Source organism: Crotalus tigris, unplaced genomic scaffold, assembly GCF_016545835.1.
Source record: "Crotalus tigris isolate CLP2741 ecotype Arizona unplaced genomic scaffold, ASM1654583v1 scf7180000017601.7605149639:7615979, whole genome shotgun sequence".
Lineage (NCBI taxonomy): Eukaryota > Metazoa > Chordata > Lepidosauria > Squamata > Viperidae > Crotalus > Crotalus tigris.
This window is the reverse complement of record NW_024096505.1, coordinates 1,497,886-1,569,974: the sequence shown is the minus strand read 5'-3', so window position 1 is coordinate 1,569,974 and position 72,089 is coordinate 1,497,886. Positions and strand designations below refer to the sequence as shown.

General features: G+C 37.0%; 2 protein-coding genes across 5 annotated transcripts in view; both read right to left on the bottom strand.

Annotated features, from left to right (window-relative positions):
- Positions 1–19,188: 19,188 nt before the first annotated feature.
- LOC120319641 (cystathionine beta-synthase-like protein) lies at positions 19,189–59,297 on the bottom strand. Of its 2 annotated transcripts, XM_039368722.1 has the most exons (17): positions 59,163–59,276; positions 57,817–57,865; positions 41,428–41,638; positions 40,945–41,051; positions 39,069–39,203; positions 38,089–38,168; positions 37,672–37,806; positions 36,937–37,006; positions 34,140–34,231; positions 32,467–32,592; positions 31,397–31,481; positions 29,049–29,154; positions 28,316–28,393; positions 25,804–25,938; positions 24,468–24,576; positions 23,502–23,586; positions 19,189–21,012 (listed from the first exon to the last, which is right to left on the bottom strand). In XM_039368722.1, the coding sequence occupies exons 2-17, from the start codon at positions 57,827–57,829 to the stop codon at positions 20,903–20,905; spliced, it is 1,677 nt and encodes a 558-aa protein (XP_039224656.1). In that variant the 5' UTR covers positions 57,830–57,865; positions 59,163–59,276; the 3' UTR covers positions 19,189–20,902. The 2 variants fall into 2 exon arrangements, with proteins under 2 accessions (XP_039224656.1, XP_039224661.1); XM_039368727.1 differs by lacking the exon at positions 57,817–57,865 and having other exon boundaries at positions 59,163–59,297.
- A 6,261-nt stretch (positions 59,298–65,558) lies between these two features.
- The window catches only part of U2AF1 (U2 small nuclear RNA auxiliary factor 1), an 18,213-nt gene continuing 11,682 nt past the window's right edge, over positions 65,559–72,089 (bottom strand). For all 3 annotated transcript variants that reach the window (XM_039368702.1, XM_039368695.1, XM_039368710.1), the window contains 3 exons: positions 69,844–69,977; positions 69,618–69,710; positions 65,559–65,836 (listed from right to left, as the gene is read on the bottom strand). In XM_039368702.1, the coding sequence (XP_039224636.1) occupies positions 65,677–65,836; positions 69,618–69,710; positions 69,844–69,977 (387 nt within the window). In that variant the 3' untranslated portion in view covers positions 65,559–65,676. The remainder of the gene's footprint in view (positions 65,837–69,617; positions 69,711–69,843; positions 69,978–72,089) is intronic.

The following is a 72,089-nucleotide window of genomic DNA, read 5'->3' as shown; positions in this document are numbered from 1 at the left end:
AAAACTAATCAAGGAGAGAAGCAACCTAGAACTAAGGAGAAATTTCCTGACAATTAGAACAATTAATCAGTAGAATGATTTGCCTCCAGAAGATATGAGTGCTCCAACACTGGAGGATTTTAAGATTAGACAACCAACTATCTGAAATATTTTTTCCTGCTTGAGCAAGGGATTGGGCTAGAAAACCTCCAAAGTCCTTCCAATTTTGTTATTCTGTTATTCTGTTTGTCTCAGTGAAGCTTTCCACTCCTTCAAATTGAACTAACTGCATATAAATTTTCTTGGCAACAATATCAAAGGGATTTCCTTTATCTCCTCCCAAGGTACTTTTTTCCTAACTTTCTAGGATAGGGTAGGGCAGTGGTGGCGAACCTATGGCACGGATGCCAGAGGCGGCACTCAGAGCCCTCTCTGTGGGCACGTGGGCCGTCGCCCCAGTCCTAGGCCTTCAGCTGGGTTTTATAAAACCTTTTCGCTTTAGGCCTCCGCTGCCATGTACAAAAAAAAAAAAAAAACCAGGTTCAATCAATCAGTCAATTTCAACTTCTCGCAGGGAAAAAAAAAGATCTTGAAAAGTTGGAATTGATTGACTGAACTTTTTAGTCCCACCCAGTCTGCTGTTACCACCACAGCCATGCCCACCCAATGGGCCACACTCACCCAATGGACCACACCCACCCAATGGGCCACAGCCACCCGGCATCCGATGATGCATAAGTTTTGGGTTGCAGTTTGGGCACTTGGTCTCTAAAAGTTTCGCCATCACTGGGGTAGGGTAAGGTAGGCTAGGCTAGGCTAGGCTAGGCTAGGCTAGAATAGGCTAGAATAGAATAGAATAGAATAGAATAGAATAGAATAGAATAGAATAGAATAGAATTTTTTTATTGGGCAAGTGTGATTACATCCACAAGGAATTTGTCTCTAGTGCATAAGCTCATAGTGTAGATATAAACAGCAATAGGTCATAGATCATAATCATAGTTACAATTATTAATCATAAGTTACAAACAACAACTGATAAATCATAAGAAACCAATAGGAGAAGATAGTAGGAAAGATGAGAAGATGAGAAAAGATGAAAGACAGTGTTGTGGGAATTAAATGTTTAGTAGAATGATGGCACAGGGGGGAAAACTATCATTATGTCTGGTTGTTTTGGCATGCAATTCTCTACAGCCACATCCTAAGGGAAGAAGTTAAAACAGATTATTTCCAGGATGTGATGGGTCTAGTCTAATCTACTAAATTAGTGTTTTCTGGTGATCTTCTATGGCAGAGGGTGTGGTTACATGATTGACTGCCTGAGTAAGAGGTGTCGACTCCTAGTTCGTCAGCCTTGCAAGATAGTTCAGACAGGAAGCACAACCAGATGAACTAATTCTATTTACTGTAAAATTATAAGTCTAAAAGTACATTTATAGCTCACCCTTATAGAAAACGAGGGAAGGTCCCTTCTGAGATGTTTGGTATGCCCACTTTCTTTGTTACTTATCTGCCTCTTATCTAACCATGCACTGGATCTTTCTCTAGTCTCCCAAGGTCATTCCCATATAGCATTACATAGTCGGACTATGTTTCCATCAATGATCTATTTTAAAAACTGTGGTTTTTAGGTTTTTATTTCCAACTTTTACTTCATGAGCCCCTTGTGTGGTTTTACCATGTGTCTAAACTGAAGTACTTTGTAGCTGACTACAACATGTTAATCTGTGCAACTACTCTTGGCTAGGGTTACCAAACATCAGGCAAAAGAAGGACATGCCCTACTTTTTGTCCTCCCATCTTCCACCCAACAGGCATAGCTTAAGAATTAAATATTGTTTGGCCTTTGAGTGTCTTGGTTTTGGGGGAGAACTATTTTCACAAATTTTCATTCAAATTTTCATGTATTGTAAATTGTGGGCTTTTTTCTTTACCCTGTCAACAATCTAGATTTAATATTATTTTTTTTATAAAAAACAATAATTTAAAAACTAATGCAAAATAAGAGAAAGAGAAGACAAAGAAAGAAATTAAAGTGAAGGTTAAAGGTGCAGGGAAGAAAAAAAGAAAAATAGAAAAAAGAAAGCTTCTGATCTTTTTATAGCAGTTGTAAGTGCAGTTATAATGTTACCTTTTACTCCAGTTACATGACTCTCTTCTTTCTTTATCTTATCTAATTATCAAAACCATAATTCCTAAGATCATTTTTCTTCTGTTTTAAAAAGACCATGTCAGCAATAAACATTTAATTCACCTGATTCCAGCAATTGATTTCAATCCAGTCTTCAAACTACGATCACTTTAGTCTATAGATCACATTACTATGGATGAAATTTGAAAAGCTTGCATTTGCTGATTCTATATCTGCTGATTCTATACACCAACGCATAGAGCATGAGCAATAAACAGGGTGAATTAGAAATTCAGGTAAATGAGGGCAGATATAATATTGTTGCCATTACGGAAACTTGGTGGGATAAAACCCACAAATGGAACCCACAGCTTTAAATTTAAATTATTTAAAAGAAACAGACCAAATAAAAGAGGAGGTGGAGGTGCTCTCTGTATAAGAAATAACTACATCTCTACAGAAATAGAGCAGAACAATGATGAAAACTGTCTTGAATGCATTTGGGTCAATATAAAAGGGGGAAAAATGACATTGCCATAGGTGTATACTATAGGCCACCCAACCAAACAGAGGTAATAGATGAACTTTTTGCTAGTCAGTTAACTAAGGTATGTAGGAAGCACATGACAATAGTAATGGGGGATTTTAATTACCCTGACATCAACTGGGAGACAAACTTTGCACCAAGTGGAAGATCAAACAGGTTTCTGACAAACCTAGCAGACAACTTTGTCTCCCAAAAAGTAGAGAAGGAAACTAGGGGATCAGCCATAGTGAATTTAATTTTCACTAACAGAGATGAAATGATAGAAGGTGTTGAAACCTTGGGGGGGGGAGTGATCATGCAATATCGGAATTCAACATTATGCAAGCACAAGCAATAGAACACAGTCAAACTAGAGTCTTGGACTTTAAGAGAGCTGATTTCAACAAACTTAGAGAGAGTTTGGGAAGGATTCCATGGATGAGAATCCTCAAGAAGCTTGAGAAATTTTGAAAAATGAGATTATAAAAGCCCAGTCTAGCATAATATGAACAAAGAAGAAAAATAACAACTCTCAAAAGAAACCAGCATGGACTTCCGGTGGATCTGCGCGCGCGAATGGCGGCTACTTTGTAGCTGTCCTCCTGGGTAAGTGTAAGAATCGCTATGAACAGCGAACATCAGCTGTTCAGCAGTTCAAAACCCCCTCCCGGGCAAAGGGGGGGGTAGAGAGTTGTCTGAATGTGGTAGAGCCTCTTATGCACCCCCCAAGTTTTTTTGGGGGGGATGAAAAGAGTGCTCCCACGGAGTTCAGACTGTCTCCGCTTCCCAGCTGTTTTTGTCCTTAGGGACAAAACGAGCCGCTGCAACCACCTCCGTGATTAAAGTGAACTGGTGAGTTTTTTTTATAAACGGACAGAGCTGAGTAGAGGATTTAGTTTTTGCTTTCTTTGATTTATTTGGATTCTAAGTTTCAAGGCTTGTTTTTGCTTTTATACTCCCTCTTTCTTTTTTTTTGTTGTTGTTGAAAGGGAAAGTAAAATGGCGATCGGCAAGCCTCTCGGTGTTTTTTTTTTTTTGGAAGTTATAATGGTGATCGGCAGGCTTTTTGGTGTTTCTTTTTTTCCCTTTCCTTTTTTCTTTTTTGTTTTTTTATGATTGGAATGGAGTCTCAGTATTATTATTTTTGTTTAATCTTTGTGTTTTGTTTTTGGTATCTTTTGGCACTTTTAAAAAGGAACGGATTTTTTTTATTTAATTATTATTATTTTTTTCTTTCTTCTCTTTTTTCTCTTTTTGAACTCCTTTTTTTATTGTAATGATCCCCTCTTGAAGGATTTTTTTCTTTCTTTTTTTGAATTTATGGAGTTAATTTCTTTTTTTTGCTTAATTCTTGCAATTTTTAAGAAGGAGTAAAGTTTTTTTAAGATGGCTCCAAAGCGTTCAGCAATCTCTACAGCTTCCAAGGTGGCTTCTTCTTCGGTGTTACCATCAGGGCAACAACTCAAATTAATAGTTTCACCTTCTTCCTTGTCACAGTCAACAATGGTGAAGGACTTGCAAGATATGATGAGAGATGTTATATTCCAAATTAGGGGAGAAATGAAAGAGCTTTTAGAGGAAAATAATAAGACTTTGAGGCAAGAGATAGTTTTGACTTTAAAAGGAGTTGCCTCTGTTCTTGAAAAGTTGAATTCTCATGTAGAAAAGGCAGTAGAAAAAGTGGAATTGATGGAGGGAAAGTTTGAAAGTATGGAAAAAGAGATGAAAAATTTTCAAGATGAGATTCTTATGCTTCAATATAAACAAATGGAATATGCTTTAAGAATCAGAGGTTTACATGAGTCTGTGCAAGGAGATTTGAGAGAGATGGTGGCAAAGGACTTTGCTGTGATTTTGAATAGAGAAGAAGAGGAAATACTTAGTGGAATTGATCAGACATTTAGAGTTAACTCTGTGGTTGCAGAGCAAAAAAATTTGCCAAGAGATGTGGTAATTTACTTTGGGAAAAGATCCCTGTGCAATGAAATTATACAAGCTTTTTATAAGAAGAGGTTTCAAATTGCTTCACAAGATGTTATAATTTTAAAGGAAATTCCACCAAAAATTTTAAGAAGAAGAAAGGAGTTTGCTTTTTTAGCAGACGAACTTAAAAAGAGACAAATTTTGTTTAGATGGGATGTTCCGACTGGAATGGTGGTGAGCTACCTGGGGATACGTTATAGTCTTAATACTGTTTCTAAAGCAAAAGATTTTTATACTTCGGTCCTGGGGGTATGCTCATCATCACCTACTATGTTTAAAGCTTTGGAAGGAAAAAAGGCAGAACTGCAGTCTGAAGTGCTTAGAATTATGAAAATTGGGAAACTTCAGTTTGAGGGGCCTCAACAAGTAGAGATGGAGGAGCAGAAGACAACCTGTGCTAAAGAAAAGGATCAGCAGAAGAAGTTTAAGGAAGTTCCACAAGTATTACTTCCTGAATCTGTGGAAGAGCTTACACTAATTAAAAATGTGAGGCCTCAACAAGTAGAGATGGAGGAGCAGAAGATAACCTGTGCAACATATAATTGTAAAGAAAAGGATCAACAGAAGAAGCTCAAGGAAGTTCCACAAGTATTGGTTTCTGAGTGTGCGGGAGAAGTGGGATCTACAAATTCTTTGGAGCAACCTTTAAAGGCAGAATTGCAGTCTGAAGAGCTTATATTAATTTAAAATGGGAAATTTCAGTTTGAGGGGTTTCAACAAGTTGAAATGAAAGACCAGAGGACAACTTGTGCAACATATGAACGTAAAGAAAAAGTAATATATAAACATAAAGAGAAAGACCAACAGAAGAAGGAGGTTGAGGAAATTTCACAGGTATTGGTCCCTGAGTTTGTGGGAGAACCAGGACTCACAAATTTCTTGGAGCGAACTTCAAGGGCAGATTTTAATGCATTTTTTTCGATGTTTATGGACAAGAGAGATTGATAAGGATTGTGTTTATAGTGGATGCAACTGGCTATCGGACAGAAGATTATGGAGATTGAATGAAAATTTTAGATAAGAAGTTTAAGTTTAAGTATTTTGTTTAGGTATTCAGAAGACTACTGAGATTGTGGGAGAAGTAATTTGTTATTGGTAAAGATTTAAACAGGCGTAAGGGAATTTCAACGTCTTAAGTAATGTTTAAATAAGTATTATAAAATGATGGATAATAATATAAATGATATGAAGAGGTTTTAGAGTATATTATAGTTTGTTTAAAGATTGGTTTTTTTATTATTATTATTACTATTTTTAAGAGAAGTTAATTTGTTTAATTAAATTTTAGATAAGAAGTTTAAATATAAGTATTTAGTTTAACTAATTAAATGAGTATCCAGTCTTATGTTTATATGCTCATTTTTGTGTTTTAGAGCAAAGAAAGAGGGAGATTTGATTAGATTTTATATTGTAGGTATAGATATTTAAAGAAAGTAATCTTCAAATTTGTGTTTTGGTGATTTTTTATAGAATGATGGATAATAATATAACTACAATATTAGAAAAGGTTTAGAGTATATTATAATATGTGTTTAATGTTTGTAATTATTATTTTTTATAGAAGATAATTTGCTTAATTTAAGATTTAGACTTGTTTAGGATTTATATATGTTTTAAGTTTTTTTATTTTTTATCTTTTTTGATAAATTTTAATTAAGCCTGTACTCAGTTCTGGGAAGGCCGAGGGAGGGTATGGGAGGTTTGGGGAGAGGGGGGAGGGTATGGGAGGGTGGGGGGTTTGGGAAAGGGATTTGTTTTGTAAAATTCAAAAACTTTCAATAAAAAAAAAGAAACCAGCATGGCTGCATAAAGAACTCTCTGATAAATTGAAAGACAAAAGACAAAAAAGGGCAAGTATAAAAAGTGGAAAGAGGGACACATAGCTAAGGTAGAATATCAGCAAATATGAAGTGAGGAAAGCTAAGGCTTAAAATGAACTAAGGCTTGCAACAAAAGTAAAAATAACAAAAAAAGTTTCTTTCAATATGTAAAAAACAAGAAAAAAGTTAAGGAAATGATTGGTCCATTAGTGGGAGAAAGTGGCAAGAAGGTGACAAGCAACAGGGAAAAAGCAGAACTACTTAGCTCATTTTTTGCATCCGTATTTACACAAAGGGAAAAAACAGTCCAACCTATCAAAAACAGTACCGTAAAAAAAAAGATTAGAAACACAAGTTAAGATAGGCAAGAAAATGGTAAGTGAGCACCTGTCCACCCTAGATGAGTTCAAATCTCTAGGACCAGCTGGACTATACCCCAAGCTTCTGAAGGAACTGGCAGATGTGATCTCAGAACCATTCAACTATATCTTTCAAAGATCCTGGAGCACTGGGGAACTACCAGAGGACAGGAAAAGAGCTGAAGTAGTTGCCATCTTCAAAAAAGGAAAAAAATGGATCCAGGAAAGTACAGACCTATCAGCCTGACCTCAATACCTGGGAAGATCTTGGAAAAGATAATCAAGCAACGAATCAGCAAAGACCTAGAGGCAAACAAAGTCATTACCAAAAGCCAACATGGGTTTGTCAAAAACAGATCAGTGAAATTTTCTGCCAATTAGAAACTTCCTTTAATGTAAGAATAAATAACAGGGGAGACAGTGGACATCCCTGTCTAGTGCCTTTTTAATTTCAAATCCATCTGTATAATCTCCATTTAAAAGTATTCTTGCTGTTTGTTTCTTATAAATTGCTTGAATTGCTTTGTTAAAATGTTCACCAAAGTCCATTTCTTGAAGTTGTTGAAACCTAAATTGCCAATGTAAGTTATCAAAGGCTTTTTGTGCATCAAGAAATATAAGTGCCATGTGGTTCCCTGGATGAATTTCATAGTATTCCAAAACATTTAAAATAATCCTCAAGTTGTTCTTTATCTGTCTTTTTGATAGGAAACCATTTTGGTCTGGGTGCATAAATTCAGTCAAAAAGTTTTTCATTCTTTCTGGCATTATTGCAGCAAAGATTTTATAATCCACATTTAGTAGCAATATTGGTCTATAATTTTTAATTAGTGAATGATCAGAATCTTCTTTGGGTATCAAAGTGATATTAGCTTCAGTCCATGAGTCCAGTATTTTTGTCTGTATGAAAACTTCATTACATAAGTCTTTCAAAGTTGGAGTTATAATATCTTGTAACGCTACGTAAAATTCGGCAGGAAGTCCATCAGGTCCTGGTGTTTTATCTTTCTTTTGCTTTTTTATTGCCTCTGTAATCTCCATCACTGAAATATTCTCATTTAACTTCTGGCGCATATTCTCAGGAACCTTTGGGAGGTTTGTTTCTTTTAAATAAGCCTGGATTGCCTCTTTAGAAACCGTCTCCACCTTATAAAGTGTCTCATAATAAACCTTCGTAATGTTATTTATTCTTACATTAGAGGTACCGGCAAGAAATATTAGACAAGATACAGAAATTAAAGGTTTGGAGATTAAAGACCAGAAATATAAACTACAGGACTTTGTGGATGACTTGGTTTTTATTTTAGAGGAACCATTGGAAATAGCTGATAAACTCTTGCAGAAAATTGAGAAATTTGGAGAAGTGGCTGGTCTGAAAATAAATAGGGAAAAGACTAAAGTATTAACAAAAAACCTAACAGATAAACAGAAAATTCGACTTGCTAAAATGACAAACCTTCAAATAGTTAAAAAAGTCAAATATTTGGGCATTTATTTAACTGCAAAATATACCACATTAAAAGAAGATAATTATGAGAGATTAATGAAACAAATAAAAATAGACCTAGAAAGATGGGGAAATCTTCAATTATCACTCCTAGGAAGAATAGCGACAATTAAGATGAACATTTTACCAAAGCTAATTTTTTTTTATTCCGAACAGTTCCTATTAAACTTACTAAGAATTTTTTTGATGATCTAAATGCAATGATTTTAAGATTTATATGGCTAAGAAAGAAAGCTAGAATCAAATGTAAATTGTTACAAGAATCTAAGGATAGAGGGGGCTTTGGACTTCCAGATTGGAGACTTTATTATCAAGCAGTTATTCTGCTTTGGTTTAAAGAATGGATTGTATTGAGAAATAAAAGATTGCTTTATTTAGAGGGACATGATCTTCAGTTAGGTTGGCATGCTTTTATATGGTATGAGAAAACTAAAGCACATAAATACTTTCAAAACCATGTGATAAGAAACCTACTACTTTCAGAATAGAAGAAAATCAAACATAATATATATATGAAAATACTTGAGTGGCTTTCAACAATGGAAGCATTTGCTTATCCAAATCTGATTAACTATGATAAACTGGTTAGTTATAAAGATATTTTGGACAAAGAGGGAAAACTTAAGGACAGGCAAACTCTTCAACAACAAGATATTGACCTGATATGGTGGTCCTATTTGCAAATTCAAACAAGATACAAAAAAGATATAAAATCAACAGGATTTTATAAAGAACAGACTCCACTAGATAAAATTTTGTTAAAAACAGATGAGAATTTAATTAAGAAACTCTATAAATTTCTTTTAAACTGGAAAATGGAAGAAGAACAAGTGAAAGAAACAATGATAGTATGGGCAAAGAACTTTGGATATTCTATAGATTTGGAAGACTGACAAAAACTTTGGGATAAAAATATTAAGCTTACAAAAGCGGTAGCATATAAAGAAAACTTATACAAGATGTTTTACAGATGGCATATGACACCAGTTCGCTTAACGAAAATGTTTAAAAATGTTTCGTATACTTGCTGGAAATGTAAACAACAGCCAGGCACTTATTACCATGCCTGGTGGTTATGCTCCAATGCTAAGAAATACTGATCTAAAATTCATAGATGGTTGGAAAAGATGATGAAAATACAGATAGAATTTAAACTGGAATTGTTTTTGTTAGGAATATTAAGACCTAATTATGGTAAAGAGAATGACTATTTGATACTGCATGTCTTAACAGCCGCGAGGATAGTATTTGCCCAGTTTTGGAAAAATGAGAACCTACCATCTGACCAGACTATAATTACTAAAATCTTAGAGTGTGCAGAAATTGATAGATTAACATTGGAAATGAAAAAAAAAAGATGACCCAGTTTATTTTATAACTTGGGAAAAATTTATCAATGGTTAGAGACACGTTAGAACCTGAAAAGGACTTAATATTTCAGAATAGATGATTGATTTTTAACCGAGTTCTAATTAATAGGTTGATGACATTGTTCTTTTTAGTGATTTAGTGATTTTTATCTGTTAATGTTGATAGTCAGGATTTTTTGAGATTTTATTATTTGTGTTTATTTAATAGATGAACTTATTTGTTTATTAATTGTTTGTAATTAAAATGTTAAGCTTATTTTAAAAATGGTTGAGTATGATATTTACTCATTATTATGATCCGGACAGTAGATTGTTTGTTAAAATATGACATTGTACCTATCCTTATTTTATCCTAAATCCCCTATTCCCTTCCCCCGTCCCCTTTCCCTACCATACCCGTATTGTTCCTATTTTTTCCTTATGTATATAAACTCAATAAAATATTGTTAAAAAAAAAAGAAACTTCCTGACAGTGAGAACAATTAATCAGTGGAACAACCTGCCTCCAGAAGTGGTGAATGCTCCAACACTGGAAGTTTTTAAGAAGAGACTGGACAGCCATTTGTCTGAAATGGTATAGGGTTTCCTGCCTGAGCAGGGGGTTGGACTAGATGACCTCCAAGGTCCCTTCTAACTTATTATTATTATTATTGTTGTTGTTGTTGTTGTAGCATATGTTCTTGAAAATAAAGATTTGTTGGAAAAATATTAAGATTGAAAAACTAGTAATTTCAGACACATGGAGTAGATTTTAATTATTTTTCAGTTTTTATACTGTAATTTTTTTTGCTGATGCCATAAAAGTTAAACAGTTAATGTGTTCTCCGTTTCTACAATTTGTCCCCCTTTCCAATTTTTCATATCCTCTTTTGCCTTTTCAAATATTTGGTGAACATACTGTTTGGGGCACTCTGCACTTATAGGAAGTGGTGAACGGAATTATTATATTTTTTAAAGGGAAACAATTGAAAGAAAATTTTCTTAAAACGTATACACTGTTTTGCAGATTTGTATAAAAAAAGATCAAGGTAAAGCAGGGCAATTTATAGCACTTGTATAAATTAAAAGGAATTATATCCACAGAGAAATCCTGTGGATATAATTTACTTGGACTTCAGTAAGGCATTTGATAAAGTAGATCACAACCTACTACTTGATAAGATAGAAAAATGTGGGTTAGACAGCATCACCACCAGATGGATCCTTAGCTGGCTGACCGGCTGTACTCAGCGTGTGGTCCTCAATGGAACCGCATCTACATGGAGGGAAGTATGTAGTGGGGTGCCCCAGGGCTCTGTTCTGGGCCCAGTGCTCTTCAACATCTTCATCAACGATCTGGACGAGGGGATAGATGGGGAACTCATCAAATTTGCAGACGACACTAAGCTGGCAGGAATAACCAACACTCCAGAAGACAGGCTTAGGATACAGGAGGATCTGAACAGACTTGAACACTGGGCGCTATCTAACAAAATGAAATTCAATAGTGAAAAAAGTAAGGTTCTACATTTAGGCAAGAAAAACTAAATGCTCAGGTATAGTATAGTTGCTCAATACTAGTAACTGTGAGAGGGATCTTGGAGTCCTAGTGGACAATCACTTAAATATGAGCCAGCAGTGTGCTGCAGCTGCCAAAAAGGCCAACACAGTGCTGGGCTGCATTAACAGAGGGATAGAATCAAGATCACATGAAGTATTAATACCACTTTACAACCCCTTTGTAAGGCCATACTTGGAATACTGCATCCAGTTTTGGTCACCACGATGTAAAAAAGATGTTGAGACTCTAAAGAGAGTACAGAGAAAAACAGCAAAGACTAGAAGCTAAAACATAAAGAACGGTTGCTGAAATTGGGCATGTCTAGTTTAATGAAAAGAAGGATTAGGGATGACATGATAGCAATGTTCCAATATCTCAGGGTCTGCCACAAAGAAGAAGGAGTCAAGCTATTTTCCAAAGCACCTGAAGGCAGGACAAGAAGCAATGGATGGAAACTAATCAAGGAGAAAAGCAACCTAGAACTAAGGAGAAACTTCCTGACAGTGAGAACAATTAACCAGTGGAACAACCTGCCTCCAGAAGCGGTGAATGCTTCAACACTGGAAGTTTTTAAGAAGAGACTGGACAGCCATTTGTCTGAAATGGTATAGGATTTCCTGCCTGAGCAGGGGGTTGGACTAGATGATCTCCAAGGTCCCTTCCAACTTTATTATTATTATTAATAATAATAATAATAATAATAATAATAATAATAATAATAATAATAAATAAATAAAACTGACTTCATCTTGATGATAAAAGAACAAGACTTCCCAAAGGGAGAAGCTCAGATGAATATTCAAAAGTGTTTTATTTTTATTCTGCCTGTTCCTGTTGAATCAATATAACTAAACATACTCCAGAGGCTAATGAGCACCACTAATACTCATGGATTTCATAACAGTGATTCTTAATGATACCATATATAGTCTTTGCTGCACTCTTTGTAGTGTCACAAAGTTTGCATAAGTATCAACCAAATGTCATGCTAATAGCGAAGACTATACCTCTTCTCACTTCAGATGGTGGGGAGCTGCAAGAAACAACGGGTAGAAACTAAGCAAGGAGAGTAGCAATCTAGAACTAAGGAGAAACTTCCTGACAGTTAGAACAATTAACCAGTGGAACAACCTGCCTCCAGAAGTGGTGAATGCTCCAACACTGGAAGTTTTTAAGAAGAGACTGGACAGCCATTTGTCCGAGATGGTATAGGGTTTCCTGCCTGAGCAGGGGGTTGGACTAGATGACCTCCAAGATCCCTTCCAACTTTATTATTATTATATTGATCATCGCACAGTCAGCCAGATGTTCACACTGGATTTGGCATTTTGTCTACCTATCGAGTCCTTACCCAGGACTTGGGATAGGCAGATGTGGATGTTTGATGGTATTACAGATATCGTCGCAGGATGGAAGCAGTTCCTAATAAGGCTGCCTTTTGCAATTGACTAATAGCGAATTTGTCAATGCCAATGGTGTTCAAGTGGTGCTCCAGTTGTTTTGGGATTGCACCCAAGGAGCCTATGACTATTGGTACTACCCTTGCTTGCTTTTGCCACAGTCTTTCTATTTCTATTTGTAGGTCTTTGTATTTTGTTATCTTTTCCAGTTCTTTCTCTTCTATTCTGCTGTATCTCCAGGCACTGCCACGTCCACTATCCAGACTTTTTTGTCTTTCTTATCGACAATTGTTAAGTCTGGGGTGTTATGTTGCAGGTGCTTGTCTGTTTGAATTCTGAAGTCCCAGAGCAGTTTAATTTTATCATTTTCTATGACTTTCTCTATTTTATGATCCCACCAGTTTTTGCTTACAGGCAAATGATATTTTTTGCAGATCTTCCAATGCACCATTGTTGCTACTTTGTCATGCCGCTGCTTGTAATCAGTTGTGCAATCTTCTTGCAACAGCTTACCAAGTGGTCTACTGTTTCTTCAGCTTCTTTGCATAGGCGGCACTTACTGTCTGTTGCTGTCTTCTCAATTTTGACTTTGTATGCATTTGTCCTTAAGGCTTGGTCTTGTGCAGCCAGAATTAGTCCCTCGGTCTCTTTCTTCAATTTTCCTGCTCTTAGCCATTGCCAGGTCTTGTTATTATCTGCTTTCCCAGCTATTTTTTTCATGTATTGGCCATGTAGTGCTTTGTCTTCCCATGCCTCTATTCTGTTCTTCATTTGGTCTTTCTTGTAGGCCAGTTTGGTCTCTCCAGTAGTCAGTAAGCCTTCCTGATATACTAATTTCAGTGCATCTTCATCATTGTTCTTCAGATATTCTTCCAAAGCCATTTTTTCTTCTTCAACCATCTGATGTACTTGTAGCATTCCACGCCCACCTATTTGCCTTGGTAGATAAAGTCTATCAATGTCACTGCGTGGATGAAGGGCATGATTCATTGTCATTATTTTTCTGGTCTGCCTATCCATTGCTTTTAGTTCTGCTTGAGTCCAGTCCACTATTCCAGCTGTGTACCTAATACTGGGATTGCCCAGGTGTTGATTGCCTTTATGGTATTTCCTCCATTGAGTTTGGACTTTAAGATCTTCTTCACTCTCTTGATGTATTCACCTCTAATCTTTTTCTTGACTTCAGTGTGCTTGATGTTGTCAGCTTGAAGGATACCCAAGTATTTGTAGTACTCTTCCTCATCCAGACTCTTAATGTTATTTTCGTGGGGCATCTTGATTCCTTCAGTTTTCACTATTTTTCCTTGTTTGATAGTAAGTGTGGCACATTTGTCCAAGCCAAACTCCATTACAATATCTTGGCTATATATACGGACAGTGTTGAGCAGCGATTCTATTTCAGATGATGTTTTTCCATACAGCTTCAGATCATCCATATAAAGGAGGTGGGATAGTCTGGCAGATGTTTTTGATGTTTGATAGCCATGTCCTGAGTTATTCAGTATTGTTGACAGAGGAAACAGTGCAATAACAAATAGTAATGGTGATAATGAATCTCCTTGAAATATTCCTCTCTTGATATTAACCTCTCCCAGCCTCTCACCATTGATCTGCAACTGTGTCTTCCATTGTGCCATCGATCTTTGCACAAATTTTCTGATGTTTCTACTGACTCCTGTTATTTCTAGGCACTTTATTATCCAATCATGTGGCAGAGAGTCAAATGCCTTTTTGTAGTCAATCCATGCCACATTCAGGTTGGTCTTCCTTCTCTTGCAGTTTTCCAAGATCATTTTGTCTATTAGGAGTTGATCTTTTGTTCCTCTGCTATTGGGGCGGTTTCCTTTCTGCTCAGGTGGAAAGAGATTGTTTTCAACTAGATGCTGTTGTACTGCATCAGCTACCACACCAGTTAGTAATTTGAAAGTTGTTGGTAAGCAGGTAATTGGCCTGTAGTTACCTGGTGTTGCCTCTTTTGCTGGATTTTTCATTATTAGGTAGGTTTTTTATTATTATTATTATTATTATTATTATTATTATTATTATTATTATTATTATTATTATTATTATTATTATTACCTCCAGTTTGATTTAAACATCAAGCTAGAAAGCTGGAGCTGAGTTCTAGTTCCACCTTAACCATGAAAGCCAGCTGGGTGACCTTGGGTCCATCATTCTTTCTCAGCCCAACTCACCTCATAGGATTGTTGCTGTGGGGAAAATAGGAAGAGGAAGATTTATTGGATAGGTTCGCTGCCTTGAGTTGTTTATAAAAATAATAATGGTGGGATATAAACAAACTTATCAAACCTGGGACATGTAAATAACCCTACAAGGGAGAACATCTGTAGGAAAAGTTTCATCTCAATATCTTCTCTGGTCTGTGATGTTTTTGTGACTGCAAATAATATACAAATGTATTCAAAGCATGTCATCATCATGTCTTTTCCTGGCAAAAAGGCATGTCTGCTTTCAAAATCAGAGTTGACCAAAGCAGCTAAATGCCTGAGGGCGGTCTGTAACAAAAGAGCAGGTAAGCAATGCATCATTACACTGAGCTTACTTCAGATATTGGCAATAGGAAAATATGTTTACATCTTCATGACTTCATTTCTATCTAACAACCAATACAGTATTCTTATTAATTCCAGATCCTGCAGCCGGTGGAACTGCAGCGTAGTGGGGCACAATTTCATACTACAAAGACTTTGTTCCTAAGTCTTGGGACATAAGACTTACAGAAAGTAAGGGAAATTATGACAATCCCAATTATAACTCAGTATAAGACCTTTAACCCCTTTCCACCATCTTTCCTTTCTCCCATATATTGCAAAACTGAAAACAACTGTACCAGGTTCATACTCATAAAATTCAATGAAACCATAATGAACATAAAAATTATAAAGACCTTCCATAAAACCCAGACAGGCGACAGTTATATTAAAACTAGCTTTGCTTCATTCTGTCAGTTTGGTTCTTTCATTGGCTGCCAAGAAAAGCAAATAGATATAAAAGGGCATTTTTAGTTTAATTTTTAGTTTAAAACATCTAACCCAGCCTCATAAGCAATTCATGCCAAGTCAAGGATTTTACAGTTGTGTAAATACTGCTATTATATTATAGAACTATTGTCTTTTGGGTAGGTATCCAATTTTATGATATGCAATGAAACAGCACTGATCTGGTGGCAAGGGAGGAAGAGAGATTAAAAAAAAAAAAAACATGGCACACATTCTGCCATTGCCCCCAGGATACTGGCCTGAATTTTAGCCATTCCTTGAGATGTCTTGAGTGGTTACTCATTTAGAGACATAATCCTAATTTCAGGGCCTTGAGCTAGTCACAAGACTCAGTTTGATGTAGTGGTTCAGGCATCCGGCTTGAAAGCAGGATACCACTTGTTCTAGACTCTGAGCCAGTCACTTCTTCTCGGCCTTAGGAAGGAGGCAATGGCAAACCCCTTCTGAAAAAATCTCACCAAGAAAATTGCAGGGAGTAATCTAGATAGCAGGATTACAGGGAACCATCTCAAAGGTGAAATACTTATTCTATGTGGTCAGGCACAGAGAGGTTTTACCGACTGCATTTTTAGTTGGTTCCATCCAGTTGTTCAAGGCATCAAGGCACATTCTAAATTTCAAACCTTCTATAAGGTGCATATTTCCAAGTGACCCAGAAGGCAAAAGTTAGCTTTCCAGATAAATGATAACCTACAGTATATTAAACTATTTTTGTGCAAGATAATTTTTTAAGTTTTCCTGAATAGAAACTGTGTCTATAATGGCAATTACATGATGTTCCAGCTGGATAATTCCTCATGAGTTCTTTGTAGTTTCTGTTCCCAAGCGGTTTAAGAATAATGGTCTGCAGGGCTAATTCAAGATATTTTGCTACCTGGGCAAAGGCCAAGATGGCATTGACTGCATCTGAAACTTACTTCAATATTGATGATGTTGAATAACCTTAATTATTTCAAATGAAGGGAGACTCGCCAAGGAATGAAAGCTGGATTGTGATACAGAGAGTTCTGTTCAATCTCTCACCAAAGATCTGCAAACAGCTCTAGCCACAGTGCAAGTGTCATTCTGACTTTTGTTTCCCCAAATTGGCACAATGATTTTCTTCACAAATTTCCAATGTGGAATAGTAATATAGGATTCTGTGTGTTTTAATGCTGGCTGCACAACTGCTCAGTTTTAAGGCTAGTTATAGGTTTTCTGATGGTGTGACAAAAAGTTGCAATGTTTTTCCGTTCTGATTTTCTAGCTAACCCAGTTACTGAAAAGTCAGAACTACTTATTCTCTTTATTGTAATGTTATGCTGTGCTACATTTTTATGATTTTGAGGGGTATTTATTACTTATTATGAAAGTAATGCACTGGATTGAAGTCCTTTATTTATCTATCATTCAAGTTCTGAACGGAACACGCTGAGCTCATCTTAGCTCCAGTATTTTGTATACTTGCACTAGGCTACAAAGTCACCTACTGGCACCTTCAAGATCTTCCAGAGCTATCAGATGCAGGAGGAAGGGAATTCAAGGAAGAACTGCCATTTCTTCCATTATCAGAAGTGATAGACCATAATTCTTCCCTTCCCTTCCCTGCAATTTGTTTCTGTCATACCAATCCTACTGGGAAACTAAGCCTTGCCAGCCAATGAACTGATATAAGTCCTAGCATTCTGAATCACAGTATTTATATTCATAATTTTTAAAGTATTCAAAGTACCTAATTACCATAGCACTTATCTTATGTAAGGATATTTATGCATGTAATATGGCTGTATTACTATTATCATTCTCATCTTTTCTATTACCTTCTCTTATTGGTATCATGTTACTTCGTTTTCGTATTTACACTGAGAGTTTATGCACTGGAGACAAATTCTTATTCCCTTTTCCATTCCATGAATAAGAGGGCTTTGAATTTGGCAGCCTCTCTAGACATGACTCCTTTTTGCCCTTTCTGAAGTCAAATTCTCCCCTCAAAAGATGGGCCTGTCTGCTCCCAGAAAAAGAAATCTATCAGATACTATCTGGTCCTTAAGGAAACTCCTATGATTTATGTAATTTCAGCAATTTTGTGCCTTAGAACAGAATAAACATGTGCTTTTGAACACATTGGAATTAAAACAGGCAAACTAACTGGACCTTTAGGGAAATATTTTCTCTAAAGAGTGCAGACAATTGGATTTTACAAAATGAAAAATAAAAGATAACATGAGGCAGAATCTGATGTTGACTGTAATTAGAGATACTACCAGTAACTATGACACTGACTGTAGGCATAGAGTGCCATTTGGGATGAATTATTAAGGGCACAGGAAGACAAAAGAGAAAAAAAGAGGGAAGCAAATGTTTAAGCAACTGGGCAGCAAGATAGCTGAATCACTTTGTGCTAGATTGTCTGCTTTTGCAAAAACAATGGATAAAAGACTTGTAAAGTTGAAAGAGATAGAAGATGGAAAGTCCTGTAAAACAAGGAGATATAAAACTAATGACAATGTAGAAATTTTGGAGAGTAAAACAGAAGTCTCCCCCACACATTGCTTCTCTAGCTGCACATGCCATTATAACTTTTGGATTGTGTTGGGGAGAATACAGAGAGGAAAAACTGATAAATTATACTAAATAAATAAAAGATTTGCCAGAATATTAAACGTTCCAAGAGATGCCTTGGTGTACTTTGTCAGGAAGACAAGGGATAAAGTTTTGCAGCAGCATTTTAATACAAGATTGAAGATTGATAATATAGATGTAATTGTTCTTAGAGAAATTTCTATTGGAATCTTGCAAAATCTTGAAAGATTAAAGCAGATAAAGATCCCATTTCAAACTGGAAGGTGTGATGTTATAATTTCAAAGATTTTTTTAATAAAATGATTTACTATTGCTATATATCACCAAAAACTGGTCCAGAATGTATAAAGGTATTTCAAATTTATGCTGGAAATGGGGGGGGGAACATGTAAAGAAGCTAAAAATTTGGATTCAATTACACACAGATTCAGATGATTAATAGACAATTAAGGTCAAAGGTTTATCTTTAGGACTGATGGGACAAATAGCTGGAAAAAGTCATAGGACTTTGTTTTTGTATATGATAATTGCAGTGAAATAATTTATACATAAAAATGGAAAGTTTTGACACTATCCACAATGGAGGAATAATTGGTGGCGATGATGAAAGTTGCTGACTAAATTGGCTTCTTTTATCAGAGAAAAAACAATATCTACAATATCTATGTTTATTACTGAATGGAAATCCCTCATGAATTTTGTTAGAACAATGAACTTATTTATAGTTTTGATGATTAGGCAGGATAGATTATAGAAAGAATAGTTATGTCCTAAACAGAATCAAGCTGCTGTAAAGAAGATTGTTTCCTTTTCCTTTTTTTTTTTGCACTTTTAGCTTTGCTTTTATTTTGTCTTATTTTATATTACTATCTTTCTTTAAAATTATTTAATAGCTAATAATACATAATTTTAAACAAACATACATACATATATAAACAAACATGTCCCCCATCCCCAACACATCAGAATTATTTCTAAGACAAACTAGTTAGACTCCAGCTTTATTAGCTTATCAAGACATTTATTTAATTCTTTGTAGTAAATTTGGAATAAACATGACATAGAATCCAAACTTTAAAAACAGACAGAAGACTCTTTCATGGTCCTAAAGAACCAGAAATGCTTACTGGAACATTGAATGTGGAGTAATATTTTTGAGGCCAAATAGTAATTCCTCATTTATTATATTACAGAGCCTTTTAGTGGTTTTATATCATAATCTGAATTCCATACACATGCAAGAAGCTTTTGTATAATAACTTGGTCCTTGATTGTGTCAAGATTTTTTCTGGCATGAAACAAGTACTGTTGTGACTGGAAAAAGTACAGTATAAATAGCACACTTCTTTAAAACTTCCAGTAGAAGTTAAAGTAAACCACAAAAGAAAAGAAAATCCTACATCAAAGGAGAATACCAAAAGAATCAGAAAACAGCTAAGTTTGTTTGCAGTTATTCCCCATTAAGACTATTATGACCAGCTAAACAAGTATCATTTTAAATAACATATCATACCCATGAACAAAACAGAGATAACAATTACTTGGCCAACGTGATGCTGGACAGTTAAAACAATGTGCAGATAGAATCATATTTTGATTTAATATTAAATATTTTGATTTGGTCTTTGTAGAACAAATATGTTAGCAGTCAGGCTAGCCAACAATATATAAATAGAACATTAGATGCTAGAATACTTAACAGTAGAGAAAATACAGTGTTTTCTGATGCTGCCAGAGGTGCTATGAGCTAATAGTGTTTCAAGTACACAAAATTCTCTTTGATTACACAAAATGTACACAAACGAATGGAAACTGCATGAACTAGTTAAAAGAGTTTTTTCCCTCGTTTTTTACTTACTGGCAAAGCAATTTCTTACTTTCCCTTGCACCCATAATTTGACCAGAATAAGGAACTGATATTAAGTGAAATCTGCAAGTAGGAGGGATAATGGATGTTTTGTCATGTTTTGTGTTGAGGGTTGGGAAAATGGGTGAAATATGGAATTCAGCAGAGACATCTGGATAAACAAACCAGCATCTGTAAAAGGAGCTTAAAACAGTAGAGAAGAGCAGAGAAGATGTTTTCAGACCACTTTCCCTATTGCTCATGTAATTATATATTCAAACCCCTGGATATATATGAAGACAAATCCTTTATGAAGATTGGGTTAAGAAATAGTTGTGTTTTCTTCTGTGCACTAGAAGACAGCCAGTAGGTTTGACACTGGTCATCTTTAATAGGATTAAAGATTAAGATATCTAATACCATTCTGGGTTACAAAACAGCATAATGTAAGAAATGGAAGAGTTTTTAGACCACCCCATAATGTGGAAGCAGGACCAGCAATGGGTTTTGGGAAGCTGTCACATAGCCTTCCTGTTGTGGTGGCTTGATCATTCAGGACTTAGTCCTCCAGCTCAGCAGTGCCTTCACAATATGTGCAAACAAAGCAATTCTTTACTGAAATTATTAATCTTAAAACTTCCCAGTGTCCTTATATTTCAATGTGTTCACTACATTCTAGAAATTACAACATTTTAAAATCTAACAGTTGTTTATAATGACTCTGATGGTATTCATTTTGACCAAAAGGGTTTTTTTCTAGATTGTTCTAACAAAAGAAGCAAAAAAGAAGAAGAGAGAGACTTTTTTTTAATGTGAAAACCCAATGAAACGAGCCCCGTTGACATGTTTCTTGAACTTAGGTTGCGTTTCTCTTCTGTTCCTGAGCAGTCACAAAATTCAGCAAGTCAATTGCCGTAACAACACCAAATACCATTTGCCTTTTACTAGATTCACCATCACCGTGATCTAGAAGACACAAGAGAATACAATAAGTCTGATTTGTGAAATGAGATGGAAACTGTTTTCAAATGAGCATTTTAAAATATAAAGTTACTATCCTGCACTTACACACAGATAAATTATATGCAGTTATCTAACAGTAGATTTCCCCAACCAGATACTTTCCTAATGTCTTAGATGAGTATCTCCCAGAGTTCCTTATCAGAATGTCCAGTGTACAGAAACAAGGAAAGAACTCCAAGATTATAGCAATTTAGGAACTGCCTTGTTTCCTTGCTCTGCTTTTGGAAATTGCGCCTGTTTATGCCACTGATAGGTGTCTGCTAGCATTCAGTGGAAATCTATGTGATGCCAATGGCTCAACCTATAAGCATTTTTTCTAAACAGAATGGCCTTATATTAATTTCAAATGCATATTCCATACAAACTGCAACAAGGGACTTTCTGAGAATTTCAGGGATAAACAGGGCAAGGCTCCGCAGAACCTGCGACCCAGCAGGAGCATTCTTTTAGGTGTAGAACTGCCAGCCTTGGCTTATTCTGTGGCAGCGATAAGACTTAATTTGAAAGGTAAAAGCCACTTTAAAATAACAAAGGGCATATCATTAACAGTGGGTGAGAAAACTCTAAACTTAGGATATAAAGTGGGGCATCTTCTCTAGTGAATTGTTTATTCCAATGTTTCTCATACCTGGCAACTTTAAGTTTTGTGGACTTCAACTCCCAGAATTCCCCAGCTAGCATGATGGGGAATTCTGAGAGCTGAAGTCCATGAAATACTGGTCTATTCTGTGAATTTTATATTTGTGATTCATTTGTCACTGTAAAATCAAGCTCCACAAATTATGACTGAAGGCTATGATTTTCTGCATACCCTCCCAACTAGACCACCCTCCACCCCAGGTTCTTGTTTCCTGCTATTCTGAGGAGGAAGACGCAGAAATATTTTAGAGCAGACTTAAGAACAATAGCAAGAGACAAGACTTAACACAAAACGAACACTGGGAAAGGGAATGCAGAAAACCCTGGCTCTGCCCATGTGCAAGGCAGGACATCGGTCCAATTTTCACATCGTTCCATTTACTGTAGACCTCAGCCCTTCTCCCTCAAAAAATAAACAATAAGTGCAACCCTGTTAACAAAGTTTCGCCTTCTGAACGAACATTTGAGGCACCCTTCAAATTAGAAAGTTTTAAAATTCAACAGTTGGATTCGAAAGGTTTCTTTTATCTAATGAAAAGATTCTTGTGTCCTTCCATTGGACGGCAAAAACCTTTAGGAAGAGTAGGTTAAATAAACAAGGACAACGGTCCCTCACCCAGGCATAAAGATACACAGCTAACATGTATTTTAAAGGTAGGCTTTCTACCTAACTCTGCCAAAAGGATAGTAAATAAATATAGATAGATGGAGAGTTTCTGTATCTCAAGTGATAACTGCGTGGAAAGCATTTTTATTTTATATAAATAAATAAATAATAAAAATAAAGTAAACTAACAAATAAATCCAGGATCAATAAAAGTACAGAAGTGTCATAATAGAGAATTTTCTGAGATCTTAAGGACTAACCAGTTTATTATTATACAAGCTTTTTTTATATAAAGTTTAAGTGATAACAAATTAGTTATTCTTAAGAATTCTGTTATTTTCACTGCAACATTTCTAGGAAATTTCAGCAAACCATAAATAGCAAAGAAATTGTTTATGCAGTTCCAGTATATGCTATTATATTGGAAAGATGTCAACTAAATGTAAAATGCAGTTGTGAGCCCTTAGGAAAAATGTATTGAATAGATAGAGTTATACATTAACAATGACCTTGAAGACAAAGTCACTTAGTAACTATATATGAGTTACTTTGAAGAAAGGGCAGACCACTTCTAATGCTGTTGTTTCTTTATATATACATCAGTCAGATATCCTAATCTTCCTTGTCTTGAGTTGCTCACCCATTAACTTCTGATGTTATACGTTTATGGAAAGCAGCTGGGAGAAATTCAGATTCATGCCAGGATTTAAACTGGAAGCTTAGAGGTTTTTGATACTCCAGTACATAAATACAGTATAATAGAGAATTCTAGAAATTATGATAACTGTTATGGAAGACTGAGGTAGAAATTAGTGCAGAATCCATTTCCTCTAAAAAAATAAATTACAGTCTGACGTAATTTGCATTGTAATGAGGGCAGGACCAGAATCAGTACCACTGCTAAGATTAAAAAACGCCCTTCAGTTAAAGTTTTGGTTGTACCACTATTAATATACATATTACAGTTTATACACTACTCTTTTCAGTCCAACCCAAGATTCAGAAAAGCTCAATCTACTCAATTAGAGTAGCATTATTTCATGGCTATGGGTTTCTTTGAATTTATTCAATAGACAACGTTAAATCATTATAATTTACTAGAAAATCAGAAATTTATAGACCTAAACATGCTAGTTAAAAAGGCAGAAACTGACTCGGAACAGCATACAAATAATCTTGTACTCACATTGAATCTGTTCATGTACCACCAGAGCAAAATGATCTATTTCCAAAATATGAGAGAGCTTTCCTAAGTTGTCCTGCAAATGAATCTGTAAGAGAAAGTTGCATGATTTTAAAAGACATTGCTATTATTTCTTACACACCATTCACATTTAGATAACAACTCTGATCCTCATTCCACTTAGTAGTTTTCCAACAACACCTTTTAAAAAAAGAGTATGGGGTTCATGAGCTATGCTTAAAAAATTCCATGTACTATATGTTTATGGGGAGTGTTTTTCTGTGCAAATCAGGAAAAAATAAAAAAAAATCAGGATGTACACTAATAAATATTCTCAACCCTATGCAGATAACATTTAAGCATTTTGTCCACTTGAGACACAGCACAGATCTCCAAAATAACCATTTATAGCATCAACCAGCTATCATTCCTACAATAAAATACATTAGTGTTATAGCTTTATAGTGAAGGCAGGATGAGACTATACATGGAAGTTCTCAACAATGCACGTTAAAAAGTACAGAGAGACATGTTTTTACAAGGAGGATTTTGGTTTTATTTCACGTGATTTCAATTTATTGCATACAACAAAAACTTCATGATTGCTACTACCCTGTTTCTACCCCTTAAATTTACATGCATTTTGCTTCTATATGTTCTCCACAGTATTGTGGTTAATCATTTTAAAAGCTCAATCTAAAGGTATTTTTGGTGTACAGAAAGGGTATTCCAGTCACTGAAACATTGCTTTCATCATGCTTTAGAAGCTGAATACTTAACTGTGTTTACTGGTACCACTACAGTACCAGTAAACAGAGTGTTTTTAATCCCGAATACTTGAAGGATGTAAACCTCCTGTTTGAATTTTCCTGTGACTGATCAATATGTGAGATTTTCAGAAACTCTTTCTACATAGTGTGAAGGTGGGGGAGGGAATAGAAACAAAGATATATACAGAAGGCACGATACCGTTTTGAACTGCTTGTAGATTACTTTGCTGACTTTATCCAATGGCTGTACTTTACCAGCAAGCACCGAAGAGAGCATATTGCCAAGAGTAACCATCCCCAGAATCAGTCTAAAAAAGGATACCCCAAGCAAAGCAGTGAATGAATTGTATCAACATTTTTTTTTCATTTAAAAGCTTTACATCAGCATTTCCACAAATTCAGGTGACAAGTACACTGATCTCACACTGTTATTTTCTTTTACCAACCCAACCCCATTTTTCAGAGGGGAGGAGGGAATTCTGAAATTCCCAATTAGTTAGAGGTTGACCCTTCCCCACCTTGACCTGTTCCACTTAAGTTGCTGCCCTCTACAAATGTGTATTTTCAATCTTTTCAGGATAAAACTGTAGCAAACAAACTTTGCCGAGGAATTCTGGGAGTTAAAGTCCAAAGTCTAAAAGTTGCCAAGGTTGAGCACCCCTGTTTTAAACAAAAGTTTATCACTAACTAGTGTCTACATAGTTCCTGAAACTTTGGAAAAGTTAGCTTTTGATAATAGAAAAAACCTGCCAGACTAGGTGAGAGTACAATGATATTTCTTTCTTTGTTACATCTTACTCACTGTTTACCATGTGTTACATTTTATACTGTCTGGGTCAGACAATACAGGACCTTTTACATCTGAGCTACTAGTAGCACAGATTATATGAGAGACTTACTAAACAAATCTTGTTTATTAAACTGAGGTAAACTTTGGGAACGACTTCCCTGCTCAGATCACAATTTGTCCTGGTAAGCTTGGCCATCCCACTGGCTTTTTATTTAGCTGGCTATACAATCAGAACTCGGTTAATTACTTTATGGGCCATTTTTAGGTGATGACAATTCTCTCAAAACATAATAAACCATGTCGTAACTTTAAAAGCAGATTTTAAAAGCAGCAACCTTAGTTCCACTTTCCCCCCCTAAACTTAAGGAAGTGCCATTCTATCATGCAGTCCTTGTGACTTGACACAAACAGGGTCGGAGGATCTGTTGCTTCAGCTGATTTAGTCCATTTCATGTGTGCCAAGTGCACTGCATCGGGCTCTATACCCTTCACCCATGTTGGATTCTTACGTTCTGCTAACTGAATGCAAGTTCAATCAGCAGAGAGCCGAAGGAGCAACATCTACATTTATTTTGAATACTTTTGCCATTCAACCATATCGCAGCAATTTGTACAACCAACCCCACATGACTGACATGATTTTGCTCGAGAAAACCAAATAAGACAAATAATTTCCCAACATTACACTCTTCAGAAAGTGGATTTATTTGGAACAAAGGAAGAAAACATCGAAGACTATACATACCCAGATTCATCCACTACTGGTACTTGGTCAAATCCCTTCTCTCTGAGTATTTCAATAGTCTTTTCACAGGTAACACTTGGCAGTACAGTTAGAGGGGCAGACAGGCATAATTCCTGAACTTTCACGTGCCACCACCTAGAAAATGAACAAATATCCTAGTGGTTCAGGCACTGAAGAACAAACTGTATTGCATTTTTGCATACTTAAGCTTTTCTGAAAAGATTATTACAGCAGAATAGTGTATTCAAGAGTAAATACAGCAGCTAATCCCTGCCTGACTTGCAGGAAAGGTAATTTAGACCGAATGTATGCTTCAGGCATCCCTTCTATTTGCATTTTGTGTACACCATCACCAAAACACTGAGAGCAATTAACACTGAGAGGAACGCTACTGTGAGCCAAACAGGAAATTGCAGAGTTTGTATAGAGAGCTTATTGTTGCTGACATTAAAGAAAGAAATACAGAGAAATAAAAACGATATTTTTAAAAGTTTTCTACATTCTCAAATGTGCCCTTACCTATAGAGCAGGGGTCCTCAACCTCGGCAACTTTAAGACTTGTGGACTTCAACTCCCAGAATTCCCCAGCCAGCTTCTGGGAGTTGAAGTCCACAAGTAATAATAATAATAATAATGATAAAGTTGAAAGGGATCTTGGAGGTCATCTAGTCCAACCCCCTGCTTAGGCAGAAACCCTATACCATTTTGGACAAATGGCTGTCCAGTTTCTTCTTAAAAACTTCCAGTGTTGGAGCATTCACCGCTTCTGGAGGCAGGTTGTTCCACTGGTTAATTGTTCTAACGGTCAGGAAGTTTCTCCTTAGTTCTAGGTTGCTTCTCTCTTTGGTTAGTTTCCACCCGTTGCTTCTTGTCCTGCCCTCAGGTGCTTTGGAGAATAGCTTGACTCCCTCTTCTTTGTATTGGAACACAGCTATCATGTCTCCCCTCGTCCTTCTCTTCGTTAAACTAGACATAACAATTCCAGCAACCGTTCCTTATATGTTTTAGCCTCCAGTCCCCTAATCATCTTTGTTGCTCTTCTCTGTACTCTTTCTAGAGTCTCAGCATCTTTTTTACATTCCAAGTGTGGCCTTACCAAGGCATTGTAAAGTGGTATTAATACTTCACGTGATCTTGATTCTATCCCTCTGTTAATGCAGCCCAGCACTGTATTGGCCTTTTTGGCAGCTGCAGCACATTGTTGCCTCATATTTAAATGATTGTCCACTAGGACTCCGAGATCCCGCTCACAGTTACTACTATTGAGCAAGGTACCCCCATACTATACCTGTGCATTTGGTTTTTCTTGCCTAAAAGTAAAACCTTGCTTTTTTCACTATTGAATTTCATTTTGTTAGATAGCGCCCAGTGTTCAAGTCTGTTCAGATCCTCCTGTATCCTAAGCCTGTCTTCTGGAGTGTTGACTATTCCTGCCAGCTTAGTGTCGTCTGCAAATTTGATGAGTTCCCCATCTATCCCCTCGTCCAGATCGTTGATGAAGATGTTGAAGAGCACTGGGCCCAGAACAGAGCCCTGGGGCACCCCACGACACACTTCTTAAAGTCTTAAAGTTGCCAAGGTTGAGGACCCCTGCTATTAGAGGCTTGTATTGCACAATGCTTACATTTAGCAAAGCCCATCTCCTTCTCTAAATAAGGAATAAATATAAATGCTGATAAAGTTCATTTTATTTATGCATTTATTTATCAAATTTATATAGCTGCCACCTCACCAAAAGTGACTAGGGGTGGTGCACAACAATAAAATAAAATGACAACACAAAAAGCTGCAGCTATAAAGTGTAAAAATTACATATTAACAAATATAAAAATCAAAGATACAAACTGAAGGTAACGAGAGGAATAAAAATGGCCATCTCCCCAACAGAAGCCATCTCGTCAAATCTCCAGCATCCCGTGAGCTCCAGACCTGATAACATAACCAGGACTTGAAGGCCTTTCAGAATATCAAAAGGAATGGAGCTAATCTAATTTTGGAGGGAAGGATGTACCACAAGGAGGGCACCATGGCAAAGAAAGCATGTTTCCTGGCATCCATCAAATGTAAGTTGAATCCTGGTTCAGACCAAAGACCCATCTGGTTCCCACAGTTGCCATTTAGATGCTCAGGGGAAGTTTACAATCAAGAACTTTCACGACAGCATTTTCTTGCTCATGCCCTCTAACAACTGGAATGGAGACACGTATACCTCTGAACCAGTCATTAAGAATCCACGAATGAATGACTGTTTTTGAATTTACATCTTGTTTGAAAGGATTAACTATCAATATTTTTAAAAGGCGCCTTCTGGCTTAAAAATTAACACTTTGTTAGAATCTACTTTCTCAGACCCAACTGGTATGCACATATCCAGGCTGAGAGAAGAGAAAAATTATACCAATGTACTCAGAGAAAGCAAGAAAAAAAAAGCCAACAGGATGGTTCAATTAGGTTTAAAACTTATGGAAACGTGACACATTTTATTAAACTATGACAGATCTTATCATCTCACCAAGGCTTCTTAATATCATTATCCTCTTCTTTCATGAATCCTCTTTGGATCATCCATTTGTCACTTAAAAACTTAGACCTAAAAACCACCAAGAAAGTAAGTCACAAACATTAGTTTAGGTGATTTAAATGTAAACAAGCAATAAGGATAATGTGAGATACAATGTCATAGAAAATGATTAACGTATCTTTATTTCAAACATGTAGCTAGCAGAAAAGCTTTATTGGTTGGTTCTCTCATAGGTCAAAGTATCTTTTTACAGGACTGTTTCCTTTACCGCTATTTTTCTGCTGTAGTCAAAAGTATCTAGGCTGAGATGTTGAAAAGCTAGATTTTAGACTGCAGAGTGGAATGAAGCAATAGCAACCTCTAAATGAAGAAGAAGCAACAGCCACATTAGAAGGCACAGGAAGCTGTCTCACCTGTCCTGCCAAACCCACAGCTCTCACAGGGGGGGGATCAAAAAAGTCAAGATAATATCTGCGACTGTGCAATCAAAACCTAGTCATTTTTAATGTGTGATGCATAGAAAAAAAGGAACAGGACTTTGATCAGTCAGTCACAATTGCCATCTTAAAAGTTTGATTCCCCCTCATGGATGGCCTTGCCTCAAGGGCTTGCCCTAACTATAAATTTAGGTAGCCCTTCAATTTCCTCTTTGACTTTGGATTGCTGGACAGCCGTATCGTAATCAGTGTAGGGAAGGAAGAGGCATACAAAGCAGGGTACCTACATGTAGTTCCTGACAGAGTCGGGAAGGATGACAACACAACGCTGGCCTTCTTTTAGCTCTTGGGCTGCCTTGACGGCAACAGACATGGCACTACCTGAGCTGCCACCTGTCAAAAGACACAGGAGATTATCAGAATTCAAGTATATTGGAATGCACAGCATGAAAAGGAAGGAAAAAAGAAAGAGTGTGAGGCCAAAGCCTCTTAATTAGTTAATTTAAGCATACTTTGAAAATTTGTTTAAAGCACTGTAACAGTTTCTTAGAAAAGTTCTGTCGTAATCAAAAATTGTTCTTTCAACAGCAGGTACTATTCAATAACATAGGAATGTAATGTCCAGGCCATCTTAGTCCAGCATTTTCTTTCTCACACACTGGCCATGGAGATGCCTCTGAAGTGTTCACAAGTAAGAAGCAGAGCTATATTCTTCTCCTGAAAAAATTGGACAGGACTTAGGAAATCTGTGCATTGACAACACTGGTCAATTGAAAAGGCCACACATCTTGGTTCCAGACATATTCTATGCCAATATATTATGACATCCTAGGTTCTTGAAAAGAACTTGATGTGACTGAAGGCCAATACTAGCTAAAGAACTGGCAGCTCTGGTTTCACGTTGTTGTGTTATAATAATATGCAAGAGACAACAAATGCCATCCTGCAAACAAGATGAAGAAATAGTGGACCATCTAGTTAGCTGCTACAAGAAAGTCACACAGACTCTAAACCAGAGGTCCCCAACCTTTTGGGCACCAGGGATCGGTTCCGTGGAGAAAGGTTTTTCCATGGACCGGAGAGTGCATGATTTTGTGTGCTGCCTGCATCCCACGGATGGGGCTTTGCTTGTTTGTGTGGACTGGTTGCTGCCATGCCGCGGCCCGGTACCGGTCCATGGACCGGGGTTGGAGATCTCTGCTCTAAACAATGGCATGATAAATTAGTAACAATGGTGCATTGGGATGTGGCAGTACCTGGAGACAGCAGAGAACTTGAGAAAATCACAAAATACAAAGACCTACAAATAGAGTTAGAATGACTGGGGCAAAAGAAAGCAAAGACAGTAGCACTAATAATACGCGCCTTGAGTGCAATCCCAAAACATCTAGAGCACCACTTGAACACCAACAACAGTGACAAAATCACCGCCAGTCAATTGCAAAAGGCAGTTTCACTTGGAAGAGCTTATATCCTGAAATGATATCTTTCAAACCATCAAACAATGTCTGCCTAGCCCAGTTCCTTGGGAAGGACTCGCTAGATAGATAAAAATGCCAAATCCAGTCTAAACAGCTGAGTGACTGTGTGACCAACCATCATAATAATAAAGAATTCCACAGTTTAAATAGGCCTTATATAAAAAAGTGATTTCTTTTGTCCATTCAAAATCATCCCATCAGTTTCATTAAAGGAACCTGACCCTAGTGTTTGGAGAAAATGATTACAACGCCTCCCTAATTTCTCCATCCCATGCATGAGTCCCCCCAGACATCTTTTTTCTAAGCTACAGATGATGCTCAAGCATCTTACTTGTTTTGGTTTTCCTCTTCTGTACTTTTTTTCAGTTGTATTATATCATTTTTCAAATGTGGCAAGAAGAGCTATATGAAGTACTCAAGATGAGGACATGAGTTTGCAAATTATAGGCAACAACGGTGCAAAGATAAAAAAGGGAACAGTCACTACTGGCAATTGTCAAGGGTATTCCATGAATAACTTGCTGCATGAGGCGGTGGAAGATTACAAAGGGCTAGTGTAACTATGATACTTCTAATGGCTTTTGAAAGTGGAAGGCCTAGGGAAGAGAAAGAGGAGGCTTTTAGTGAACTGACCTCCTTAGTGAAATAATATATTCTTCTAATATCTGAAGTCACTAATATCAGAGGTTCCCAACCTTTTGGGCACCAGGGACCGGTTACGTGGAGAGAGGTTTTTCCACAGACCATAGGGGGTGTGATTTTGTGTGCTGCCTGCATCCTGTGGATGGGGCTTTCCTTGTTTGTGCGGACCAGTTGCTGGCATGCTGCGGCCTGATACTGGTCCACCCACCGGGGGTTGGGGACCCCTGACTAATATTGTTTTTGACTAAATCCTCCTGACTCAAAGAGATCTACTGGTGTAAGCAGCATTTTACATACTTTATAGATCTCTGCTTATAAGAAGGGCTTCAAACCATATGATGCATATTTGCAGAAGTAAAGACGTCAGTAAAATCCATGAGTTCCACATTCATTGTTTGCATTGTTCATAAAAACTGTCTGGTATGGAAGTAGAATGCCCCCAACTGATATCAAAAGTAAAAATGTTGCCACAATTCTACTATTGTTTAGACTACAGATTACACTATGCTTACCACAAAGCAATCCTTCTTCTCTGATTAGCATGCGCGAGAAGGCAAAAGATTCCTCATCGTTACACTTATACCATTTGTCTACCACCTAGAAGAAAGGGCACATAAACATTATTCTAGACTTGTTGTTTCATATGAGTCATCCATTGGTACTAGAACACAGAATCATACGGCTGGAAGGGACCTCAGAGGTCTTCTAGTCCAACCCCTTGCTCAAGGAAGGAGATCTTATACCATCCTGATCAAGTGGTTGTCCAGTCTATTTTTTAAAACCTCCAGTGATGGAGCATCCACAACCCCAGGAGGCAAGATATTACGTAGAAAACCTGCTGGTGGCTATTGCTTCATTCTCATTTGGGATGACCAGAATTGATTAGATATGCCAGAAAATGTATGGAAAGGAGAAATGGATTTAGCAGTGAATTCTTGGATCCACTGATACAAATTTCAGGGAAAAAAACATTCTCTGGATCCCATAATACAATTAAATTACAGTACAGTTAAAATACAGTAGTCCAGGGTTTTTCTATTGTGTCAGATAAGGCACCTCATGAATTTTCAAACTATTCCCTTTTAAGCATTGCACAACATCTTTCTGAATCTTCCATTTCTTTCTGTGCTATGCACTTCCAGGAAGTCTTCCAAACTACACAAGCTATATAAAGCAAGCAGACTGCTCTTAAGAAAGAGCAACTGAGTCGTATTTTGCTATGAATAAGTCCTGTTATAAATATTGGAAAATTCTGTAATAATAATTTGTCTTCCAAAATTCAGAAATTGACAAAAGTAGGATCAAATCTGTTAAAAGTTCAGAAATCTAAATAAAGCTTGAATATCAAAACTGTCACAAAGATTAAAGGCTAAGTTTGGATGAAGGAAATAAGAAGGAAAAAAAAGATTAGTCCTGCACTTAAGAACCAAAGGGTTTCAATGAGGGTCACACTAAAGCAATGTTTCTCAACTGTGACAATTTTAAGAGGTGTGGAATTCTGGGAATTGAAGTCCATATATCTTAAGGTTGCCAAGGTTGAAAATCACATCACTAAAGAATATGTATATGAAACTTTCCTTACCGATCTATCCAGAACTGTGGGTATGAAATCGTATCCAATGCCTTCCACTTCATAAACTGTCTTGTCAGTTATGTTTAATTTTTCAGGCTCCGCTAGGATAGATCCTTCAGGGTCAACACCTACAATCTAAAGAGCAATTTGTTATTGAAATAGTATTTTGATTTTAAATAGACAGATATTGAAAAAACAATTAAATAAAATCACAGACATGACTAAATCAACATTACTGCATCACTGGTGCCTCTGCAGTTATGCCTTGGGAAATGTCTAAGTTGAATAATGGAACTTTTGGTACTTCCATTTAAAAGTATTGTATAAGTAGTCCATGTTTCAATCTGGAACCATAAATAAATAAAAAGCAACTGCCCCTATTAATTTGATATTTGCATAATTCCATGATCCGGGACAATTCTTAAATAATTGTTCTAAGAAATAATTTCCTACTTGGGTCAAATTTAATTTCCCACAAAATTAAGCATAGCTTTTCTTATTTTTTTTAATTTAAGAAAAGAAATTAAAGCAGAATGCATATGTGTACTCATCATCTTAGAGGGCAAAACAGATATTTCATGCAAGGATGTGTAAGGAAAGTACAACTCCTTGGGTTGTTTGCTTCCAAAACAGAAAATTATCCTGGGACACAGTGAATTTTAGTATAGACACACATGGTGGAAGGAGCTCCTTTTTCTTCCTAAGACTTTTTTTTTTATTATTCAAAAATTTTCCTAGGTACTTATTTTTCCCACCCTTTATGGAATTCTAGTTCATTTTTTTTCTTTCTAAATGTTTACCTGGAATGTGAGAGCAGTAGTTTATACAGAAATTTATTAACCCGCTCCGCTCTTATCAATACACCAGCCAAAACTTTATATATAAGAGAGGATTGGGAGAGGGCGACACCACACTCTGTTTCATAATATTTGGGCCCATTCTCTGCACTGATTTTATTTCTCAAAAAGTGAACATAACCACCTGTATTGCTCTCAATAAATGGGAAAGTTCATATTGGATAGTGCTATGTCAGCAGCTAATGTTGAGACAAAGGAAAGAAAGAAATTACTAAAAAAAATCACACCAGGAATGTCTGTTTGCTCATTTAATATAATTATAAAGCTATTAGGTCCTGTCACGTGATAACATTTCATAGTATTTCTTTTGGTGCTTGAAGAATAAGTGTAATCACAGGAATGAACTGAGCAGACAAGCAGTCCAAACACTCTGCAGACACACTCTCATGGCTAAATGTAGCAAATGAACTCAGGTTTATAAAAAGTAGCCATCTCAATAAACATGATTTCAATCATTAGAGGAATTGTTTTTGTAATCAGCAGGATAAAACATTTTATTTGTCTCTTGTACAGTTTGCACGGAGAAGGAAATGCCTTTTTTGAATCACCTGCCATTTGCAGAGTTTGTAATAGTGCCTATAAGGCAGGGGTTCTCAACCTTGGCAACTTTAAGACTTGTGGACTTCAACTCCCAGAATTCCTCAGCCAGCAAAGCTGGCTGAGGAATTCTGGGAGTTGAAGTCCACAAGTCTTAAAGTTGCCAAGGTTGAGAACCCCTGCTATAAGGTAATCTACAAGGGCATATATACATATGTATACACATATAGACAGACACCCCTATCAGTAACTTAAGCAGTGAGCCCAATGTTCTTGTTTGGGACTTACTGTGCATCCAGGGCATTTCTCCTTGATTTTTCGGGCAATACCAGTGATGGTGCCTCCTGTGCCAGCTCCAGCCACAATCATGTCTACTTGACCTATTGAAGAGGCAGAAATAAATATTTTACAAATATGAAAAAGCTCTATCTAGATGAGCAATAACGAACATTTACTTTGCTTTTATTTAAGCCCAGGTGGTTTTTCAGTGACTTTGAAAAAAAGGATACAGTAATGGATGTCTCATGTTCCCATTCTGAGAACATTCACATTCTGAAAGCTATCATTGGAAGCTACATAGTGTCACTTAACTACAATCCATGCTTTATCAGCCTATCGATGTTGATGAGCATTTCATATTTTAGAAAAATTTTTTATATAAGCATATTCTGACCTACTTCTTTTTCTGCTCATACTTTATTCAATATGGCTTATATAAATTGTGGCAATTATATTAACATTGATTGATAAAGCAGTCCGTTTTTATTGCATCGCATTTTATAATCAGCTTCTAAATGCAAAAAATGAATGTTTTGCCTACTCAGAACTCTCCCTCTCCTTATATGATTTCTTTCTTTTCTCTCCGCCTGTCCAGCAACAGCTTAGGGGATGTATAATATTTCTTTCCAAGGACTGCATTCTTTGCATCTTATAGAATAACGATCACAAAAGCTTATGCAATAATATATTAGGTTATCTTTAAGGTGTCATAAGACTCTTCACTTTTAGCTACAAAACTCTAGAAAGTTCTTATAGTTGCTAATATAAGTTGTAAAGATCCATCTTCTAATTTCTTGGTCTATTTCTTTTGCAAAAGAAGCTTGTATTTATCTCATTTCCCTGACACATCTAACCTTATTTTGGATTTGTTCAAAGACACTTGAGTCTCTGTCCTTTCATCTATTAAACATCTCCATGCATCTTATTTAATTTAAACTGCAACATGAAGTTTAAAACAATTTCCCAATACCTAAAGTACTAAATTTAAGATTAGTATTCTAGATGAGGTTTCACTTAAATAATCTAAGAATTGCTTCACATTAGAGGTGGACACACTTTAAAATTTATTTTGAAGAAGCGCTTTGGACCATGCATGAAGGCAGAACCCTCTGCTGGTCATGAAAGGAGCCCGATATTTTTCAAGCTGAGTGACTCAGAGAAAACAGATGCTGCTGCTTAAGGAATTCATTCAATAACACTAGGACAAGTTTTTAAAAAGCAACACCTTCTTTCAGGCTCACATGGAAACCTCAAAAAGGTCTCTGGGCACTTGTGTAAGGTTCAAAGTGCTTCTTCTGACTTATTTTCAAAGTACTGTTCTGCTCTGTCTTACATAGAAGCAAAATAGGACTTATTGTGTAGGTGCTCCCTCTGCTGGTTTCCGGTTAGTAACAGAATTAACATATCCTCTCTTCATCTGGCAACCACAAGTACCGGTGTAGACACTGGAAATTTGGTGGTAAATGCAGGCATTGGCTGGGAACTTAATTTTTTATTACTGTTTATTATTGTTGATTTGCGAACGGTCACTAACCAAGATAGTTACTGAGTAACAGCTGTAACTGGATTATTTTTCCAAAACATACTGAGCCTCCACACACACACACACACCACCCCAAAGTCACATATTTCAAGATACGCATGGCTTACCCAACCCATGTTCTCACACTGTTTTTAGTAATGTTTAAAGAAAATGCCTGATGTATTTTCTAAATTGGCCACTGCCTATGAAAAACTCAGGCTCCTGTTTCATACAACATACCAAGCTATAATAAGGGGTTTAGTATCTCATGTAAACCAAACCCAAATTCTTGTTGAGCTATAAAGCTTCTCCGGCACTCTTTGGTATTCTGCCATCTCTTCAGTCTGGATCATGCAATAGGGGTATCATAGATACATCTTCTGTATATTGTTGTCATGTACACTTGTTGCAACTATCTCATTAAGTAGGCTTCAACTGAACCTGCTGCCCACAAGTACTACTTTAAGAATAAATAGGCAAGAATGGAAAGATCTCCTGGCCCCAAAAAGCTGTAGCATGAATGGGGCATCTCCACCTACAAAACCAATCCGGTCTATTGGCCATGCCAATATGGGACTCTCAGGCAACAGCCTTCCTCTTTGCCCCAAAGCAAGATCATAAACAAAGGCTGCCAGAAAAATGTCACCTGTACCATGGGAGTACTTAGTCTGAGGTTCAAAGCACAGTTATACAGGTACTCAACTGAATATTGCCCAAAAAGGCTAGTTGAGGTTTAAAAAAGCCCTCTCTTCATGGTAAACTCATAATATTTAGCAGAGAAAGGAAGATGATAAAACTTTGATTTGTGGATTGTGTGTGTGTATGATTAGCAAGAAGCTGCTTTGATATAGATTTTTGTTGACTTATACAGATGTGTGTGTGTGTACACACACACACACACACACACACACAGTACAGGTAATTTACAGTACAGGCTTTAGAAAACTATTTTGCAGGTTTGGGCTATTGTGATTGCAGAACATATTCTACCTTGGAAAATCTATGGTTCTTAAATCTGTTTTAAACAATCTAGGAATTTCAACAATTGTCCAGATCTAAGATTTGTGCATTCTTTTTACATCTCTATTTATTCCACCTCTTAAAACAAGTTGTGTGTGGAAGTAACCTGGCCACTGGACGAGTCCCACAAATTATTTGCAAAAGTAAATTGTCTGTTGGACTGAACGCTCTTGTGTCATATTAATCCATCTCTCCTAACATAGCTTCCATTTCCCAGAAGCTCCCATTTCTAGAACAGAAGCGTTTGTAAAGCATATAATGTACCTTCACACTGCTGAAGAATCTCCTCTGCTGTTGTGTCATAATGAGACAAGGGGTTGCTGGCATTGCGGTACTGTGTAAAGAGAGGGGGGGGGAGAGCGCAGGTTTTATTATTTATATTAACCTCCTGGTGGAAAAATTGAAAACCAGTGCATCAGAAAACAGAAAATAAAGTAATGCTTTTACATTAATTTACTAAATATCAAAAGAAAACCATTCTAAACTCAACTATCAAGAGCACAAACTTACTTCCTTCCTCGCTCCTTTTTTCCCCTTCCCTCCCCTTATATCTGCATTGTTGTATTACAGTATATTGGAAAAAAGATTACTTATTCTGCTGATCCTTATCTGCCAAGAGTGTCTCCTTTTTAATAGCTAAAATCCTACAAAGAAAGTCCATCTGAGAGAAAGAGGTTGCACAAAAGTTCACTTGAAACCAGTCGAACAAGTGAATAGCAACCAGTTTCACCCCTATTAATTTGTTATGATCTAAGCAGTGATTGGCCTATGATGATCTACAGGGAGAGACACAAAGAATCAATGGATAGTAGAAGATAGCATGTTTCCACCATCCAAGTTCAGACCATAAACTATCTGCTCCCTGTAACATAGGTGCCTTTTCCTCTAATTCTATTTCTTAATATACGAGCATTTTTTCTGCTTTATATTGGCAGTGCATGAATACATTAAAAAAACTATTCTACATGGTGAAGGCATTTTTCATGTTCAATACTTTACCTGATCCAGAATATGGGAGTTGGGGATTTCATTTTTCAATCTCCATGCCACTCCAACATGTGATTCTGGAGAATCAAATCTGGCAGTTGTTGGAGTCCTCACAATTTCAGCCCCAAGGGCACGTAGCACATCCACCTATTGAAGAAAAACAATCAAAATTAGCCATAATGTCTATGCCTGTGCACAAGGAAAGCTTATGCAACTGGAATATTAAAGTGGTTATGGGCTTGGAGCCAATTCAAAACCAAATGTCGGATCGGATATTTTAGCTCCATTAACAAAACTCATGCAAAACCTTATTAAATGTTAAGATGGCAAGCTGAGTCTAGCTTTCTCACAGACAGCACTGCTGACTTAGGGTGCCTCAGTCAACTAATGCAGCCATGTGTTGAGCAGTCAGTGATAAACAGCTCTGACCTTTTCCATGCTCATTTTCTCTGGCATTACAATGATACAACGGTATCCTTTCACTGCAGCTGCCAAGGCCAGTCCAATTCCTGCAACCAAGAAAAATGTCACTAAAAAAGCCATACATTTGTTTTATATTCTGAAACTCTATACTTAAATATAGGCAGCTAGCCTAACCCAGGCAATTAGCTTAAACCGAGCAACTATTGATTGATCTAGCTCGGAATTGCGTATGCCAAGAATAAACCATCTAGTATCCTCCATATATTTCCCAGACTCCCTGTTAATCCTTCTGGCAGATACTAATGGGATATGTGGTACAAAACCTCTGGAAAGATATCGCTCTACCTGTTCCCAGTTGTGCACTGGTAGCAGCTCTCCCTGTTTGAGTTAAATATGGTATGTTAGGGAGAAAGACTAATGAATAAAATCACCATCCTAACAAGGTATGATAATGCTGCCAAACACACGACCTAAGAGCCTCTATTCCAGAGCTGCTTTATGTCCTGCCATTATGAACCAGCTAGGTTCCATAATGCTAAAAATAGAAAGAGACAGCTGAGCTATAAGGCAGACTTTCCATACCCTTCCACCTATCCTTGATCTACCTACATGGCTAAATGGGATTATAATCCCAAACTGTGTATGCACCACTTTAACATTCCCCCATTCCTTCGCAAATGGATGGTTGGACTTGCTCAGTCAAATCATTAATCATCTAGCAGACTGGAAATGTATAGTGTTTAAAAACTGATAAGCAAAACAATTATTCCCCTCCTGAGAATTTGTAAAACTTGATACAACGGTGTTTAGTATTCAGTTCTGTTAGAACGGAGACTTGCATTATTCATTTTTAATACTTCAGTATTCCAGTCACTTCCTTCCATTTTTAAAAATTAATCTTATTTTTTGGCGAGGCCAGGAGCAGAAGAAAAGTGCACCCCATTCCACTCATTTCTTTATATCACAGATCAAATGGATGTATTTACCTGTATTTCCTGAAGTTGGTTCAATAATGGTATCTCCTGGCTTCAAAATCCCATCTCTTTCAGCATCTTCCACCATTCGTAAACTGATTCGGTCTTTCACACTTCCTCCAGCATTGAAAAACTCGCATTTGGCCACTGAATACCACAATTAAAGTAGGATTTGTTTCCGATGAACCAAGAAACAGAAGCCCATCAACCTTCTGCAAGGGATTTGGCAAATGCCATTTCATCTATCCATATTCTAAGAAAAGATATACCCGAACATCTGCACAGATATCTACATGTACATAGATATGCATGCATATCCTAACTGAATATTGGACTAAACCAGGGGTGTCAAACTCAATTTCATTGAGGGCTGCATCACCATTGCAGTTGTCCTCGGGGGGGGAGGTGTGGTCAGGGTGGGCGTGGCCTACTGGGTGGGCATGGTTGGAATGGGTGTGCCTACTGGGTGGGCATGACCAGCTCTACATCGTTCATGTCAAGGGTGCCTGTGGGGGCCTGGGCAGAAGTGGGACAGATTTCAGGGTCTCTGGCAGAAGGGGGTGGGACCAGGACCACTTCCAGGCGATGATGCATTTCTTCATTCCTCACAAAGGGGGACACCTCCCCAGCATGCACCCAGAGAGCAGGGCCGATGCGGCAGGGGCTGGTTCCTCGCTGTTTCCAGACAGCCTTGTGGAGCTGAATGCGCTTCAGCATAGATGGCCACCACAAAATTGTAGATTGGCTCCTGGCCAACCTGGGCCGAGGCCAAGGCAGCGGGGGCCATTCCCTCACCGTTTCCAGGATGGTTTCACGGGCCACGTGAAACCACGTCGCGGGCAGCATCCGGTCCCTAGGCCTTGTGTTTGACATGTCTGGACTAAACAATAGCCTCTGATGAATTAATTCTGAAGCTGAATTTGGATTAGCCCAATATCTTGTGCCTTCCATAAGCAACTACATAGTCTGACAATCCTCTTCTATAAGCTCAGACCCCAAACCAGACATATACAGAACTATTTTCATTCTGAAAAACCGAGAACAGAACAACAGAGTTGGAAGAGACCTTGGAGGTCTTGTTGTCCAACCCCCTGTTCCGGCAGGAAGCCCTATACCATTTCAGACAAATGGCTGTCCAATCTCTTCTTAAAAACTTCCAGTGTTGGAGCATTCACCACTTCTGGAGGCAGGTTGTTCCACTGATTAATTGTTCTAACTGTCAGAAAATTTCTCCTTAGTTCTAGGTTGCTTCTCTCCTTGATTAGTTTCCATCCGTTGCTTCTTGTCCTGCCTTCAGGTGCTTTGGAAAATAGCTTGACTCCCTTTTCTTTGTGGCGGCCCCTGAGATATTGGAACACTGCTATCATGTCATCCCTAGTCCTTCTTTTCATTAAACTAGACATGCCCAATTTCAGCAACTGTTCTTTATGTTTTAGCTTCCAGTCTTTGCTGTTTTTCTCTGTACTCTCTTTAGAGTCTCAACATCTTTTTTACATTGTGGCGACCAAAACTGGATGCAGTATTCCAAATGTGGTATTACCAAGGCATTATTTCTCTTTCTTCTTTCCCAAGTTTTCCTTCTATCCAACACGCACCTCATGCAATGTCTTAAATTGTTCTTATATGATTTAGGGTTTTAAGCCTCACTAGCAATAGCAGACTGGAGAATCAGGTGACTGTAGGTCAGTTTCCAACTGCTGCACTTAAAACATGATAATATCATAAATAGCCTCATAGTTCAGAAATAACAGAAAATCACAAAGTCTACTAAATTCCTGACTGATTTGGTCCTTTTAAATTAAGGGCTCCCTTATTGATAATACTGATGTTAAGAATGCAAATGTTTATGTTTACAATTCCAAATAATCATCACTATAAAAATACTCACAGAGTTCACATTTGAGGCCACAGAGCTTTCCAATCTTGTTGATATGCACCATGGGAGTATCTCCAATTTTTTTGAGAATATCTGACATAATTTTTGGCGTCTTTGTTCTACAGCAGAAAAAGATATACAATATTATTGGAGAACAATCCTAAATTCATTATCCCCAACTAACATCAGAATGGATCAAACTGAATAGCCAACTTACAATAAAAGCCACCTTCCAAAAAGCCACCTGCCTCCACCCGTCTACTGACTGAACGACCACTTACAACAGTGGTTCTCAACCTATGGGTCGGGACCCCATTTGGGGTCGAACGACCATTTCACGGGGGTCGCCAAACAAGGCTGTCCGCCATTTTCCCCCCCTTTTCTTTGGACACAGCCCTGGCAACCGGTGATGTATAAGTGATTGGGGGTCACCACAACATGGGGAACTGCATTATGGGGTCACGGCATTAGAAAGGTTGAGAACCACTGACTTACAATGTAGCATGGTGATGGGGCGATTCAGAAGGAGATTTTCCAAGCTCCCAGGTACACTTGCTGATGGTATCAGGCCGGATCCATTTCCTCTCGTTTTCTGTTGAATTACAAGATTCCTTCTCCAAGGTTCCATTGGGTATGCAGTCAACCGAAATATGAGTGCAAGTCACTGTATCCATTTCAGTTTTGGCAGGGACTGATGGCATTGTGCCTGCAGGAGAGGGAGAAACAAGAGATCAATTGTATTACGATACAGGACTAACAATAGTCATTATGACTAAAGCACATAAACATGAACAATCTCAAATTTAATTAAAAAAAATACATAGCAACAAATTATACTTCTTTTTTACCTGTAACTTTTGCCTGCAACTTTTATTGGCCTTTGGAAGGCTCAATAAAATAACTAGACTAAACTATTTTGAATCTGGTAGATTATGTCCATGTACTCTTACAAAATAAAGTATTTAAAAATAACTTTGCTACTGTCTCATTATTTCCAAGATGCTGAGCTATGTTGGTAATGTTTCAGGTAATTCTGTACCGGACAAATTTAAGAAAGCAATATTCCTCAGACTGGTACACTCTGAATCTGCTTGATTTCACATTCCATAATCCTGTGAAATTTATTTCAGAATCCATGTAGGTTTCAAAATAAAAACAAGGATATAGATATAGGGTTATTGTGATAACATCTGGGAGGGAAAGACATAAAATTGCTGGTGTTTGAAATACAAGAAAAAATTAACAGATAAGCTTTACAGGCATTTATATGCACATAAACTAGATTTAAACAGATCTATTTCTCACTCAGTACATTTCACTTCATGAGAACAAATGAAAAGAGCTGAAATCTCAGAACTGTGGTAAATCATGAGTGCACTTTTTAAAATAGTAATGTTATTAAAAATTACAATTAAAAAGATAAAAATTAATACAAACTAAAAATAGAATGTGGAAAAAAGAAAAATAGACAAGAAAAAAATAAAAATATAAAGAATGTGTGTTAGTATGTGCATAAATGACTTTCTCCTTCATCAAAGTATAAACAATTTTAGTAACTTCTCTTACAATGCAACTAATGATCTTTTTTCCCATATCCCAACTATTATCTACAAGTAGTCTTTAACTTACGACCACAGTTGGGACCAGGATTTCCATTGTTAAGCAAGTGGATCAGTGAATTACATTATTTTTTGCCACAGTTGTTAAGCGAGTAACTGTGTTTGTTAAGTGAGCTAGGCAGTCATTAAGTAAATTTGGTTTCACACAGACTTTGCTTGACAGAAGACAGCTGGGAAAGTCACAAATGGTGATTATGTGACTTTGGGAGGCTGCAACCATCCAAAATACATGCCAATTGCCAAGCTCCTGACTTTTGATCATGTGATTGTGGAGATGTTGTGATGGTGATAAGGGCGAGCAGGGTTTGTAAGTCACTTTTTTCAGTGCTGTTGTAACTTCAATCACTAAACAAAAGATTACAAGTCAAGGACTACCTGTGTAAAGAAATCCTCAAAGCTTCATTGTTCAGCCCTAATCAACAAAAGTCCTTTTCAAGGGTTACCAGAGATGATAACATATCTACTTTTAACCTTAAAAAAAATAAGCCAACTTTACATTCCTTCCTTTTACTTTAAAAACAATCTTGATGTTTAATCTCTTCAAATAATGTCCTGTTGATTTCTATTTTTCTTAATCTCTTCCCATACAACTCCTAAAGGCTTTGACAAGTCTCATTTGTAAATCTAATATAGGAAAGTTGTAAATCTAATATAGGAAAGTTATCCAGGTCATTCTGTTGATTTGTTATTTGTACATCACTTTTAAAACATCAGCCAGTTTCCTTTGTATGTCCAGTGTAGCATCTTTTCCCATTCTTGTAACCTATCACTTTTAAATCCCTTTTCAGATCAGTTTCAGTCTTATCCAATAAAACTTCAATGGGTTGGACAAATAATTAAACAGCAAAAGTTTAATACAAGCTATAATATCAGAAATGAGATTAATTTAAAAATTACTTTGCTGTAAAAACAGAGTGTTTATTAAAAGTTTGAGAAAGATAAAAGTGACATTATTTTGATTCAAAAAGACAAGGTAGTGCCAAGCCTGATTCTGGGTAATTCCAGCATAGGGAAGTCTGTTGCAGAGCAATGTTTTGATCAATAGCTAAAATGTAGAAAGATCTGTGAAGGATATTGTAGATCGCTGAAGGCTATGCTACTATAGTGTTTTCCCCAAAATAAGACCCGGTCTTATATTTTTTTTGCCTCCAAAAGAGGCATTAGGTCTTATTTGGGGGGGGGAATGTCTTATTTTTTCCACTGTCTCGCCTCATAGTGGCGGCACCAACAGCCCCATGAGTCAGGAGTCCACCTGGCCGCCGCCAGCCCACTTCTGTGGCCGCTCAATGCCTCTCACATGTATCACCCCCAGCTTCTGTTTCACCACCAAAGGCCTTCAGGAAAAGCCTCTGCAATCAAGAACGGAGCCCCAGGTTGATGCATGTGTTGCCCCTGGCCTCCGTTTCACTGGCAGAGGCCTTCAGTCAAGAACCAAGCCTCAGGTTGATGTGCAGGGTTCCATTCTTGGCTACAGAGGCCTTTTCTTTTCTTTTTTTTAAACAAAATTTTATTAAATTTATATAGGTGAGGAAAAATAGGAACAGTACAGGGAGGGGTAAAAGAAGGGGGAGGGGAAGGAAATAAGGAATTAGGATAAAATAAGGATAGGTACAATCACATATTTCAACAAACAAGCAACTGTCCGGATCATAATAATGAGTAAATATCATATTCAACCATTTTTAACAAAGCTTAAACTGTAACATATTAAAAACAATTAGTAAACAAATACGTTAATCTATTAAGTAAACACTACTAATAAAATCTCAAAAAAAATCCTAACAATCAAAAGTAACAAATGAAAATCAGTAAATCAGGAAAAGTAATCGTATCATCAAAATGTTAGTTAGAACTCGATTAAAAATCAGTCATCTATTCTAAAATATTAAATCCGTCAAGTTCTAACGTGTCTCTAACCATTGATAAAATTTTTCTCAAGTTATAAAATAAATTGAATCATCTTCTTTCATTTCTAACGTTAGTCTATCCATTTCTGCACACTCTAAAATTTTGATAATAATAATCTGATCAGATGGTAGATTCTCATTTTTCCAAAATTGGGCAAATACTATCCTTGCAGCAGTTAAAACATGCAATATCAAGTAGTCATTCTCTTTGCCATAATTAGGTCTTAATATTCCTAACAAAAACAATTCCGTTTTAAATTCTATTTGTAGTTTCATCATCTTTTCCAACCATCTATGGATCTTAGACCAATATTTCTTAGCGATAGGGCATGTCCACCAGGCATGGTAATAAATGCCTGGCTGTTGTTTACATTTCCAGCAAATATCCAAAACATTTTTAAACATTTTCGCTAAGCAAACTGGTGTCATATGTCATGTATAAAACATCTTATATAAGTTTTCTTTATATGCTACCACTTTTGTAAGCTTAACATTTTTATCCCAAAGTTTTTGCCAATCTTCCAAATCTATAGAATATCCAAAGTTCTTTGCCCATACTATCACTGTTTCTTTCATTTGTTCTTCTTCCATCTTCCAGTTTAAAAGAAATTTATAGAGTTTTCTAATCAAATTCTCATCTGTTTTTAACAAAATTTTATCCAATGGGGTCTGTTCTTTGTAAAAACCTGTCGATTTTATATCTTTTTCGTATCTTGTTTGAATTTGCAAGTAGGACCACCATGTCAAGTCAATACCTTGTAGTCGTAAAGTTTGCCTGTCCTTAAGTTTTCCCTCTTTGTTTAAAATATCTTTATAACTAACCAGTTTGTCATAATTAATCAGATTTGGATAAGCAAATGCTTCCATTGTTGAAAGCCACTCAGGTATTTTCATGTATATTTTATGTTTAATTTTCTCCCATTCTGAAAGTAGTACATTTCTTATCACATGATTTTGAAAGTACTTATGTGCTTTAGATTTCTCATACCATATAAAAGCATGCCAACCTAGCTGAAGATCATGTCCCTCTAAATAAAGCAATCTTTTATTTCTCAATACAATCCATTCTTTAAGCCAAAGCAGAATAGCTGCTTGATAATAAAGTCTCCAATCTGGAAGTCCAAAGCCCCCTCTATCCTTAGATTCTTGTAACAATTTACCGTATTTTCTAGCATATAAGACGACTTTCTAAACCATGCAAATCTTCTCCGAAGTCGGGGGTCGTCTTATACGCCGAGTTGTCTTATACGCCGGAAAATACCGTATTTTCCGGCGTATAAGACGACTTTCTAACCATGCAAATCTTCTCCGAAGTCGGGGGTCGTCTTATACGCCGAGTTGTCTTATACGCTGGAAAATACGGTACATTTGATTCTCGCTTTCTTTTTTTGTCATATAAATCTTAGAATCATTGCATTTAAATCATCAAAAAAATTCTTAGTAAGTTTAACAGGCAATGTTTGAAATAAGAAAATTAGGTTTGGTAAAATGTTCATCTTAACAGTCGCTATTCTTCCCAAAAGTGATAATTGAAGATTTTCCCATCTTTTCAAGTCCATTTTTATTTGTTTCATTAATCTCTCATAATTATCTTCTTTTAGTGCAGTATATTTCTCCGTTAAATAAATATCCAAATATTTAACTTTTTTAACTATTTGAAGATTTGTCATTTTAGTAAGTTGCGTTTTCTGTTTGTCTGTTAGATTTTTTGTTATTACTTTAGTCTTTTCCCTATTTATTTTCAGACCAGCCACTGCTCCAAATTTCTCAATTTTCTGCAAGAGTTTATCAGCTGTTTGCAATGGCTCCTTTTCTGAAGGCCTCTGCCAGAAAACAGAGGCTGGGGGCAACGCATGCGAGTGACGGCAATCGGCCACAGAAGAAATGGGCTGCCACCGGCCATACAGGCTCCTGCTGGACAGGGCTATTGGTGCCACCATGGCGAGGCAAGGCAGGTGTCAGGGTGTGGGAGGCTTGGCTGCAGGGGCCCTGAGGTAAGCATGTGGGGCAACTCCATCCCCTCCCACACCTGCCTCACCTCATGGAGGCAGCACCACAAACAACCAGACAGAATGGACGGGCGGCTAGCCAAGCAGGCTCTTAATTGGGACTTATTTGGGGAATAGGGCTTATATTAGGCGCATGTGTAAAAATCAATGCAGGAGTCATTTTCGGAATAGGTCTTATTTTTGGGGAAACATGATAGCACCCTTCTTCCCTCTCTTCACTTTATATCTGCTGGAGGCCCTCTAGGCCAGTGATTCTCAACCTTTTTAATGCCGCGACCCCAACCGGTTGTAAGTCAAGGACTACCCAACCAGTCGTAAGTCAAAGACTACCCAACCGGTCATAAGTCGAGGACTACCCAACCAGTCATAAGTCGAGGACTTTCCCTGCCCGGGAGTGCCGCGCATGCATGGTGCCACCCCCTGCGCCGGCCGAGGCGTAGCTGGCAAGGGGCAGCGATGGTGCAGGGCGACCACCGGCTGGGCCACCAGCTGGCCCAGCCCAAGGGAGGTAAGGCACCCTCCGGGCCCGTGTGCCAGCAACCCTTCCTGTGCCCGCCGGCCTCCCACCTCCCACCCCTGGCCCTCTTTTACTTACATTTTTAGTAGTTGCTCAGCAGGGAGGGGTGGAAGCTTCCAGACAGCTCGCCTTCGCTGCAGACAACTTGCAGCATCGTTTGCAGACTGGGGCTTTTGGTGGGCTCAGCAGGGCAGAGACAGCCTGGACAATTCCTTTTGGCTTTTGAAAGCCAATAGAATTAGACTCTACTCAAGAGAGTCTATTCTATTGGCTTTTAAAAGCCAATAGAATAAAATGGAGTAGCACAGCTAAGGAAAAGGAGAGAAAAAATGGCGGACTGCGTTGTTTGGCGACCCCTGTGAAATGGTCGTTCGACCCAAAATGGGGTCGCGACCCACAGGTTGAGAACCGCTGCTCTAGGCTATTATCAAATTGAAGGGGAACAGCTTAACTTTGGCCACTGGGCATCCCAAAAAAGAGATCTAAGAAGAAACGCACACGTACACACACCCAAAGTTTCACACAGAAATGCATCTGCGGGTCAAACACATATATTTATGCTTTTTTAAAAAAAAAAACGCACGATTTATTTGGCCACCTTTTTGGGGAGTAATGGTGCAGAAAAACCAACTAGGGGAATGCAATCCAGCATCAAAGATCCATTCTCCCAGCTGCTTATTTGCGAAGAAAACAATCTGTTTCTAACCCTGCTTTGTTGGCTCCCCATGAAAAAATTTGGCCCCAAAGCCTTTTCATCTGATCCAATCTCTTTCAGGCCTGCAGCTCCCACCCCAGCAGGATGCTTGCCAGGGTCTGTTGGCTATAACCCCAGGAGGCTGGTAAATAATCTCTACTTCTTTCTACCACCTCACACAATATCAGTCCTAATTTTATAACATATCCAATGGAAATTGGGGGCAGGGTGAGAAAGAGGAATCTGGACTTTTGAAAGTCATCAATTTATTTCCTCTAACTGCTATTGCAAGAGGCTTTCCTGTATTTGTGGCATTATCTATTTCTCAGGCTGAGCCTAAACATTGATGCAGACTTTTTAGGACTTTCATGAGCACTGTAAGCACTTGTTACTTAGTTACTCAGTTACTTCTGCTTGGTAATTCCATCTTACTTTTATACATCTAGGTAAATGTAAGTACTAAAACAGTAGCTAATGTATACCAATGTATTATAACAAAAAATATGCTATTTAGAATTATAAAGCCTTTGATCACCCAGACATGCCTATAGGAACTGTAATCCAATATATCTGAAGAGGGTCAGGCTGGGAAGGGTGACCTACAGCACCATGATCTATGTCAGGGGTGTCAAACTGCCAGCCCACGGGCTGGACACGTCATGCAGAAGCTGCGCCCACCCCATTGCTGGCAATGGCAAAAGAGTCCCAATATGTTGCGCGACATCACATGACGTCGCCTGTTTGACATGTCTGATCTATGTGGATTTTCCTCTGAAATATCTAGATGAGTGACTATCAGTCTTGCATCAGAATTCTTGCCAACCACAATCCAAGGCACTGCAATCCTTTTGGGGGGAGGGGTGGTTGGGTAACAAAATGACCTAGTCATACTTTCATTGCTTGAACTAAGAATCTGATTGCTATATTGGATATTAACTGGTATAACAGGATTATACCAAATCCTCTTTGATTAACATAGCTGTCAAAAATATCAAGAGTACAGGTGCTGAAACTAACCAGTTCAGCTTGTAAAGCAGCAGTGTTGCAGGGTCATCCCAAAGTGGGCTTATAACCACTTGTACTATTATAGTATATTCTGAACCAAATGCAGTTTTCAGGTGGTTTTGAAGGACAACCCACGTACACCATACAGCAGGTGAACAGGACACGAGTATCTATGAACAGGGCCACCCAGTTTAGGAACTAGCAGGACTGATGCATAATATGGATTTGTGCAAAAGTTCTCCTGGTCGTGGCTACCACTGGCTCTTCTGTGTAAGACCTGAGAGTTCAAGACCACCACCAAATTACACACCAAATCTGTCTAGGGGAATATAGTCCCATCCAGTATCAGGGAACCAAAACCCTCACAACCATTTGATCTTGCTCAGATTGAACCAAAGCCTCTTTTTTCCCTATCCAGACCACACTGCATCCAGACGCTGAAAGATAATCTTCATAGCATCACCCGTTAGCCTAGAGATTTATAACTGGATATTATTAAGATGTACTGGTTAACAGCTTGCTTCCAGCTGCAATTGCAGAGAACTGGTAGTTACTGTTCCTAGATAAGTGGTCCTTGTTTAATGACCACATTTAGCGACTATTCAAACTTACAATGGCATTGAACAAGTGGAATTTACAACTTTTTTCTGAAAGTTCTGGCCATTACAGTGCGCCTGCAGTCATGTAATTGTGATCTGCGTGCTCAGCATCCAGCGTAGATTTCTGATCTTTGTAATATCCCACAGCCATGTGATCATAATTTGTGACCTCCACTCCTAGCTTCCCACAAGCAACATCTCTCAGGAAGATGGCAGGAAGTTGGAAGTTGTGGTCACATGAGGTCCTTGCTTAACGACCTGTGGCAATTCACTTAATGATGGTAACCAGGGACTACTAGAACTATTGCCACTAAGCAGTTTGGTCATGCAATGCTGTGCTTTACAATTGCATTGGCAACAGATATTCCAGTCCCAATTGCCATTGTTAAGGAAGGATTACTTATAAGGCTCTTTGTGGCATGGGACCTGGTTCTTGCAGGACATCTGTTTCCAATTCTGCCTAACAAAATCTGATAATGTGGACATGCTCCAAGTCCAGTTTCTCAACAGAACAAAATCCCCATTGAGATTCAGATGGCCCTAACCTTCCTGCCTTTTGGAAGGCATTAAAGACCTGATACTTTTCTTTAGACATTGGATCTAGAGACCACCATGATCTGTTGGATGAAGGGTTTTTTCTCTACCACTTTGTAGATACTTATATGTCTCTGTTTCAGGTTATTATTTTATTTCTTATCAAGTCAATTGACTGTGATTTTTAAATTATGCTGCCCTCAGACAAATGACCTCTCCCAGCAATTTTGTGTATGTGTTAATGACCAACAGCAGAAAGAGAATACAATCCTGAGGGACTGCATGTACTACAGACCTTGGGCTAGATTTCGGGCTAGATTTCACTCCCCGCAACACTAACTAGAACAGCTCTGGGGAAGGAGAAGGACTGCAACACTGTAGTTCCCAATCATAAACCTCTAAGCCAATCTGGAAGGAAACCATGATCAAAAACAACTGAGAGAAACAAGGAGGGCTAGGACGGATGTGGTACGTCCATTCCGAGTTTTAATTGAGAATCTAGCCAGAGAAGCAAGCCATAACTTGTCTTACAAGGAAAATTTCAACAGAATGCTTAGAAAAACATTCTCATGGAAAAATCCTCAGGATATGAGAGGGCAGAAAGAGGAAGTAATTAGACTCAGAGTTCTTGAGTTGCTTTGTTAAATATATTCAAGCAGAGGTTAGACAAACATTTGTCAATGGTGCCTATATTTGTATTCTACACTAAGTAAAGGCAGGGCATGATGACTTAAATGAGCTTTTTCAATTCTATGATATTAACAAACTTCTGAACAAGCTTTTGTTGCTCCTCTTCAAATATTAGCTATAAACACAGATACTATAAGTTGTAAAGCACCTTAATTCACTAAATACTACATGTGGATTAAGCCAAAAGAAATCTAGTTATTCCTTTTTGTTTATCTGTGTTTACCATTCCTACATTATCACAGGTGCCATTTCCAGGTATTTTGTAATACTGTATAGACAAAATAATTTATACTGTATTTACATAAAGATAACTCTGTGTTAAAAATGATCTCATCCCAAATACATTTTTTAATTTTGACAAAGGTTTCATAATACTCAGCTTTTATAACTTGTCAACATTGGTTGCCAATTTCAGAAACAAATCTTGAAAATTTTCTCCTTTGCATAATTATGTGCATATGACACATATGTGTGCATATAAGCAAGTACATACACAAATACACATATATTTTACCAGAAGCCACATGCTAAAAAAGGATTAGATGTGGGCAAAAAAAGTAGTTAAATAAAATTATAAAACTGACTAAAGTTGCTAGTAAAATAAAATATCTCACACAGAAGTAATTAATCACTGTATGAAAAAACTGGAGAAAGGGAGGGAGGGAAGGAGGGAGAAAAGAAAGGATTGAGCTAGAATAAGAGGAAGCATAGTTGCACATTAGGAGAGCAAGAAAAGAAAAATAAAATAGGATGGACATGATGCAAGAAGGCTAAACAGGGAAACAGTTAAAAAAGTTCTGCTTTTCTATTACAAGAAGATGAATATCCAGAGTCAGACTTTTCTGAAGGCCGGAAGTTTGAAATCATTTGCACCTTTCACATATTACTTCAGTCAACAGTTAATTATTTAGAGGGTGAATTGCCTTTCTATTTCAGGTTAATAAATGTACCCAGTAATTCTGACTTTAGTTCAGCGCACAATGGACAATGTTATGTTCAAAACTTACGTAACAATCATAAAATTGAAGGGGGCCATTTTTGTACAAATGTTATGTACAATGTTTTCCCATTTTGTTTGGTGACTGGTCAGTTTAGTTATGGATGTAAGGGCATTAGTTTATATTTTGGCTGTGGTATGATCAGAATAAGCTTATCTGTTGCAATTAAGAAAGATATTTAGTTATAAGATTAGAAAATGTACAAAGAATTTAGGCAGGTTATGGACCAAATGAAGCTGCCAGCTTATGATTGGAAGCAAGTTTAAATAATTTATTACTACAAAGATCCCAAAAGTTCTTATGAAGATTCAGAATAAGTCAGAATTGGAGCTGAAGCAACTGGCATTAAATGATTAACATGGAGGGATCCACTGCAGCATAGACAGTGAGTTCTGAGTACTGATCTACCAACTAGAAGGCCTGTCACAGACAGAATTGATTGCTGAATCAGCGATCAGAAGTGGTGACAGGAGACATTTGGACTGGTTGAATATGTGGGGACTTTAATTTTTTTTTCTTCTTTCCAGCTGATTCAAAACGAGGAAAGCAAAGCTGGGAACTATGTGGCACCAATATTACATGTTTCACTGCACCAGACCAAGGGAAGACGAGGAAATCAAGATGATATTCAAGAACAGCTCAGGCATACATCTTTCTGATTCACTGGGTTATAAGGAGGAGGGGAGGTAAAGAATAATTAGATTTAGAAGATTCTGTTATGTAGCCTATGTTAATAAAGCACAGTTCTAGTCCTTCTGTGGAATTGATTTTCTGATCTGCACTATCTAGTGCGGCTGACACCAATTATCAGCCATTCTCTCTTCCTAATGGAAACCTTATCCTATATCAAGATCATAAGGATGTGGGGTGGTGAGCCAGTACAGGGCTTTTCAACCAGTGGTATGGGTACCACCTGTGGTACATTGGAACCTGGCAGGTAGTACGCGACCATCCTAGGAAAGTGGTAGCGGGGGAGGGGAATGAGCTGAACCGGTGGCAGCACTGCACAAGCCTGAGCGAGAGATGGCTGGAGCTGCAGGGCTGTCAGGGCTCAGCGGAAGCCCCAGGATCAGTACCACTTTCCAGCTGATCGGCACTTCTTTGGGGCTGTCAGGGCTCAGTGGAAGCGCCAGGATTAGTGCCGGGCTCCAACAGACGGGGAATAAAAACCAAACACCCCCACCCCACCCCCGCTGCCAATCCTCAACAGAAATGCTCACAATAAAAACCTTGGACAGGAGGAAGAGCGCCACCGGGTGGGCAGGCAGGTGTCTTGCTTGGCTGTGGCTTGTAGGGTACTTTTTTCAGTGCCATTGTAACTTCGAACAGTCACAAAGCGAACTGTTGTAAGTCGAGGACTACCTGTACTTTATCACTTTTTTCCTTTTTGGGGGGGGGGTCATCAGGTTTTTGACCCCTTGCTAGGCGCCTGGTGGTACTCGGATGTTGCCATATTCTAAAAGTGTTACAATGGGTGAAAAGGTTGAAAAGCCCTGAGCTAGTAGATAGCCACACAGAATAAGAAGTAGAAGAACAGACTCTCCCAATCTGAGATGAGACAGGCTGCTCAAAGGCTTTCAGAATACTGATTGCATAGAAGGCAACGGGTAGTAAACTACACGAAGTGTCAATTTGAACTATGTCACCAGATCACTGGTCTCCATATTTTTCTGTAGTTATAATTTCTGAATAAGTTAACTATAGTTGGCTGTTGGCTTAAAATGTAGAATTGGGAGTGGTGGTAGTGGGAAAAATAGTACTGGATTGTTGTACACCAGCCAGAGTTACTTTCCATGAAATAGGGAGCCATATAAATTTGATTAACAAATAAATAAAGAGTAGATCTCAGTGACTGAGATTGAGTAAAATACATTGGAGGAAGAGAGGTAGGCCATTCTAGGGGAAGGGAATTGTCAATCTGCCCCAGCTTCTCCAGTCTTAGGTCTTGGTGGCCCGATTGTTTATGGTCTCAGATTGAGAATGATAAACGCCAGGATCAGTCTGTAATAAAACATACAAATCTATAATCTGGAAGAGGAGGAGCAGACAGATTTGCTTGTTATTATGCTCAATATTAAAAATAGGTTGGGTAAGGGCATTAATGTTCCCTTTCAAAAAATTTGCTTGGAAGGGTTTTAAGTTCTTCAATCGTAATGCCAGAGCCAGAGAGGCAACCTTGACTCTTTTATGACTCGTGGACTTCAACTCCCAGAATTCCTGAGCCAGCCATGCTGGCTCAGGAATTCTGGGAGTTAATGTCCACGAGTCATAAAAGCGCCAAGGTTGCCTACCCCTGGGTTAGGGTTATATAAGGATGACTTGCCCATGACTAGCATTAGCAGGCTACTGGCTTGTTGTCTTGTTTAGGATTGCCAGCTAATTTTAATTAATGGTTATGCTGTTTCATGGATTATGTTTTAAATATATTAAATGGACATTTTATTTTTCAAAATTACTGGGAGTCATAAAATTACAGCATTCTAAAAAACTAATCAATCAATCAATCAATCCTTCATCTGATGGCATATACATAGCTTCCTTCTATGTACTAAATATACTGTATGTCCAGGATTTATGCACTTCATATCTTTAAAGGATAAATAAAGTTTATAATTTAATTGAAAAGCAAATTAATATTTATGTTTTCTGTACCTTCCTGAAACTGGGGGGGGGGCTTGGAATTCTCGAAATTCTGGTCTGTGAGGTATGTGGGGGGGGGATGTAAGGGAAACAATAGCTCAGAAATTTTCAGAAAGTATTCCCAGTAATATATATACATAAATATATAAAATATATAATATATAGTTGTTAACAAGTGAAGATATTGTGCAAAATGGGAAAGCATTTTTAAGTTACAGAAAATCAAAAGCCTATAACCAGAGTATCTTCTCCCTCCTCTCCCTGCCCCAAGTAATGCAGCATTTTTATGATGAAGCGATGGATCTATGGAATAAACAGTTAAACTACAGGCATTTGGGTAATTAGAAAAAAAAATTAGCCTAGCTTCAGGAACAGAATTATGGCAGATATATTCATCCACAGGCAGAGGAGAGGTAAAAATAGATATAGAAAGAATATGATTATTCGGTTATGTTAATAACCATGAATCATTGGTCTGTGTACATAGTGTAAGAGATAGTTCATGTTTCTTTTTCACATTCTTCTGATTCAGTGTCTGATTTCTCAATTTTAAATAATACATTTCCTCCCTCCCCCACCACCCCTAGAAAGCTTAAGGCACTCAGTGGGTAAAATAACCTATTGTGTACAAGGAAAAATTCTAATCTAGATGGAACTGATTTGTCTAGAGGGCAAAACAGTTTGGAACCAGTGAGCTCTGGAGATAAAAACAGAAACTGAAGTCAGGTGCCAAAAATATTTTGGGGAGGAAGCCTCAATTACCTGATGTCATAACAGGGCATATCCATATCCATATCCGTTTCATATTGCTCTTTCTAAACATATTGGATAGTTTTATACAGAATTTTAAACCATTCAAATATACTAAAACTAAAAAAGATTATTAAACTATGGAACACCATTAAATCAGTGCTTACGAAACTTGACATTAAGATGAGACTTCCAGAATTTCCCAATCAGCATGCTTCAATATATGGGAAGTTCATGCAATTTAAAGTTGCTAAGTTTGAAAAACACTGTACTAGATGTTATTAAGAATTAGGCTGAATGAAAAAAAAGAATGGTATGGTTCTCCTGAAGACCCCCAAAAGAAGATCTACCCATTTTCATATGTAAAGAGCTATTCCTCAACACAAATGACAACCAAGAAGGTTTGTTCCAAGTCTCCTCCAGAGTGGCTGATGGCATCTGAAGACATACAGATTTAACAAGTGCTGAGAGAGGTATTTTCTTGAAATAAAAATTACTTATGTTTGTCCAGAAAACTATAGGTAGTCAATCCAATTGTTTAAGGAAGATACAATTCAGTTTCTCCTAGTTGAACTAGTTGAACTTTTTAACTGCACTCATAGATAGCCTTATACAAATTGCACTACAGTCATGCAGTCTGGATGGTACCAGTTGAAGCATCAGCTTTCTGAGGTCACTTTGTTTAAAGAAAAAGTAACACATTCAGAGATAGCTGCTGAAACACTCTAGTCCATTTCTCAGTGTGAGACACAGGTTGAGAGAAATGTGTATGTGGGGGGGGGGGAGAATTTAAAGTCAAACTTCAAGTGTATCTATATACTTCAAGTAACTTATAAGTCATAATCAGGACATATTAACATATACTTAATATTATGTAAATACATATAAAGACACACCTATTAATACTTAGCAAGGCATATATTTCCAAATAAATACCAATATTCACCAAGTATTCAATCACTAGACAAAAGAAACATTGTCAAAGTTCCCAGCAACACTTCAATTCTCCTCAGATTCAACATAAATTCGGCACTTTCCCCAGAAAAAGCAAGAATAATATCTGAGAAAATATATACTCAAGGAAAACCAAAATGTTGCCACTATTTATGCAGTTAGTCTAAGACTCTTGGTTGCTGGTATTAGGAGTAGGAGCAAACAAACTATTGCAGAAAGGATAAGTGACACAGAACAAACTACAGAATGTGCAGAGATGAGAGACATAAAGATACATAATTCTTCTCTGTGTCTTTAATGCTACAAGGTCACCTTTGCAAATGCAAATGAATTGTCTTACATTTCAATGCATGCTCATGGAAACATGAAATTCATTAGTATTTTCAATGTAAAGGGGTTTCTTCTTCACAGCTCCCAAAATGTATTCATTACTCCCAGAGCAGTGTCACCAACCATTTTGGTTTCTCAGACATAAACTTCAGACACAAATTCTGAAATAAAGGATTCATTTCATTTTCCACTTCCCACATTCACTGACAGAGATATTGAGACCGCAGTACTGTAACTGGAATGTTTTTAAGTATTTGCATTTTTAAATTTCTTACTGCCATGAATGCTGCTCATCTACACATTTGTGTAATAGTTCAATAAATTTCTAGAGTAGAATTAGCACTTTTAGGGTCAAGAATGGCATGTTTTGCAACAGACATACTGATCTAAGGAATACAGTCAAGCATCACAAGTGGTGAGGTATTAACAAATTCAACTAGTGCCCCACGCCATATAGAATCTGTGAGATATACTGGACTGAGAGAAAGTGAATAATCTAACATCACTCATTAAACTCCCATGGCTGTGATGGAGTCACAGCATGAGATTCTCTGTTCCTAATCCACCACTCCAGCTAGGCACATTTGGGGGACAGGCAGTTTTTATGAGTAGATCAGAGAGAATAGGTAGATGCACTGGGGTATGTACAATAAAGGCCACCTCATAAGTATTTGACGGTTATGTTTGGAGAATGGAAGTCAATAGGTTTCCTCCAAAAAGGCTAGAAAGAGGCCAGAATGTTACTTTTATAACATATTGGGAGTGTAAAAAGAACTCTGATGTTTATGGTATACTTTCTTTCATCCTAAAATTAAAAGTACTATAATTCAACCCAAAGTTGTTTTAACTGTAAAAAAGTTTAAAAGAGACAGACAGTTGGGTGCAGTGGTTAAGCTGCTGGGCAAGAAACTAGAAGATGTAAGTTCTAGTCTTCCTTTAAATATGAAAGCCGACAGGGAGACTTTGGACCAATTCTCAGTTTTTCTCAGCCCAATCCACTTATAGGTTAGTTGTTATGGGAAAAATAGGAGACAGAAGTATTTGGTATGCATGCTGCCTTAAGTTAATAAAAAGGTAGGATAAAACAAATACATGCAGACAGGGTCATAAATTTTATATGAACAGATCATGCAGCAGCTATCCATCATGTTGCTGTTTACCAAAGAGCAGAAAATGGATTTCATAGACTTGTGTGATTTTATCTAACTAATAAAACTAAATAAGCTGTAAAGAACGCTATGGATAATACTATGCTCATTAAAGATTCCCAATTACTAAAAAGAAACCAATTGTGTACAACAGTATATTTATAACATTTTGTATACAAATAGATGGACTATGTATAATTATTAACTTTATAACTTGAAAGAATTGTTTATTAGCTTCTATACGTTAATGCTCCTTGGTAGAAAGTAGTTTGCAGAAAACAAAACCACACCATTGGCATATTAGCTGAGAAAGACTGACATTTAGCCTGAAGGGTGGGTATGGCATGCAATCCCTTGCAACACACTATTCAACCAAATTGGTGGCTGCTATTAAATCCCTTCATATTAAAACATTTTGTAAATTATGCTCCAAAACTTTCTTAATCATTTTAAAACATGTCCCAGCAATCCCATGCAACATCTCTATTACCTGTTCCACTCATGTTGGGATTTGTTTGCTCTTTTAGTTCAAAAGGAATCTAAGGAGAAATCCGTTTTTATTTTGCTTCATAGTAATTTAAAAATTTAAGAAACATACTCAGCTCATGGTAACTTATTGTCTTATACATATATGTTCTGGCTCCACTTGACAAAAGATTCCATATTTTGTTCCAGTATTGCTTGCAAATTAAAAATCTTGAATATGCCTCAAATTTTACAAGTACAATATCCAAATTATTACTCTACATAACTCAGTATCACCATAATTAAATTCTGCATCTGCTTGATAAATTCACATGATAAAAATATATTTTCTTTAAATATATGGGGAGAAACAAGATAATGCTCAGTGGCCTGTTCCATAGGGAGGCCCTGCAACAAAGAAGGCATGTTTCTTAGTTCCCACAAGATGACCCTGCCTAATAAAGAGGCCTGGAGTGTGCTAAATATTGTTTCTAGTAGGATGAGCTGAGACCATGGAGACAGCTGATTGTAACATAATGTCACATGTTTTAAATCTGAACTAAAGTCTCATCAATTGTTAAACAGTACATATGTACCAGAGCTGCATATAGTTAATTAAGAATTAACTCCAGGAACTCAGAATTTAGTGTTGAGTAAAGTATTGTACCAAGCTAAGATACCTGTTTCACAGCTAGAGGTTACTCAAACATGCCTGGGAAACTCACAAACAGGCCATTTGAGATACGCATCATTTCAGGGCTCTAGCCCTCAATCTACATGCCTCTTTTACTTCAAAAAGAGAAGCAGAAATATAGAAGCCACCAAGAAAAGTAGTACTCCATCTTCCAACATGCTATCCTTCACTGCTCGTTTAAGAGTTTATATTTTGGAAGCATAACACTATAAACGAGAATTAAAACATTTACTGAATGCTACTATACTTTCCTCGAGATTCTCGTTTTAGCTCACCTGTCCTACGTCAGGATGATGCAACCACAAGGTGAAGGAGAAGAAATAAGAGGTCTCTCACCAAGAATTCCATGAACAAAGAACCCTCCTCCACTTCCCAGCTCTGTAAATTTAGAGCTGCAGTTGCCCCATCCCACTATTTCTCTCCTCCCTCCCCTTATTAGATGAAATAACCTCCTGAGCTGGTACTTTACTACGCAGTAGGGAAACTGGCCTTCCAGCTGTTGACGTACTCCCTATTTCTACTAGCCTTAGGCGGCACCGGCAAGAATAGGAATTACTAACCGGACTACGATAGGGATTGTACTTTATTAGTGCCCTGAACACAGGAGCCGCATCCTAAAGTCAATTATTACAGAAATAAGCGTTTTTTTCTAATAATACTGCACCACTAATACTTACTTGCTTTATTAAAATGAGAAAAGGGACAGCAGATTCCACTCGGTAGATGGAAAACCCTCTCCTGCCAGAAGATACTCGCCGGCCGACGGCCAACCGCGAGCTCAGCGTGTGCGAAGATCTTACCCAACCCACTTTATCTTTTAGGGAAAGAGTAAGCAGTGATTGGCTGGAAGGAGGGCGTGAGGGAAAGGCGGAGAACCAATGAGAAGATGCTGCCTCAGTGCAGCAATGTGCGCACATTGCTTGTTCGTCTTGCCTAGCGTGCATGTATAAACTCATGAAAGTGGTAGAGTGGCAGTGATCGGCGGTGATTGGATTTTCTTTTGGGGGGATTGTATAGCTTTCTCGTCAGGCTGTTAAAACGAGATAACGTTGAGACAGCGTGGAACTCAGAACTTTGTAGTTACTCTGAATTTACAGGATATTTCCACACCTTTTCCAAACCAAGCAGCAGGCACACTAATGTTTAAATAACTATATATGCCCTTTCCCCTGTCAATTATGAATGCTGGTCCTTCCCGTATGAAAGCTAATTTTTCTCGGATGCCCTGCTCAGAAGTCCCCAGTTGAACCTGAATGTTAGAATTCATAATGTCGTCCCTCGTATATACATTCTTTCTTTTATTAATGCATCAAATATTCACCAGGGGCTTAGGAGATACAGTAGCATCTGATATTTGATTTAAAGGTATGGTTGATGCACTTCTTGTTTAGATTGTTTTTCTGTACTACCATTGCTAAGCATTTCAAGAATCTTGAGAGACAAGATAAAATGTTTAAATAATATTTTAAATATTTGGAGAAATATTTGGAGAATTATTTGGAAGGCATTTTAAACATTAAATATTAGGTTAAATGCTATATACAAGCATAAAAATATTAGGAGAGCTCACCTGTGCTGGATCAAAGGGTCCATCTAATTAAGTGCTTTGGGGGCCTTCAGTTTGGATGTTAAAGCAACTAATGTTCAAGGCATATAATCTTATGTACCTAATATGAACTTATAATGACTAGTAGCCATTGTTTTAAGAACTTTGTCTACGTTTCCTTTTAAAGTCATCCAAGCTGTCTTTACCTCATCTTGAAGTAGCAAATTCCATCATTTAGTTTTCCACCTGCTTGTCAAAAAATATCGCCGATATATCAATCAACAGAAGTATATTTTATTAACTCTCTAGTGAGGTAGTAGCCTCAGAGGTCTGTTAAGTGAAAGACGCTTGTGTTTCTTAAACATCAGAGCTTCAAGCTCGCTGTTAACATTTTCAGACGTGTTCCTCTTTACTTTTTTTTTTTTTTTTTAATCTCCACCAGCAGTGAGGAATGAAAGTTATAGGAGTTTTTGGTTGTCTTCTTCCAATCAGAAGACGCCCCTAAGGGTTTATTTTAAGGCATCGGCTCGGCTTCTCAGAAAAGGTCGGGCTATCTACGTCTCCAGCTCCTTTTTCGGGGGAGGAGGAAGTGGAGTTTTTGCGCAAGAGCGAAGAATGACTTCCGTCTACAGTTACGTTTACACAGGGAACCACCTTTCTCCTCCGGCGACTTGCCAGTTATTCTGTGCTGACTCATGACGGGTTCTTTTAATTTCTTCACCCGCTTCTTCCTTTGCTGATTCATCCTTCGACGAAGTTCAGGCAACCGTTTCTTTAAATGTATGTCGATAACTGTTCTGTTCCCGCCTTCCCTCGTGCTTCATACTATGGCAATCTGGTGGAAATTGCCACGTACTGATCCATAATAGTTCGTAAATTACCACCAGATGGCAAGAAGGAAAAACAGACTGCTGCAGCAGTGTCTTACCCCAGATTTTTGCACTCCCAATAAGGTAGCCCAGGTTTATAAGTGTCTTAAGAGTTTTGTTTTTAGTAGAAAATAATTCTCTAAAATCTAGGAAAGGCATTGGTTTTGTTTTAATCCAATCTATCTCCCAAAGGTTTTTGGGGGATAACAGTAAAACAAAAGATTTTTACTATGCTGCTTTAGGGTCCTACAGGAAATATATAAATTTAACAAATAAAAAGCAAGACTTTGAACTGGGAGCAATCAATTGCATATTTCTTTCTGTAGGAATCTGCCTTTGGCAGCTTATCTTTCACCAGCAACTAACAAAGTTTAAGCAAGCTTTAATTTGGAAGGATCCTTTTGTTTCATTCATTCCAGAACTAAAGTGAGATACTGTTGTCAAAAACAGCATTCAAAGTGTTGATGTGTCTCACTGATGTTAAGTTTCTATGATTAACATAAATTTGTACCACTTAAATGTTACTACGAAAGATACATCAAAATTGTTTTTAATGATGGCTAGGAATTGTCTATATCTACTTACGTTGTTACTGTTCTGTGTAATTATTCATCTTGTTAATTGTTTTTGGAATCAATTGTAGGAAGATATACTGTATAAATAAAATAAACAAAAGCATACAAGTATGGTATCAGTTATGGGTGAACTAGTAACTCTGATTACTAAACTGTAAATCTGGATTAAGAACCCACATTGTAAACCAGGGGTAGTCAACCTTTTTATACCTACCGCCCACTTTTGTATCTCTGTTAGTAGTAAAATTTTCTAACTGCCCACCGGTTCCACAGTAATGGTGATTTATAAAGTAGGGAAGTAACTTTACTTTATAAAATTTATAAAGCAGAGTTACAGCAAGTTAAAGCATATAATAATAATTACTTACCAAATACTTTATGTCAGACTTTTGCTAAGTTTGGCAGAATAAATCTTTATAAAACAACTTACTGTAGTTAAATCTATCTTTTTATTTATACTTTGCATACATAGAAGCATGAAGTTTGATGGAATTACCTTTAATTAATTAAATTATTAATGAGATCCCTGAGGCTGATGCTGCGAAACTAAATACTGAATATCTGGCTCAATTTTTGTAAGGAACAAAGGAAGGTCTCCTCTTTCGGAAATATTCAGGCGGTTTCTTTCTTTGTCATATGATTAACAGCACTAAAGCCTGATTCCACAAGATATGAGGTAGGGAAAGGTATCAATAAACTGAATATCATTTTCCACATATTTGGATATAAGACAGGCATTTTTTTACTTTGCCATAGGTTTTCATATCCACCACTATCGAATTTATATTTACTTTCTTCATCATATCTAATTTCTAACAGTTCTTCTTGGCAAGTTGTATCAGCCTCTTCAATATTTGCAGTAAAAGGATTTTTCATCCAGTCATACACCTTCAATTTCAAAATATCTTCCATGTCCAATTTAAGTTCATTGAGGTGGCTACTAAATCTGTCAATATCCTCTGGAGTTACATCATCTTTTATAGATGATAATTCAGGAAACTGATGAAATTCTCTCTTCAACAGATTATAACGAAATAGTTCAAGTTTGTCAATAAATAATGACACAATACTTTGGCAACCTATAAGAGTTTTATTAGCTCCTTGAAGCTGCAAATTGACATCATGAAATCTCTTGAAAATATTTGCCAAATAAAAGGCATCATTCTTTACTGTTTTTAACTGTTGATACAGATTGGTCTCATTATTACTTTCAAAAAATAGTATGACACTATCATATAATGCTACAAAAGATGTACCCTTTGACAGCCACTGAACTTGTGTGTGCAAAAGTAACGTAATAAAATCTTCATTATCGTCCTGGCAAAGCTGTCGAAATTATCATTTTTTGCATTGGATTTGATCTTGTTTATGGCTCGAATTATTATAGTTAATGATGAATGGAGGCTTGTACTTAGATATTTTCCTACAAGATGTTGTCTGTGCACCACACAATGAATATATAAACACTTGGCACTTCTTCCTTCAAATAAGCAACAAATCCACGATAGTGACCTACCATTGATGGTGCTCCATCAGTAGCGCATGCAACAATATTATTCAAAGGAATATTATTTTTTGTAAAGTATGATTTCACAGTATTAAATATAATCCTCTTGTATCTGTAATGAGATTTATTGCGAATAGCATTTCTTCTCGTAATGTATTGTTTTCATCAAAGTAACATACATATGCCATCAATAAAGCATTATCTGCAATGGTAGACTCGTCCAATTGCATGGAAAATGAAGAGTTTTGGAGAATACTTACCAGTTTTTTTCAACATTAACTGGCATTTCTTCAATTCGTTGCTTTACTGTGCTATCGCTTAGGGGCAACATTTTTAAAATTTCAGGTATATTCTGATGCATTACTGTTGAGATAAATTCTTTTATAGAGGGTATTACAGTTTCTCCAGTATTATTTATTTATTTATTTATGAGACTTATATACCGCTTTAAGTGCAAGCACTCTCTAAGCAGTGTACACCAGTAAGCAATGTATATATATATTTACATTGCCCCCAACAATCTGGGTCCTCATTTTACCTACCTCGGAAGGATGGAAGGCTGAGTCAACCTTGAGCCTGGTGAGATTTGAACCGCTGACCTGCTGAACACAGTCAGCTAAAGTGGCCTGCAGTACTGCACTCTAACTGCTGCGCCACCTCGGCTCAAAATTATAGCTTTTACCACTTTTTGCAATTAATTGTGAAATGCGATAAGCGGCAATTAATCCATCTTTATTCACTGCATGTTGTTTCTTAAATGTTGCAACGATTATTGAACGATTTTGAAATTTTTTATATATTTCCTGAAAATATTCAATGGGTTTGTCCTTATCATTTGGATGCTTTGTAAAAAAATGTTCTCACAATCGACTTGGCTTCATTGAATAATGTTTTATGACACAATAAACACATTAGATGTTGTTTATTTACAACAGATTCTATGAAACCCATCTTCAGATCCTCTGGCAAATAGCCACGAGCGTATTTCTTTTTTTGAGACATGGACTCACAATATTTTGCTTGCAGCTGAAGGCACGTGCTCACTCTCACAAATCTGTGTACTGACCAGTGTGACCTCAAACAAAAGAGCCTGCGCCGTATATCGTCTGTGCAAGCCTCTTGCGCATCATGGATTGGGTTTGGGGGGGGCGCCAGCTACCAGCTCTGCTTGTCTGTTACAGCTGGGTGGTGTGGAGGGAGATGCGTGAGCTATTCTGAGACAAGGCTCTTTTGTTTGCAGTCGCACTATAGCGCCATTTAGTTTCACTTATGTAACGTGAACTAAACTTATGCGCGGGCGATACAAATAGTGTATTTTCAGAAATTTAAATTGTCACGGGGAATTTTATGAAAACCTAATGAAAATGTTTTTAAATAATGCTATGAAAATTTTTTAAAGTCAATTAAATTAAAAAAAAGGAAAGTGCTTCAGTATCAGACAAAACCCCTACCGCCCACCATAAAAGCTGGAACGCCCACTAGTGGGCGATAGGGACCAGGTTGACTACCACTGTTAAACAATGCTAGTCACTTTTGGCCCATCAGTTCTCTTACAACCAAATTGCAACACATAACTTCTTGCTGTCCTTTTATCAGATAACCCTATCCCAACAAGTTTAGTTTTATTATTGTGGGGAAAAATGCACGCGCAGCAAACTGCTGTGCTTCCCCCCTCCCCAAACCTCATAACCTTTTGATACCCTTTCTCCCACTGAAACAGTCAGAAAGTCATGCCCTTTTGACTTAATGCCTCACCTACCTAAACAGATAATATGCTTAAGTTCCTTCCTATCTCTTCCTGTCTTTGTCAGTTCTTTCTCCTTTTGATCTACCTGTATTTGTTCTTACCTGGTCTTTGACCATGTAATGTGTTACTAGGAAATAGTTGCTTATATGAAGGAATTTTCCAATGAAGAAACTTTATGTCAGCATCTAATGGTTAAACCTATGAATGTAAAATGTCAGCATTTAATGGTAAAGCCTATGTATGTAACAAGTACATAAGAAGCAATAAACTCAGAGTTTGTCAAGCTGTGTCCTGCAGCTTCAAACCTCTGCTCAAGACATGCTTGTGTCTTTTTCTTAGCATCTTACATATTATGGCACTTATGATGAAACAGAGTAACTAAAAATTTTATTGGGTTGTTCTGGGGGTATACTCGGAAGTAGCAACTACTGAGAAATGCTTAGAGAATAGGCTTAAAATTTTTAAGTCAAAAATTGGATTTATTGTAAATGCCACATCCACAGAGCACAAATTTCTTAGTAACAAAGAAACATACAGATTAATGCAACTAAGCATTTTGACTGAGTAAAAAAATGTTTCTTGCACAACTTTAGATTAGATGTGCCTATGCTAATCTAAATAAACAAAAAGCAGAAACAAAAGAGGAAAAATTAAACTGCTTAACTGTATTTTAATGTATATAATACTTCAATATTATACACATTAATAATTTCATCCATAACTAAATGTAAAAATCAGGTATCTGCAGTATATTGCAAGTACCCCAATCATTCATCAGGGTCAAAACTGATAAAAGAGTTTTTCTATAAGAAATCAGTTACACAAAGAAAACTGTATCACTACAAATTTTTATTCAGAAGCCCATCTTTTAAAAAAAGTTTCATTATGAACTTGTTTGGTCAATCAACTACAACACTTTCTAACAGAGAAGGTAGAAATGACATGGCTCAGAATCGTCCGGATCTTTCACGATCTCTTGACCGCCTTCTATCACGTTCTCGGCCCCCTCCTCCTCCTCCTCCTCCACCACCACCACCACCTCCTCCTCCACGACCACGATCTCTGGATCTAGAGCGACGTTCACGAGACCTTGATCTTGATCTATGCCTATGAAATAAAAATAAGCAGTGTGTAACTACTTCACTTTGGCCTATTCACAAATTATTATATAAGGAATAAGTGCAAAATATTAAATATAATTCAAGGATTTAATATAATTTCCATCATTACATAAATATTGAAGGCTGTTTACCTGTATTCTTAATCAGTAATATGCAGAGATCAATGACCTTTTGCTAGGAAATGACTATCTTCGTATTCAGGTCTTTGCAGATAGTGCAAATAAAAATATTTGGTCTGAAGCTATAAATAGTGTTTAAAATTAGTCATGATAGTTCTAGTCAGAAATATTTATATTAGGGAATTACACCAAGGCAGCATTAACGAATCTTAGTATTTTGCTTTAAATACACAGAAATAAATCTAATGGAATTGAATAAATTATAATTCCTGTAGCAACAGTACTACATCTTAGGCCCCTTGCTTTTTTGATATATTTAAAATGAATATGCTGCTAAATTTGTTAAGATTACTTGGTTTACAACAGAATTAAATAACAAGTTAAAATACCCATTATAAAATAAATATATTTATCTAAATTAATGAAATGCCACAAATGTTTTTATAGACAGCCTAGATATTTAATACACACATAAAACCAAATATATTACTTATGAAAGTCATGCTCCAGTGGCACACAATCACTTTTCAATGTCCTTGGGACATTGTTTACTACTTTCTGAAGGGCCATTTTAACTTTCAGAAAGAGGCTCTTCCAAAGTACAGCTCCATAATTGAAAAGTAGTACCTTGTAGTTTCAGTCCCCTTTATCTTATGGAACTGGAATATTATAAGAAGCTTCTTCTAGGTGGATTGACTGTGCTACAGAAGCACTAGGTCCGCATCTGATGTTTCATTTATTGTATTATAAAATTAGCAACATCTGTATATAACCTATAGCAACAATCTCATTACACATGCAAATCACCTGTAATATCTACCTCTGTCTACATATTTTTTGCAGTATATTATTGAACTCTGTGCAAGAATAGAGGCTTTCCCCATCTGAAATTGGTCTTAGCTCCAGTGTTACACTCTCCATGAGTAGTAAGTAGGAGAAAGATCCTGGCAATAATCCAGGAGGGGTATCAGATGCTCTGCATCAAAGGTTAACAAGATGTAAAGCCTTGTTTACGAAAGGAGACTCAACAGGGAATTACTATTAAATTGCCTGTCTGGTTGCTCAACAACATTTTCTGAACTGCTTAATCTTTTTAAAAGATTTATGGTTGATTCCCCAGGATTGTTTCTGTGAGGAGATGTTAACCTTTCTTCCCTGGAGTTCGGGTCAGAGTTGACTTGGGATTTCATGAATATTGTGGGCTTGTCCCCCATCAGCATGGGCCCAAGTCACAAAGAGGCCATATTCTTGATCTGGTATTTATTCTGGAATAATTGCAATGTGATCTGTAACTGTAAGTTATTACATCAGGCCACTTTTTAGTTGCCACAATCACCCTCCCTAGGGAAGTAGGAGCCATTAAGACAGTTTGCTCCTTATGGACTTGCCTGGTTTACCGCAGCCACTTTGAGGAATCCCCATTAATTTAGCAGCCAGTTAGATCATGCATCAGGTCAAATTCTAGATAAAGGGGCAATAGTTTAAAGTGCCCTGGACTTCTATGTAAAAGTAAACAGTTGAGGCTGTAATGTTATTATCTTATTCTACTGTGTTAAAAAGAGTTGAAATCAATGCTTTTCTTTCTTTTTCCCCCTTTACCCTACACTTTTCCCCCTTCCCTTTTCTACCAATTTCATTTTCTTTTTAATTTTATATCCTGATAAAATTAATAAAAAAATCAGTAAAGTATCTTGGACTTTATTGGGAAAGATGAGATTAAAGATTTTCCAGATGGTTGTTGTGACTTTTTCCTCTTAAATATTCTACAGACAAGATTACTTTTGTTTGCATGGAATTTGATGCTGGCTGGACATACAAATCACAGCACTAGATATGTACTACACATATTTCCTTTGATAAGGAAATGACAGAATTTAAGCTTTGCAATCTTAATTGTTTTCCAGCAATATTTTATAGAAATAGATAATATCTAAAAAGAGCTGCTCAATCTAATGTGTACATAAACAATTCCTTTATTATAGTTTTATGAAACCAAAAAACAGTATGCAATAATAGATTGAGAATAGCAATATTTAAATATACTACATGAATGTGGCCTTATAAGCCATCATCATGAGCCATAATATTCATTTGTTATTTCAACCTTGTTTATATTTAAGACTTATTAAAAATTATCTATTTCAGCACACGTAAAAGTTATTCAGTTACAGCAACACTCTATGTTGCTAAAAAAAAAAAAAGAATCCTACCCCGTGAGAATAGAAAATTAAATCAGACAATCTGAAACGAAAAATATTTTTGAATTATTGATATTCAATTTCTATACAAATGTGATCACTATCAACTGTAATATAATATGAAATACCTTAGACACCATTAAGAATGGGGGAGCTTTTCAGACAATCAATCATGCCCTGATCATCTCATGGCTTTATTACTATAACATGCTCTCTATGGGGCAGCCCTTGAAGACTACCGGAGGCAGGTCCACAATGCAGCAGTGCAGGGAATGATGGGCATCCCGCAACATGCAATACCTCTGCTTTGCAATCTGCATTAGTTGCGAGTTTACATCTGAGTGCAGTTCAAGGTGCTGGTAACTACCTATAAAGCCCTGTGTGGCATAGGGCCTAGTTACTTGAGAAACTGCTGACTGATGCACTCTGGGTTGATGGTGAACTGATGACATTGCTTAGCCATCTGTCAAGGCCTAGAAGCACACTTTCTCTACAGCAGTGCCTAGTCTTTGGAATGAAATTCCTCCTGAGATTTTAATGGCTCCCACCTTGCTAGGATTTTTAAGGGCCTTAAAGACCTGGCCCTTGGCCTTTGGAGGGGATACCTCTTTGTTTGTGTTCCCTTTTCAGTTATTTTCTTTGCAGTTGTTGTTGTCTTGTGTCATGTGCATGTTTTCTACTGTTCCTTGCATTTAAATGTTTCAATAGTTGTAAACCACCCAGTCATTGAGAATTTGGTGGCATATACATTTATTATTACATACATAATAATGTAAAATTACAGTTGCCAGTTGTTTAGATGTGTTGGTCTACATATGCATTGAGTTCTTCCTAAGAACTTAAGTTATAACTGGCATAGTAAATGTGTGGATCCAACCAGCATGGCCTTTTGTAATTGACAGACTGAAATTTTGTTAATGCACAGATTTTCTAAGTGCTGCCCAAGATTTTGGGGTATGGCACCCAGTGTATCAATGACCATGGACCACCACAACTGGTTTATGCCATAAACTTTTAATTTCAACTTTCGGATTTTGATAGTTTGGGACCTCCAATTCTTTGTCTTCTGTTCTACTATCCCCTAATATTGCCACATCAATTATCCACACTTTCTTCTTTTCAATCACAGTTAAATCTGGAATGTTATGTGCCAAGTTTTTATGATTTTCTATTTGGAAATCCCACTATATTTCAACCCGCTCATTTTCAACTACTTTTTCAGCTCTATGTTCCCATCAATTTTTCATTACTGGCACATGATAATTTTTAATGATGTTCTAACAACTCATTTTGCCAACTGTGTTATGTCATTGTTTATGTGTTTCTGCAATTTTCTTGCACAAACTGGGCATATGATCTATTGTTTCTCCTGCCTCTTTGCACAATTTGACAATTATTTATTAAATAATATGCTTTTTAAAAATACTTTCAAAGTTTCAGAAATACTTACTTCTTGCGGCGGCGGCCGTATAGCTCACGTCGCAATTCTCGAGAAATTGGCTTCAAATGCATAAAGTTACAGAAACCTCCTCTTGTACACTCTCTGGGAGTAAAGAAATAAATCAGACTGATTAATGAAGAACATTATAGCTTTCTCTCTGATTTTATTAATTACTTTTAGTCACATAAGATAATTTCTAAAAGACATAAAGCAATCATAGAGACAGGTTTATTACCCCATTTCATACTGACGACAACAAGCTTCTCTGAAATCTGTCACGGGGGAAAGCTCAGCATGAATTGGTTGACCATTAAACCACCGATTATTCAGATCAATCACAGCCTTTTCTGCATCTTCTTCACGTCGAAACTGAAATAATGTTTTACAAAAGGTTCTATTTAATTGAACTGAATCAAAGGGAAAATGTCCCAAGCAAATAAGCAAAATACTTGTTTCAGAATGTTTTGAGCATGAAATGAGCTTTGCCAAACATTCTGGAAGTGTTTCAAGCCACAATACCACTGTTTCCTGATTATTATTTATCACATGGCACATTCACATCACATTTCAATAAAAATTACAAGAGATTGAAATACAAAATATGAAATATTTAATCTTATAAACATGTCCAGATTATATATAATTTTTGCTTCATTTGTCACAGATAAGAAATCAACTAAGTCTCCATTATAGGCTCTATTTTGGCACTCTGCCACTATATGTTCAATAGTTTTTCAGCCCTGCAGTCACAAATTGGTATGGTATTTTGCCCCAACCTTTTGCATATCTACCATGCCCAGTGCAAATTCAGTGCAGTGTTGTCCATATTGCAGGGATTGGTCAAATCCAGGTGGCATTTCCAAGATGCAAGGTAAACTTCCAGTAGGGGCAATTTTATATCCAATGTTGTTTCCATATATTGTGTATGTTAAAATAATAATTTGGATAAGAATGTTTTATTAAGTTTCATGCCTGAAACATTTAGACAAAGCATTTTGCAACTCCTATAAAACATTTAGGTTCCAGACTTTTGTCTCTAAGAAAAAGGAAAAGTATTCTGGCAGAATTTAGCCATTTCAAGTAGTATTGCTCTGAACTTTGTGACTAGATGGGATTACATACTGACCCTGCTGCTTTGGGCCTTGATCCTGGATATTTAATAGTAAGGATCTGAAAGAGTACAGCTACGTGAACACAAGAACCTTGGCTCTCTTAAAGTAATGTCATTTATGGAAAGGGGAATGATACTGGGAGCAAGGTCAGCATATCTTCCCCATTCCTCTTATTAATTCATGTTTATTTAGAAATATTTGCTATAACTTCCTGAAAACCACCTAGATAGTCATTATAACAATATCATATATTAAATTGATATATTAAATTGATAACAGAGTTAAATAATAATTTGAATCAAACACATTCCAGATTTCCCCCGGAATGCCTAACACCTGCGTTATGAGAAACTAGAAACGCACGTATTTATTTCTAATACTTATATTTAAGCCGATCATAAAAACTCCAGTTTTCAAAACAAAAATTAAAATAAATCAATATCATTTTGTCAATACTGTATATGAGTGTATAATATCAACAATAGATTGTGTGCGTGTTGCAAAGATAGATTTAGCATGAAAAAGAGGGCCTTCTCCGCAGCTGACATACTCTTCAACAGCAACTTATTTTACAGTTTCTATGACAGCTTTCTGGTGCAATCTAAAGCATGTTTTTTTCTTATTCTTTACCATGGTTTTAACTTCACCTGATGGTGAAGTTTACATTAAGTAATTTTCCTCATTTTGTTATCCTGATTTTCATCTGCTTCTTGCTTTAGCCACATAATAGCAGAATATTAATATTTTTCCATTAACAAAATAGAAGTTTCCAAAAACATTTTAAAAATCTAGCCTCAGTATGAATGAAAAAAGAATGCCATCTTATCATTATAAAAATCAGTTGATTCTATACATATAAAGTGCCGTGTTAAAGTAAGCTACCTGACAATATTTTGTGACTAATAATAAAAACAATACAAATAAGACATGGGAGCATGAAAATTAGCTCAAACTACAGAGGTTTCAAAAGGGAAAGAGGAAAATAACTTTTTCTAATCTAATTGTCTATTGCAATAAGATTTTAATAATTTTTTTTGAATGTCAGAAATTGCTGTTTTAGAAACTATATAACCTTTTAATAGCATCAAGTTTTAATAGAACTGAAGTATCAAATATCACAGAATATTATTTATTGTGCTTACTTAGTTTCAACAGTGTTACCAAGACAAAGTTTCATTGGAACCTAATCATTCTAGAATTTTTCTGTTCTCTAATCATAATTTAGAAAACAACGTTCTTTTCAGAAGAGAATTTGTAAGAAAAACCTGATGCATTATGTATCAGTCATTTATAGTGGACTTTGCCTATAGTTAAGGCATGTTACTGTGAAAACGTATTTTTATATGCTTAGAAAATTTACTATACTTAG

Bases quoted from the DNA above. Each gene is read 5' to 3' on its own strand.
- LOC120319641 (XM_039368722.1), bottom strand. The intron at 29,155-31,396 runs GTAAGCATAGTG...GTCTTTTGACAG, and splicing joins AGAAGAAGGATTGCTTTGTG to GTGGCAGCTCAGGTAGTGCC. The intron at 28,394-29,048 runs GTAGGTACCCTG...GGTGGTTTTTAG, and splicing joins GACTCTGTCAGGAACTACAT to GTCTAAGTTTTTAAGTGACA.